General features: G+C 36.8%; 9 protein-coding genes, 1 long non-coding RNA gene and 1 pseudogene across 15 annotated transcripts; 3 read left to right on the top strand and 8 right to left on the bottom strand.

Annotated features, from left to right (window-relative positions):
• Window positions 1-1,748: 1,748 nt before the first annotated feature.
• On the bottom strand, window positions 1,749-4,559 carry LOC113321571. The gene is made up of 5 exons (XR_003346765.1): window positions 4,458-4,559; window positions 3,914-4,132; window positions 3,598-3,693; window positions 3,176-3,275; window positions 1,749-1,972 (listed from the first exon to the last, which is right to left on the bottom strand). It is a non-coding gene; the product is annotated as an uncharacterized LOC113321571 (long non-coding RNA).
• Window positions 4,560-17,397: 12,838 nt separating this feature from the next.
• On the bottom strand, window positions 17,398-18,447 carry LOC113321234. The gene is made up of 3 exons (XM_026569121.1): window positions 18,065-18,447; window positions 17,923-17,976; window positions 17,398-17,815 (listed from the first exon to the last, which is right to left on the bottom strand). The coding sequence occupies exons 1-3, from the start codon at window positions 18,377-18,379 to the stop codon at window positions 17,579-17,581; spliced, it is 606 nt and encodes a 201-aa protein (XP_026424906.1). The 5' UTR covers window positions 18,380-18,447; the 3' UTR covers window positions 17,398-17,578.
• A 187-nt stretch (window positions 18,448-18,634) lies between these two features.
• Window positions 18,635-19,574, top strand: LOC113322937 (annotated as a pseudogene).
• A 48-nt stretch (window positions 19,575-19,622) lies between these two features.
• On the bottom strand, window positions 19,623-22,007 carry LOC113322938 (solute carrier family 35 member F2-like). The gene is made up of 10 exons (XM_026571134.1): window positions 21,715-22,007; window positions 21,600-21,657; window positions 21,291-21,485; window positions 21,097-21,173; window positions 20,834-20,916; window positions 20,676-20,727; window positions 20,437-20,505; window positions 20,170-20,256; window positions 20,009-20,073; window positions 19,623-19,892 (listed from the first exon to the last, which is right to left on the bottom strand). The coding sequence occupies exons 1-10, from the start codon at window positions 21,925-21,927 to the stop codon at window positions 19,781-19,783; spliced, it is 1,011 nt and encodes a 336-aa protein (XP_026426919.1). The 5' UTR covers window positions 21,928-22,007; the 3' UTR covers window positions 19,623-19,780.
• Window positions 22,008-35,847: 13,840 nt separating this feature from the next.
• On the top strand, window positions 35,848-37,438 carry LOC113321925 (zinc finger A20 and AN1 domain-containing stress-associated protein 5-like). 2 transcript variants are annotated; one of them, XM_026569893.1, is made up of 2 exons: window positions 35,848-36,116; window positions 36,369-37,438. In XM_026569893.1, the coding sequence occupies exon 2, from the start codon at window positions 36,431-36,433 to the stop codon at window positions 36,977-36,979; it is 549 nt and encodes a 182-aa protein (XP_026425678.1). In that variant the 5' UTR covers window positions 35,848-36,116; window positions 36,369-36,430; the 3' UTR covers window positions 36,980-37,438. The 2 variants fall into 2 exon arrangements, with proteins under 2 accessions (XP_026425678.1, XP_026425677.1); XM_026569892.1 differs by having other exon boundaries at window positions 35,883-36,116; window positions 36,353-37,438.
• A 113-nt stretch (window positions 37,439-37,551) lies between these two features.
• On the bottom strand, window positions 37,552-40,758 carry LOC113321924. Of its 5 annotated transcripts, none has more exons than XR_003346916.1 (3): window positions 39,344-40,758; window positions 38,651-38,762; window positions 37,552-38,572 (listed from the first exon to the last, which is right to left on the bottom strand). XR_003346916.1 is itself a non-coding variant. In XM_026569891.1 (2 exons), the coding sequence occupies exon 1, from the start codon at window positions 40,066-40,068 to the stop codon at window positions 39,409-39,411; it is 660 nt and encodes a 219-aa protein (XP_026425676.1). In that variant the 5' UTR covers window positions 40,069-40,758; the 3' UTR covers window positions 38,786-39,138; window positions 39,380-39,408. The 5 variants fall into 5 exon arrangements, 1 of the variants encoding a protein (XP_026425676.1); XR_003346918.1 differs by having other exon boundaries at window positions 39,380-40,758; XR_003346917.1 differs by having other exon boundaries at window positions 37,552-38,762; window positions 39,380-40,758.
• A 1,138-nt stretch (window positions 40,759-41,896) lies between these two features.
• LOC113322347 lies at window positions 41,897-44,683 on the bottom strand. The gene is made up of 3 exons (XM_026570421.1): window positions 43,495-44,683; window positions 42,200-42,307; window positions 41,897-42,039 (listed from the first exon to the last, which is right to left on the bottom strand). Exons 1-3 carry the CDS (start codon window positions 44,681-44,683, stop codon window positions 41,897-41,899), a joined length of 1,440 nt encoding a protein of 479 aa, XP_026426206.1.
• A 13,679-nt stretch (window positions 44,684-58,362) lies between these two features.
• LOC113323483 lies at window positions 58,363-60,408 on the bottom strand. The gene is made up of 2 exons (XM_026571801.1): window positions 59,071-60,408; window positions 58,363-58,887 (listed from the first exon to the last, which is right to left on the bottom strand). Exon 1 carries the CDS (start codon window positions 60,376-60,378, stop codon window positions 59,101-59,103), a length of 1,278 nt encoding a protein of 425 aa, XP_026427586.1. The 5' UTR covers window positions 60,379-60,408; the 3' UTR covers window positions 58,363-58,887; window positions 59,071-59,100.
• A 2,034-nt stretch (window positions 60,409-62,442) lies between these two features.
• LOC113322346 lies at window positions 62,443-63,450 on the bottom strand. Its single transcript, XM_026570420.1, has one exon. It carries the CDS (start codon window positions 63,448-63,450, stop codon window positions 62,443-62,445), a length of 1,008 nt encoding a protein of 335 aa, XP_026426205.1.
• A 348-nt stretch (window positions 63,451-63,798) lies between these two features.
• On the top strand, window positions 63,799-67,581 carry LOC113323484 (26S proteasome regulatory subunit 7 homolog A-like). Its single transcript, XM_026571802.1, has 9 exons — window positions 63,799-63,888; window positions 63,991-64,072; window positions 65,750-65,841; window positions 65,961-66,036; window positions 66,181-66,244; window positions 66,349-66,493; window positions 66,619-67,019; window positions 67,098-67,273; window positions 67,424-67,581. Exons 1-9 carry the CDS (start codon window positions 63,799-63,801, stop codon window positions 67,579-67,581), a joined length of 1,284 nt encoding a protein of 427 aa, XP_026427587.1.
• Window positions 67,582-68,816: 1,235 nt separating this feature from the next.
• LOC113322345 lies at window positions 68,817-69,419 on the bottom strand. Its single transcript, XM_026570419.1, has one exon. It carries the CDS (start codon window positions 69,417-69,419, stop codon window positions 68,817-68,819), a length of 603 nt encoding a protein of 200 aa, XP_026426204.1.
• Window positions 69,420-70,524: the final 1,105 nt, after the last annotated feature.

The raw sequence follows: 70,524 nt of genomic DNA, 5'->3' as shown, positions 1-70,524 counted from the left end.
AAAACTTACACAGTAGTTCATCTACACCATCCATATAAAGAATAAACAGTAATGTATGCACATAACATCACAATGATTATATGATACCCTAGTAACTAGTACAGTAGAGATGATTATAACATCCAATATTTGCTGAAATATACCATAACCCTGGTCAAACCATAACCCTACACAAACTGTACAATACTTCATCATGGGATAAATTGCTTGAATAAACTATAACAATGAAAAAAACATAACTTTATCCATGGTATAAACACAAAACAGAATCTAAACTTCACTGAAATTAAACCCAAAACAGAAAACCAAATAAAGAAGAGGACCATACCTAAGTAGCAATAACAGCTGCAATAACTCCTTATGAAATCTCAGATCGAATCTTCCACCTGCAGAAATTGCATAAAAAAAACATGAGCGAACTTAAATACTCACATCTTTTGTGTTTAAAGATACATAAGCAAGGATATCAAGAGAACAGGCAAATCATTTTTAGCTTGAAGGATATAATGAGTGAAGAGTTCTGAGATAGCTCAGATACCTAGAACCTAATGGGCTATTGGACACCCTTACATGATAATTTCAGATAAGATACTAATTAAACTACTTAGACCCATAAAATGAATTCATGTTTTTAAAAATAGGTGCACATGTGAGTGTGGGGGAGAATTTGACCTACTTCAAAGGAGCATAGGATCCTGAATTCTGAAAAGTTTATTATATCTTCAGAAAACAATGTAATGGTGGTACACAGTCAAACAAAACAAACATATATTATTTCGAAAAGAAAGGAAAAAATCAATCCCTATAATCACAACTAGGATATGTGTTTTAGAAAAGGTTAAAGAGGGGTCTGAGTCTCTGAGTACTATTATTATATATAGGTACCAACAAAACATCAATTGTTAGGTAGTGGCTAAAAATAAAATGATTTAATTTTGGATTCAGAGTCGAGTATCTTAATTAAACAAATTCATTCATAATGAAAATTACTTGTTAATTATATAAAAGTATTAAACAAATACAAAAATGATTTGAGAACTTTCTCTCTTTCCAGGCCGGCATTTCCCTTTCACAACCTAGTCCAAATTCCCAAGCCTTTACGACAGGCAGGAAAAAATGTCGACTATGACATTCTTTTGATAAGAATCAAGCTTCTTACTAGTACTACACAGTTGATTCCAGAAATGATAGTTCAATCAGTGCTTATCTCCACCCCCAACATACAGTAAGAGTACTGTAATGGTGCTCTAGTGTTTAACTACACCAAATTCTGGATTAGAAACAGAACTAAGTCGTTACCAAAATAGGTTGTAACGGCTGTTGCCTGTTTCAAAAAGTGGTGTTAAATTTTTTGTAACGGCAAAGGGGTCGTTACGAATTTTGGGTTTGGCGTTTGTAACGGCGTTTGTAACAGGTTTCGCCTGTAGTAACGGCCTTTGTAACAGTTAGGCGCCGTTACTACTTGGCGAACCGTAACAGCCAGTGGGCGTTACGAAATATTTGTAATTACACAGTCGTAACAGTAAGATCCGTTCTATTTTTTTGTAACAGAAAAAAATTACTGCTAGTCAACATTGACCAGGTCAAAATTAGATAATAATGACCAATTTTGACCAGGTCAATATGACCGGCAGTTCTTTTCTGCCGGAAAAGAGCCAGAATTCCAATGGAACCAGCATACACCTTTCAATCCATTCATCATCCATATTCAACAATATTCCATTTAATTTATATCAAATGTTCACCCATATCATATCAAAAAAGAATACAAATTTTTGAAGTATCAAAAAAATTCTAAGGGAATAGATAAAGATAAAAACTTCACAAGTTGAGCTCATTCTCACTTATCCTATGTCCTAAATATCATGAACATATTTTGTAACTAAGCATACCATGAGAGTGGATAGGTTATCTTTGTTCGCCCTCAGTTGCTTTCTTTAAGACCAGACAAGAGCATTTCTTCTTTAGGTGCCTGCAAGTGCCAAAACAAACATGTAAGCTGCGGGTAAGCAAAGACATGCATGAAGCAATGCTGAGAGTGGATAGTTTTGGATGCACTATCCCTATCTGAATATCCTGACTTATGAAACCAATTTTAACAAACAAAAAGATGAAGAGAATGAAGACTTTAAATAAGATACTATAAAGTTTAACAAAGATAAGAACATGGCTCTGCATACATACTCTAAAGGAAGGAATTGAGGTCAGCAAGAACTACAAGCAATCTCCTATGAACACTAACATGTCTTCATTATCTCATTTGACCTGATTTTCATGTATTGCAAGCAATCATCTCATATTCGGACAGTACCAAACAATCAAACAAGGCAATATAACATATTTATTGTAACCATCCTAAACCATTGAACCTCAAACATCACAGCCGACAGACATACATCTAAGCAGAAGCATGAGCACATTAGCAGCCAAGAAATATAAAGATATTACACATGAAGAGAACAAAAGAGCTTTATGTAGTTTATACTCTACTCATATTGTACCTTTACAAAGCTTATTCGTTGCGTAAGTATAAATTTTGGAGCTTTATGTACATTACCATTGAGTATTGACATGGCAAGAGATTAATATGGTGAGAGACTTGGGCTATGAAACAACTAAATCCCCTCTGCCTAGACTAGACAGTCTAACTTTCCTTGGAAACTGATATACACCATCGAAGTTAATTAAAGACTCATTCTCATTCCTATAATATCCCTTCATATTCTTGTATCTTCCTTTATTGGAACTTAAGCAAATTTGTTAGAAGCTGCAACATAGAAAGATTTGAAAAAGACTAATTAAGGGAGAGTCTAGCATTTTTTTTTAAAGATGGTCATGACATGACCAAAACTAGCCAGTCTACTATATTCAAGTGCTTGAAATCTATGAACCCCTTCCTAGTGCAGTTCCTAGATTTTTCTAGAATCAATGAGAACTCATCGTTCAGTTACATTGCAGGCATGAAGTAGTAAACGAAAACAAAGCAGACAACATAAGTGAACTGTTCAGAGCCATTTCTAAGAGTAGTGATCATTGCAATCCCATGGGGGGAATTGTTTTCTGTAGGGTTGAACTCCAGCGATTAATATCTCTAGAAACGAAACTCATGTCAATATGATGCTCATGTGTAAAATAATTTCATGGAGAATATTCAAAGGGAGGCAAGAAGTTGTACCCAATGTCAGAAGCCTCGACACAAAGTGCATAGAGCCCAATTCTACTGATTCTGAGAAAGCAAGTAATATCATATGGCCATCAAAATCCCATGTCGCGCGCTGAAAATTCAAGAAACTTTGATGAGCAAATTAGTGAGACAAACAGCTTCGCAGAATCAGAGACTACATATGTGGTATGATATAAATCACTAACTTTCAGATGTACAAAGGACAAAAGATGGTAATAGAGAAAGAAGCAAAACCATATCAACGTAAACATGGTGCCGTTCCTTGAACATTTAGTTAGGGCTAAAGATATTGCATACCTATCAGGTTAGAGCATCATCTTGGACCATCATCTGCTCATTCCCTGAATCCTAACAGTATATATAGTATGCTTACATATATTATAGAAACAAGTATTCCGATATTAAAAGCTTACCATCCCAACCAAAAGGAGCAGTATTTTCCCATATTTTGAATTTTGACTCCACTGCCTCTTGTGTATCAAGCATGTATGCCTTTGTCATATCCAATCCTGCAAAATTTCATCTTCAGGCGGGGAATATGTGGCAACTACACTGAACCACTGAATGTTCTTTTGAGGGTCATACTTCATAAGACCAATCTGAAGTTCCACCATCTCAGTGAATTTAGCTTATTAGTTGGCAAATTCAGTACATATGTAAGCAAAAAAAAAAAAAAAAAAAAAAAAAAAAAAAAAAAAAACCTAAAAGAGAAGGGTTAAATGGACACACCTGAACAGAGCTTTCTTCAGCAGCAAAAAGTTTACAAATAACAGGACATTGAAACTTGATGTGCACAATTCAGTTTATCCTATAAAGTTGTAAAATCATTCTTCCTTCTTACTACTTGAGAAAGTTAGTTTCACCAGAGATAGTGAATTACTCTAACACCACATTCACAAGCAATTGTTCTGCTTTCCTCACTACATTCAGAACAAGGGGTTTCCCCTCCTATAACGATAAAAACAAGAACAACCCAATAAGAGCAGTTTTCATCAGAAAAACAAAATGACAAGGTAATCAAAATTGAACACAGAATTAAAACCCTAGACAAATCTCAGTTCTATAAGCACCAACACCCAAATTCAGCTTGTTAGGACTACGAATATATACTGAAAAATAAAAAAATAAAACACAATTATGTTTAATAGATCTTTAAAATACAAATATGAGAATCGAAATCAATAAAAGAGATAAGATTAAGAATACCTAGAAAAATTAAGAGCTAAATCATACTAAATCAACTTACCATTAGAGAAACCCTAAATCAACTTACCATTTCTGCTGAGTTGAATCAACATTTGATTTAACAGCACCACCATGAATCACCGGGGATCTCAACAGATCCATCATCTTCTCATGATTTCTTCACCTCAAGAATAAACCCTAACCCTAACCCTCTCTCCATGATTCATCACCTCACATAGAGAAACTAAAACTCCTACTTGTTCGCCTTCGTACATCAACAATTACACCATCACCCTTATTATCTATACAGATTTATCTCTGTTTTCCTATAATCAATAATCATGAAGGGAAACTTAAAATCTGAACCTGAATTTAGCAACTGAAATTTTTCATCTCAGTGCAAGAGAAGTTCATACTTGCTAAACCATTTAAGCGAATGACAGGACAAAACTGTGACTTATGAAATTTCTAAAAATGATTGTCAGACAATTTAGCTTTATTGTGACTTACGAAAGCATTTTTGTGTACTTTACCATAGAACCAACAGAAGCATCTGACAGGAAAAAACTGAAGAGACCAAATCGCTGAATATTACCATGAATATAGTTTAAATTTTAGGGGTCTAAACCCACTGCAATTATCCAAAACCCTAGCTATCAAATCCTAAGTACATAAAAACCCTAACTATCAAATCTACCGAACCCTAATTTGCAAAATACATAAAATCCTAAGTATCAATCTACCAAAATCCACAAAAAAGTATATCATTAATCGATTTACACAAAAATACACAAAAATCTTCACTTTCAAACCCTAACTATCAACCAAACCCTGACAGAAGTAACATACATCATCAATCGTTTTAAACAGAGAAATAACAAAAATAGCATACATCATAAATCGATTGGAAAAAAAACACAAAACACTAACTATCAATCTACCAAACCGTAACATAAATAACATCAATCTACCAAACCCTAACATAAATAGCATCATCATTGAAATAGCATCATCAATCGATCAAACCCTAGTAATTACCATCCATACCTAACTTGCTTCAATGGCGGAAGAGTGTTTCAATGGCGGGAAAGTTTTTCTGCAGAGCGGGAGTTTTTTTTTTCGAGAGAGTGAGGTGAGAGGTGAGAACGAGTGGTTATGAACTAAGAAAGGCATTTTCCTTAAGGATAAAGGATGTCCACGTGCTAACTCCCATGCTCCAAAAAAAGTGTTTTCAGGTGTTTTCTTCCACACGCGTAAGTCGCATGCATAAAAAAAGACAGTTGCGATTGGCAACTGAATTATGGCAGTTACGAAATTAGCAACAGAAGCAGGAGGTTGCGAATATTTAGCAACAACAATTCGCAACCAAAATTTCGCAACAACTACATTTCCGTTGCGAATTTGAGTTGCTATTTCCTGAATTTGGTGTAGTGATATGAGAGTAAACATATGCCTAACCTCGGTTAACTAAATATTGAGTCAGCATGAGTTTACACGTTTGGGTACGGTTACATAAACCTAAATGAGGGTACATTTCATTTGTGCGTAACAAGCTAAGTTCGATCTAACAGTTAAAAGATATTAGCTTGGTTGAATCAAGTTTTTCATCTAACGATGATTATTGAATACTTTGTTACCAAGTTAACTTGGATTGCCAACCCTGATTTGAAAAATATATAAAGGAGAACTCTAAAAACTGGGAAACCTAATCCCCACACCTCTTGTGTGATACTAGTTGTATAGCTAGAGTCGATTCTCCTTTAACCTTATGTTTATTCTCGAGACCATGTAGGTTAACGACTTGAAGACTTCATTGGGATTGTGAAGCCAGACCGATACTACTTCTCTTGTAGTTGTGTGACCTGATCTTGTTGTATCTATCGTACGAGCACAATTGTATTATTGGCTTGAGATTTATTTCTCCGATAGGAAAGATAGAAAAGTAATCACAAACATCTTCGTCTTATCGTTTGTGATTCCAAAATATCTTGTTTCGCTATTCGGTTAAGATTATTGTGAGGTGATTTATAATACTAGGTTGTTCTTCGGGAATATAAGTCCGGTTTATCAATTGGTTCCTGTTCACCTTGATTTATCAAAAGACGGAACAAAAACTCTTGGGTATTTCTGTGGGAGACAGATTTATTCAATCATATAGACTTTTCTGTGTAAGACAGATTTGTTTATCAAGTCTTCGTCTTTGGGTCGTAGAAACTCTTGGTTGTGGGTGAGATTAGCTAAGGGAATCAAGCTCGTAGTATCCTGTTGGGATCAGAGACGTAAGTAGCGGAACTGTACCTTGAATCAGTGTGAGATTGATTAGGGTTCAACTACAGTCCAGTCCGAAGTTAATTGGTAGAAGGATAGTGTCTGTAGCGGGTTAATACAATGTGATGTTGTTTGTGGGTGAAAATCGTTTCTGCGGATTTTGGTAATTTTGGGTGTGTGGATGAGAAACGAATCTAAACCCTAAACAATGCACTGCACGGGAGTAATTTTGATTCGAGAGATCAATTTGTACAATCCTGGCCTAAACCAAGAAATGGTCGTTCTACGCTTGCTTCGGTCACAACGTGGAGGAGAAGGGTTGGTCTTAGAGAGGGAAGCGAAGAGAGTGTTGAGACCAGAATAGTTGATTCTGAAGGTGTGGTCGTATATGACTTGTATATGAAAGTAGAACTGGCTAGCAGAATGGAAAGCTACCAGGTGATTTCTAGATATTGTATTGTTGCCGACCAAAACTTGTTTTTTGGTGAAAATAGGTGAAGCCTATTTATACAAGCCATATTGAAACGTACCCTGGTCTCGTAGGAAGTGGAAACGATTGAGTGGTGGAAGAATAGAGTAACGTGTAACTGTCAGACGTTATGCTTCCATGATGAAGGAAGTGAATTCGTGTAACCGTCAGACATTATGCTTCCGTGATGAAGGAAATGAATTGTTTACACCGTTACTTTTACCACCACTAATTTTCCTACTTCATGACACTTTCTTGTAACGGGCGCATTGCACGCCGCACGCTGTAAACCGCCAGACCAATACCCTGATGAACATCCCCCAGTTTGTGACATGTTTGATGTCTCGAGTGTTTTCGTGGAAAACATGTAGCACTTTGCTACGTGTGGTAAGTCAAAGTCAAGGGACTTACCGCAGGAAAATAGCATGTAAGGTTATTAGGCTCGTTTTGGTTAGTCACCTAAAACTTGCCACAAGCATACTTATTGACTACAGGAGGAAGTACCCTGATGCGAAATTACAATTGTTGTACACGAGTTTGCACTCAGGCATACTAAAATTCATATATAAGTGACAAATCTCTACTCAGATAGTTTTTGGACATCATAACCGGAGTCAACCAATCGCATGGATAGATTAAGAAGATGGATGTAGAGAAAAACGTAGATGGTTTTGATGTTGACTAAGCTGAACGGTGTTTCTCATTTCTGTCAGAAGGCCACTGCCAAAATGAACCTATCCTAATGGACAGAGATACTGGTATGGACTAATATCAACACACTGGCATGTACAAGGGAACCAATGGTCGATAATCCTAACTCAAGGTCAACTCAGCTGGCATATACAAGGGTATCAGTGGTCGACTTTATTGAATTTTTTCCGGTTGGTCTGGTGATCTGGTCTCAATTTTTTTTTTCTTTTTTCTCTCTTTTTTTTCATGATATATATATTTTTTTTCATAATATATCTCAATCACTCTATTTCGCCCTAGCAGTGGTAACAACTTGATTTGTGAGCCCCACCTAATCACTTAGAGAAACATATTTTAAAAAGAAAACAAAATAAAAACAGAAGTGAAAAGGATTCAACGAGATATGGCGAAACTACCATGTTTTTTTCTTACACCTGAGCTCTGTGCTTTTATGAATAGACTCTTATAGATGTTTCCATCTACTCAGATTGGTTCCTCAACTCCTACAACCAAGATTCTTCCATCAACTTAGATTGGTTAGTGTCATCCTTAATAAGCATAAATTTCTAGGCTATATGGAGTTTTATCGCAACTAAAAAGTTTCTCCCGTACCCCAAACTTAAATCTAACATTGTCCTCAATGTTCTAAAGATAAAATTAAAAGCATGAACAAGGAGAAATTGTTACCATTTGAAGCAAAATAGATAAGGAAAGATATTACCGTGTTGCATGAGATTGGGTTACCTCCCAAGAAGTGCTAAGTTTAACGTCTTCAGCCATACTAAGAAAGAATTAATCATCTTGAATCATATAGCAATAACCGAAAAAATTGTGGATCATCTGCATCAAAAAGTGTTATCGCAGACAAAAGGAAACATGCCCAGAAAATAAACAAGTAAAGCACACCCTTGTCTAGTTTCCTGTTTAAGACAACTACACCTAGTTGTGGTTCAGGTTCAGGTTCTATAAAGGGGTCTAAATAAAATATTTTCATGGGTTGGACCTCCTCATAAGTAAGATCCGAAATATCAGGTTGTAAAGTCTGCAAAAACTCAAATAATAATTTAGAAGCACATAATAATAACCTGAATAATTGAGGATCCTCATAGTCAATCATATTTCACTCAAACAGTTGACCGCAATGAAAGTGGTGGTCATTCTTAAGCAAATGTGTCGTTTCTATTTTCCTAAAACAATTAGGTCTAGTCTCATAACTTGATAACAGACACATTCGAAATTCATAGGTTCCCGCATGTGGAAGAAAAATATTTGGTGGGAAACAAAGGCAATCTGGGTATCATAGCCTGGGTCAATCACATCAACCATAGGATGGGTTTCTAAAAACTGAACTTCTTTATGGACATCACTAGGTTCAGGAAAACGTGTATGAAGATAATCTTTTAAAATGCTGAGGCACATATGTCAAGTCCCGAGTGAGGGACCTTTTTAAGAGTTAAAGCACATGGAGAATGATAATCACCCCCCAACTTAGAGTTTTCAGTGTCTTTAGAAAGACTAGTCACAACTTCCATAATTTCAAGGTCATCAGATTCCTGAAAATGGTCAATTGATTCTTCTAAGTTAGGTTCATCCTCACTCATCTCTACGAGTTCATTTTCTTTTTCTAAATTTGTTGTTTCTAAATCGCTAGACTCAAGATATACCCGTTCCTCTAAACCATAATTGGCTTCCTAATAAAAAGAAAATACTACATCATCTAAGGAAGTGTTATCTTTAGTGAAATCCTAGTCCTTTTGAATAGGTGAATAATCATTAAAATTATTTGGATATGGACTAGAAATAACGCTATCATTATAAAGCTTAATTGGAGTAGAAAATTCCTGATCACTATGCCTACTTATTTCAAATTCTTCATCAACACTATCCTCATCATAGTCATCATAATAATATGAAAATGGTCGAACCTCATCTAAACAAGTAGTGTTACCAATTCTAACATCGCCATCTTGATTATGAAAATAATTATCCTCGTTTTCAAGGGTATTATTGGAAACACTGTGTTAGAAATTAAGATTATTTTGAGCAAGTTTTTTGTTCGTCTCATCCATCATCTTGAGGCACTCCTCTATAGAAAGTTCACTTATTCTTTCGTCAATAGCTAAGTTGTTCATCTCAGCTATCTTACGTGTCGACTCCTCTAATTTCCTGAGGGACTCTTCTAAAGGAGGAACAGGAACAGAAGGATCATAAAAAGGACTACTTTTCAAAAGTTTCATTGCCTCCTACAAAGACGAAGAACTAGTGCTATAATCTTCTTGCTCATATGATTGATGCGCGTGTGAATAGTAATTGGGATCACCATGATATGAACCATAACCTTAAAAAGGTTGATGTTCCCAACCATTATTTACGTGATGGTCGTGATATGAATAATGTCCATTTTGAAACTTAGACGAATATTCATCGTATTGGCTGTTATAATACCAGTTCGACATTCTATTGTGCATATGCTAATGCAAGGCTGACTAAAATGGGTAAGCTCAGGTTACCACAGCAAAATATACCCAAAAGTACGAGGCTGAGGTTTGTGGTGTTTCGGATGATAACGCCCAGAGGGTTCACCGTACTAAACCACGTGTTTTCCTAAAAATCGGCGTCTGACGATGCAATATGGTGGTGTGCACGTGTTTGTATCACAAAATATAACCCACTGACAGGGGATTCGTGGGTGGATAGAGTCTTACCTCCCGTACCAGACGGGCGATGAACCATTGAAGTCGACTCAGGCCACCGACTCCTATGAGTGTACGAACCTGAGGGGGCGAGACAGTATCGTGACTGTCTTCCTTCCCTGCAAACAGTTTTATTTAAAAAAAGTTAACCCTTCTTTAGGGTTTTAAAAATAGTGTCCAAGTACAAAAATAAAGTCCAAAAAGTGTCGAAAGATAAAAAAAGAAAAATTACAAAAATACAACAAACACTAATACAATTTTCCAAAAATAAAAGAAATAAAATCTAAATATATACAAAATCTTCTTCACTCCTTTCAGACTCCTCTTTTCTTTCCTTCTTTGGCGATGCTTTCCTTTTATAGCGCTTTTTCTTTCTTTGTAGCTTCGCTCCAAATCTGAAAAAGAATAGAAAAATACCAAAGGCGTAAAAGAGAATAAAAAAATAAAAAAAATCTAAAACCTAAAACTTAATACAAATCTGCGTCGGCGGCGCCAAAAATTGATGCGTTGTAGATAGTGATAAAAAGATTCGTTCAACTCGGGCTTGTAAAGGTTTGATTTAAGCCTTAAAAATAGAAAACACTAACAATAAAGAAAAATGTATACACGGTTGTCACAAAATATCGAGAGAACTGGGAATCGGGTTTCCACCATTAATCACATTCAATTGGTTTGTATATTGATTCATAACAATTCTTGCTCTTCTATGGACTCTATTTCTTTGCCAAAGGTAGATTTTGTAAAAGATTAATTGTAAATCATAAGCATGACGCATCAAAAGCTCTAAGTCTAAGCATACATCATCAGACAAAATCACAACTAATTAATAAAAATCATAAAATAATTAAATCAATGCAAAAAGTCATGAAGAATCATTATAGTTACCAAGCAATTGTGAAACATGGCTTCCTCCGTCATCCCAGTGTTGGGGTTTAGCTCCTCATATTCACGTTCTCAAAATAGGTGTTTATAGCTCAAAAGTGTGAAAAACAAGAGAAAACTAATAAAGCATACAGTTTGCAACGCTAGAAAGGCGTTACAAACAGACTGTTACAATGGGTTTTGAACTGTTGCATAGAAAAGATGACAAGATTGTGATATATGAGATCTGTTGAACAACGATACTTCTGTTGTGTTGTTTAAATAAGACTGCCTCTGCGACTGTCCTCCTCTGTCCAATGTTCTTCAGCTTCTCTTCTTCACCAGCAGCAGGTGAATATTCCTGCAACTTCACCTGCGCTTCTCTGATCCGATTCTATCGACCCCAAACTCTAGACAACCCCTCTATAACTCGTACCCAGGCTATTTATACACCACATGCCTTTCAAAGATTAGAGAATATTTGATTATTCTTCTCCCAAAAGTCTCGGACTTTTCTTTCCCTACCAAGCCACGTGATTTTCTCCCCAAGCTTCTCAACGCGTCTGTGGGTTGTGAAAATTCTTCCTAGGATACAAACAAATCCCACGAAGATATTCTAGCTTTACCTCCATTCGCAACTTCCACAAATAAACCCGTGATAATCTCCAATCCACTGTTCTAACTAATCCGAGAATCTATCGCTACTTTGTCGAATCTAACCAAGTTACCTTCCCCGTTCCATCGAAACAGGCCTATAGTAATCCATTCCCGTGAAACCCTAGTTAAATCTCTCCCTAGTTATCGCCTGAAAGTCTCAACAAACCTGATAAAGGTATTCCCCTATTTTACGAGAACCAATTATCCAACCCAATTGAGTCGAGAAAATTGCCCATAACATCCCTGTTAAATCCAAACAGGTCCATTGAACCAAATTCTGGCGATTGAATCTCGTCTGAAACCTCCAAAAATCCAAACCCTAACTTCTGTCCGTGAAATCCAAATCTCCTGCCAAATTTGAGAATTCAAATCGTGAAGAAGAAGGGTGTCCCCCTAATCCACTGCTGGGGTGCGAATAGCAAGTGGTGGTGAGTAGTAAAGAGGATAGCCCTTATTGATTGGGTGCCCCTTAGTAATTAAGGTACCCCTTATCCAAAAATGGGGGTCCGTATAGTAATTTTCTCCCACGAGCGCAAAAACCACTATTCGTGCCAATTTCGCCGCAAAATCTTATTTCTCCAAAAACAACTACAAAGACACAAAATGCCAAAATAAGTAAAGAAATGGGTACTAACAATATATGAAATTGAGATCAAAATAGACACATAAATGCGTCTATCATTAGGGCATTCCAAGATCCTTCATTTCCTTCCCTTCCTCCTGAACTATTTTCTCTATGAGGTAAAGATTGTAATCAAGAACCTGCTCTTCCATTGGATTTTCAATTCCCTATAGTCTTTTGATCCCAAATGGTAAATTATCACATATATCCTTTCCATACCTCTCCCATAGAACTTCTGGTCGTGTAAGACTGCACTTGGTTAGTATTACACCAAACAATTATCACAGCCGCCCAGTTTTGATGACGACGGATTCTTTCAAGCATTTATCATATTCGCCATCATCTTCCAATAAATTTAGTGTGATACAAGACTTGAAAGTCCAATGAACCTCTTGAACACCACTCTTCATCATAGTTTTCAGGTGCTTGAACGACCTTGCCCCCGCTACTACTGTAAGCAACAACCTCAGATAATACAGTTCGCCACAGTTTTGGGCGGCAAAATACATTCTCCCAACAGCAAAGCCTTTCTTTCGAGGAGACCATTTCTTATCTGAAAAAATGACATGATGCCCAGAAACATGATTCAGAAACAAGTTTAATTGCAGTAACATAATTCAAATGGATATTTACAAACATGTAACTAAACACACGTAACGACGACCATTTTAGTAACCACTACCACAATCATACTATTACCACAATCATCTCAATAACTTATTATTTGATTGATAGCTATGTAAATTGAAGAAGAAAATGGATATGTAGACTAAGGACCGTATCTTACCTGACCATACAAACTTTTGTGGGAAGTCATGGTAGGTATATGCTCTTTCTTATGGATTTAACCTATAGTATTTCGCTACATGAGACGCCTTTGATAGCTGAAGAAGGGACTGTTTTAAGTTGTATTAAGTTGTTTCCAAAAGGAACTTCGTGCGGAAAGGATGGTCTGCAAGCACAACATTTGTTGGATGCTTTTTGTGGCGAAGGTTCCACTGTTGCTGCTGACTTAGTAACGGCAATAACAAGGGTGGTTAATTTGTGGTTGAGTGGTAGATGTCCACTCAACCTTGCGGAGTTCATTGCATCAGCACCCTTGACACCTCTCCTTAAGCCAGACAAAAGCATTCGTCCTATTGTTGTTGGGACGATTTGGCGTCGTCTTGTGTCCAAGGTAGCAATGAAGGGGGTTGGCAAAGATATGACGGGTTACTTACATGACTTCCAGTTTGGGGTGGGTGTCTCAGGAGGCGCTGAGGAAATTCTACATGCAGTGAACAGGTTTGTCAGTAAACATCATACAGATGCTAGCCTCACTATGTTAACTGTGGACTTCACCAATGCTTTTAATTTAGTCGACCGTACATCCATGCTTCTTGAGGTACGTAAGTTATGTCCATATTTATCGCCGTGGGTTGAATACTTGTATGGATAACCTGCAAGATTGTATGTGTGAGACTATTATATCTACTCGTCTACAGGAGTACAGCAAGGGGACCCTTTGGGGCCATTGTCGTTTGCTTTAGTGCTTCATCAGCTTATAGCAAAGATAAATAAACAGTGCATGCTATCCTTACAGGCTTGGTACCTTGATGATAGTACTGTTATTGGTGACACTGCAGAAGCGGCCAAGGCACTCATTAATGTTCATACAGAAGGGCCGGGACTTGGGCTTATATTGAATATTAAGAAAACATAAATTTTTTGTCCCTCTTGTGATGGATGGAAGTTAAGGGATGGGATGTTCCCTGCTGGAATCTCAAGGCCAAGTAATGGGGTCAAAATATTGGGTGGTGCGGTCAGCCTTGATGATGGGTTTGTGAAGGGACTTTCCATTAGGAGAGATGAGAAGGCAGTAGAGTTAATGCAAGTTTTATCCAAGCTCCGTGATCCTCAGAGTGATTGTTACTTCTTCGTGCGTGTATGGGCATCTCTAAGCTACTCTTTGGGCTTCGTATTTGCTGCCCAGAATACACTACATAAGAAGTGAATATTTTTGACACAGGATTGAGAGAAGTGGTGGAGGGTATTGTGGTTTGTGGAGGGCCTTTTTTGGGGATTTACAATGGAGGTTATCCACCCTAACTATTAGATAGGGGGGCCTGGGCTTATCAACGTGGTTAGTACATTTTCTGCCTTATCTTGAATTACTTTGACGGGATCATCGGGATCGTAAATAATTCTCTGCTTACCCGGAAGATGTACGGCTAGCCATTGTACTTTGGGCTTCTCTTTGTGTAAACGATTTTCAAGTAATCGCCAAGCGGCCTCAGGTGCTCCGATATACCTTGCATTCAGATATTAAAGAATCTCGTTGGGGCCACCACTAGCAACCATAATCATCAAGTTATGTCTCTTGTAGATATACTTGTGTATATACTTCAAGGGTCGGAAGTTGGATCAGACCTCGACATTGATATAGCAGTCAAACATCCCGGTATCATGTGGATTGTAAGGGACCACATCCATATTAGTGTATGACTGGTTGTGATACTGGAAAACCCGAACGTCATTGTGTCGGCGATAGACTTGATACCCGTTCTCACTAATTGAAGTTGATTCTGCATACTGTTTCGGATAGTCTTTGGTGCACATGCCGTCATCCATGCAACTTTCACTTGGTTTCCTAGCACCACACAATCCATGAATCATGCATCTATGTATAGTCAAAAAAATTTCTGGATCCTTTTATTTCATATCTGGGAATTCAACACATTCCATGTTATCCACTTGCTCCAGGGTATGTATTTTGTCTGCCTTGTCCAAAAAAATAAATATGTGTATATGCAGTATTGTGTAAACATATCCAGCCACCCTTCCAAAGACATTCTTATCTATTATTTCTTTTAGCGCCTTACATTTGTGCTAAAACACCCTTGCCACAAAATCATACCTACTGTGCCATTGTTGGTTTTCAAATGGAGCATTTGTAATTTCTTCCTATCGTGGATTTGCCTTCATGGTGGGAAATATATATGGATGATGATTGTACCTATGCAAGAAACATAAAGTGTGTTAGCAATTTTTAACATTCTCTGACATGTGAGGTATGTCATGTAAAAGAGATATTCATATTCCTGGAATAAAGCAGATCCAATCCACAAAAACATGGCATGCGGCCAGCACATCCATCTAGTTATACTGGATGATTAGATTTTGACATACATTATTGGTGGGGTATGTCAGACTTGTAGTTGCTAATTATTGGACAATGTTTCTGAGGTCGTCATGCATTTCCGAATCATGACTTTAGGCATTTAATCTATCAGCTGATTTTTCTTTTAACAAAAGGTAAATTCAGAGAATTACGAAACAAGAAGAATGAATGAGATAATACTATCATGGGGAGGAATACATATCAGGGTAAGTCTCACTGCAGCAAAAAAGGGGTGGTTGTTTTGGCAAGAGGTGAGATGATAACTAGACCTTCATTATTGGCAAGTTTAGAATAACCTCATCAACAGTACTTTGGATTCTGGTTTTTGTTGTTTTTTTTTCTTCTGATTTTTCCCAATTTACTAGGGTTGTTCTTCTGTGGGTGCCCTTTTTAGGGTTCATTCAGTCAGTTTTTGTTGTTTCTTTTGTGTGTACACTGTTTGGCTGCGCCGGTCACGAAGGACGGAATCCTTTTGATAACTAAATTTAGCAAGGGACTAACTTAGCAAATCAAGTCGTTGTAGTATAATGGTTCAGTTTTCCTGCTTGTCAAGCAGGTGATCCGCGTTCGATCCCCGGCAACGGCGTTGTTGTTTTTTTTAATTTTCGTTGTTTTTTTGTCCCCTCATTACAAGCAGACTTAAACTCCAAGGCTGAATTGGGGGCCATGACACATTTTATACCCACGCCCAAAAATATATGGGACTTCCATAAATGAGGGTGAAATACCTATTTTATCCTTCTCTAATAAAAAAAACAGTTTGAGTTGTCAATATTAGAGATGTATAAAAAAACGACTCTAATTTAATATGAAAGGGTCGTCCGTATATAGTAATGCTTAACTGACGACCCTTAGAGTGATAGCTACAGAGAGTAAAAGGTTTTCTAGTCGTTCGGTTCTAAATATATAGAGTTAACGACTCTATATGACCTAAATGATGGAGTCGTCATCTTTTAGGAACCTCATTGATAATTTTTCATAACTGAACAATGGAGTCGTTTATTTTGGTGCCAATTCATTGACGACTCTACATGGTCGTTAGTTAATTATACCCACGACCTAACGACCCTCACACTGAGTTGTTGCATAGTGACCATGAATCGACCACTTGGAGCACCATTCATGCGATTTGAAGAGTATAGGAAGTTTACCTGATTGTTTAGAGCTTAGGGTTCCTCATTTTGAGTGTTGGTTCCTTCGTTTTGAGCAATGGGATCTTCATTTGCACCATTGTTCATAGCTTCCTCTATCAACATCTCCTCATCAAACATCCAATCCATATGATTAGTTGAGACAATCTTGCCATCAACCCAATCATTGTTGTTGTTTGAAGCTTCACCAACATCATTTCCTCCACTAGAATCACTCATTTCAAATAACCCTAAGTTTTCCCCCAAAACTCAACTTCTTCTTCTCCACAACACAAAAACACAAATTTTCTTTTATCAAATTTTTATCCTTAAATTTGATTTTAATCTACCCAAATTAATTAACAACTAATCAACATTCAATTAACACTAATAATCCAGGGATAGTTTAGCCATTTCTAAAAAAGTGGGATAAGGAATAACTCTCAGTTACTATTTCATGATCTTTTTTGTCCTGTAGCTAGAGGTCCCCGATTACTGATTCAGGGCCCCCAATTCAGCCCTGTTAAACTCTCATTTTTGAAACATAAAACTGTATATTATTATTACACCTTGGGAAAGCAAGTATGAACCCTGAAATTAAACACAAAGGCTGCTAATTCTCTAGCGATACCTTATCTTTTTTACTTATGTGTATATAACTAAACTCTAGCGATTTCGACACACTTCTTTAGGGCTTCAAGTAAGCTTCTCATAATTCTTGGCTCCCCTGGCGGCGTCTGATCTTTGGCGCCTCCATTTCTTATTGCTTGAAAAACTGGTCCACTACCATCAGTTGATGGAGTTACCAAGCAATCTATGTAAACATAAACTTCAGTTTCGCCATCATTATTAATTGTAATGAACGCCAGTCTTGCTCCCCCTGTTATCTTATCCACCTGTATTTCGAAACAAACTCCCCCAAAGTCATTTCACAGCCTAAAATTAACAGTTACTTGCTAAATATAGATGATGCTAGCACATTATAAACCATTCATTGTCATACCTTTAGCGGATATGCAAGTGGTAGATTAGATCCTTGGCACAAGCTGTTAGCCCACTGTTGCAGATCAAAATTTCAAAAAGACAAATTTAGAACCGCGTAACTTTTGCATTAATCTGAATTTGAGATGAATTCATTGCTTTACCTGGAATAACAAGCTTTCGAATCTGGGGATATCGATATTGGCTGGCAACTTCATGGTACCAAGGGACACACCATCCTCACTGTCAGCTTGAACAATATTCTGGTCATTCTTGGATGTTGCCTTCAATACAACTATTGGAATTCTGTTACCTGCAGATCTTTCATTCAATTTACTGCTAGAATGAGTACTAAAATGGCTGTTAGTGAATAGAATTTGTTGGGTGCTGAATTGATGAAGAGATGAAGAAGATGAATGCGGAAAGTTCAACTTAGCAGACGCAGGAGCGAAGAATTTTCTGACAACAGCAGCAACCATGGCTTAATATTCTCCAACTACCACCAGAAAATCAAAATGTGAAAGAAAAAGGCAGCTTGAAGATATGTATGTTATCAGCTTTAGAGATAACTCTCTTTGGGCATGTATAGCCACAAGTTACGTGCAGCCCAAAAATGAGGGGTGCCCCAAACAGAGAATTGTGGGGTGCCCCAAAGAATGGGGGTTGTCGGCTGTTGCCTAGATGGCCTAGGCCCAAAATCTACAATTTTGTCATTTCTTTCATTTTCCTCTGATCACCTTCTAGGGTTTTTAATTTAGCAGCCATGGCTGCTGCATCAGTATCTTTCAATGGAGCAATCACCCTCTCTTCTTCATCTTATCATTCTCTGATCAATAACAGTAATAAACTCAAATCTCCAAACTACAACAACTTCTTGATGATGATCAACCCATCATCACCTAATGCTTCATCTCCAAGTATTCCTCCGCTAATGATGAAGGGTTCAAGAAGAGACACTACGAATTCAGTTTCATCTTCCAAACCATGGGTTAATCAAAACACAGGAAAACTCGATCCAGTTTATCGTAACCGATTAGTTAACATGATGGTTAATCGGATTCTGAAGAACGGGAAAAAAATCACTGGCTTATCAAATCATTTATCGAGCACTGAAAAAGATTCAACAGAAGACTGATACGAATCCGTTGATTGTTTTGCGTGATGCGATACAAGGAGTAACTCACAGTGAAATCGAGACGTGTGGGAGGATCGACTCATCAGGTTCCTATTGAGGTTGGATATGCACAAGGGAAGGCACTTGCTATCCGCTGGTTGTTGAGGGCTTCCAGAAAACGTCCGGGGAAAAGTATGGATGTTAAGTTAAGCCGGGAATTGATGGATGCTGCTAATGGGAGTGGGGATGCGGTACGCAAAAAGGAAGAGACTCATAAAATGGCCGAGGCAAATAGAGCTTTTGCGCATTTTCGGTGATCCATGACTCATGAATATCAGCCTGTCTGGAAACAAACAAGTACGGGAATGACAGATGAGTATACTTATTCTGGCTTAATTTTTGTTTCACAGTAGATATGCAATTGAATCATAGTTTGGCCGGTGTGACTGCTTGTTCCTTTGTAGACAGATCAATGTGTAGCTTAATGCTTATATTCGAATGACTTTGATGTTTTTGCAATGCATTATCAGTTCATAACCACAAATTTATGGTTTGTGCCAAACTCGAAACAGTGAAACAAGAACAGCATATGCATATCTTAAAGTTTGATGAATTGGTCATATATTCAACCGGCTAGAATGCTTTACTTGTGCATTTATTCTCAAATAAGAATTGTGTTCAAAGGAATAGAATATCTACACAAATCACAACATTTAGGATTGGAATGCCTTTACTTGCTGCTAGAACATTGCGCGATAATCACATATTAAGTTGTCAAAGTCTCATTTCTACCACCCTCATTTTCCTCGTCGAGTATTTGGTATTGTACATCGTCATCCTGAGTTTCAGAGTTTATTGCACTGATAGCATTCCTGTCCCTGGTAGAGTAAATAAAAAGGTGTATCAGAATAATGAGTTAAAGAATTGAAGTTGCAAATGATATACTGAGATGTTAAGTGGAAGAGCCATGTTTGCAGTTGGAATATGAACTTACGTTGTTGAATAAATGATGAGTCCGACAACCACGACAACAAAGGAGAGATAGTATAACCAGGGGATCTGCAATGAGGTGATCAGGTTCGCTAGTTACTTTGTGTGTAAGTTTAAAAGAAACTAAAACTAGAAGCAAAGTAAGTAGAGTTCAGGGATAGTTACACTCTGCTGATAAACGAAGACCCGAATGATGAGTACCCATACGTCAGATGTTAGAATTGACAGGTTGAATAGCACAGATCCTCCCAACTGCATGAACAGAACAAACATCGCTTGAAGAAAATGGTGAACCATGAAATTGCGTTCCAATTTGGTCCGTCACTCCTTAAAGAAGTGGTTTTCAAGCAGGAATAGAACTCTGTTTGTGCTGTGAACTTGTTGGATTCCCACTTACAGAACAGTTTCACAAATTTTTAATCTGAAACTGACCTTCAAAACATACGGAACAATTGAGTAGAACATAAAGGTTGATAGTGCAAAGCCACCAAAAAGTGATATCTGAAAACCAGGGAAGCACAATTATCAGTTAAACTTCACTGCGAATAAGATACCTTATCTAGATCAACGTAAGCAACCCCTGACGGAAATACATGAGATAAGTAGTTAACTAGTACAGATTGAGTATATCCATTGCACAAATCAGAGACATACAACAAGTAATTACTTACAACTTCGGGAGACCATTTGACTGCTTCCAAATTACTCCTCTCAAGTAGTAGTCTAAGATAGGTCAAAGAATGAAACAAATTTTGATTTTGCCAAGCCGTGGCACAAAGTCATTAACTACTGACAGAAACGGAAATTAAACTAACTTCAAAAAGAATACACCTGGCATATGCTCACAAGCATTCCGAAAATACCGAGCATTGCAAGAAGCTCAGTAAGATCTTTTTTCTTAACACAGAATTCCTGCATATACCGAGGACACACAAGTCATGCATGTAAATGAAAGCAGCAACCTCTTTATCATGACCACCAAAAACTATGAAGGTAAAGAAAACCACTATAGCTATTGACTTACGATTAGGTCCAGTGGACTCTCACAAGTGACAAGCTATGAACGAAAATGAGCACGAGATGATTTTTGACCTCTCCAACATTACTTAATGCACAACCAAGCGTTCCAGCAATGACAAGCGCGTCACCAAGAAGAGGAGCCGACCCACCTGGAAGTCGTTTCAATTAGTACCCCGACAACTGAACAAACAATGCTGTCTAATGCAATATCAAGCCACTCCCTTGCTCAATTTAATCAACTGAACTGAATTAAGAAAAGCAATTACCTGATGAGCCACCGCCCGATGAATCCGACAGGAGGACCAAACAAAGACCAACCACACATGTAGCTGCACCAAAGAACTGACATAGGCTATATCTAGTCCCTATGAATATCCATGTTAAGATCATAACCCACGGTGTTGTCCAGCAATCCAATAACGTCACACTAGTAATAGACGAATATTGATATGCCTTAATCACTACAAATCAAATCACATTCCAAATTTAGTACCAATGATTACACCAATACACACCCAAATTTCAATTTTGCAAATCATTTCTACCAGTAAAACATAGATTCTTCAGCTACTTACCCAAAAAATTGGCTTGAACATCAATAAAACCCAACAAAAGATACCAATACCATGGAACCTGCAAATTGACAAATTGCTGCTGAATTGATAAATTGAATCAAACCTCTGTTCTTACCATCAATTTCTGTCGACGGGACAAGAAGATAGGAGTGTAGACGAGTGCGAGCAGAGTGTAAGTACAGAGAGATTGAGTAAGTGGTGTATTTATACTTCGATTTGATAAGAGTGAAGAAGTGAAACTAGTAACAGCTAGATTAGTTGATACAATTTGACCTAGGATTAATACAAATATCACTCCCAACACATTCTTGCTTTTCCATTCAATCATGGCTGACGAACCCTAAATTTTGAAACCCAGAAATGAAAACTTCCTGATGACGATGATTGAAGAGGAGGAGGAGAGGAGGTAACTCAACGATCAATGCTGTTAGAGGAATTTTGGCCGTTGGATTATTGTTAAGGTAGTTACGAGGTTTAAGGAATAGATTGGATGTGGGACGTTTGATTGCCGAGTTTCTCATCCAACTACTAATCTGACGGTTAAAGGGACTGGTTGTTGGTGGTGGTGTTTATAGTCACGTGCTACTTGTCGGAGAAGTGGTAACGAGGTAAGTTTGCGGTTGTTCAAAAGCTGGAAAATAGATTCTATCGCTTGACACATTGATGACCGCCCATAAATTCCCCCTACGAATATTCAACTTCACGTTTGTATCTTTTTATATTTTTCAGAACTTTTTCGAATTTTTCAACAACAAAAGAAATCTTCCAATATTATATTTACAAAATACTACTCCCTCCGTCCCTATTATAAAGGTGAAGTTGTAAAACTTTATAGTCTCATTAGATAGGCAGACTTTCAATTCCAAGATGGATTTTTTCATATATTGTCCTTATTTATTATAGGTGGTTATCACCACAATTAAGTTAATGTTTCTAGTGTTGGAAATTGTACAAAGGATAAAACAGGAAAGAGGATGAAAATGTAGGAAATCAAAAAAAATTCTTATTCTAAGAGAAACTCACTTCTCCGTCTATATAATGGGGACGGAGGGAGTATGAATATAGCTAAGTTCACAAAAAGCAAATAAGAAAGCGGAACCAAAATTTAATACAACGAAAGATGAATGTATTTGTAGGAATTATATTTTTTTTTTACTAATGGTCTTATCATTGGTGGTTGCACGGCACTCCAAGCCCAACCATTTTGGAAAACAAATTTTTGAAGTTTCAAAAAGAAACAATGAACCTCAACAACGAGGATGAGCACAGATTGAGTCACCGCTTCAATGTAATCAATAAGGAAATTGATTTGCATGTTACTTCGATAATGAAAGCGGCTCGAAACATGAGGGGTGGTGAAACCATAATGGACATTGAACAGAGGCGTCGGGGTGGCGCCGCATCAATGGAGAATATTTCCAATATGGAAATTGTTTTGAGATCTTAAGAGTGTTGCCCAAATATAATTCAATATTTGTGTCTTAATTTCTTAATTGTCAACTTGAGCTCATATGTAAGTTTTAGTGTTTTTCTTACTTTATTAGTTAAAATTAAAATGTAAGACTGAATTAAGAATATAAGCTTTACTTTAAACAATACCAGTTAAATTTTCAAATTCATAAAACAAGTGTGCACTTTTTTGATATAAAACTTTGAACAAATCATTAATAGTCATTTTACACGACATAAAGCTAGACAATAACAATTTAAAATATAGACTTTGAAAATAAAAATCTGGGACAATGTTCTTCATCTTGTTTATCTTCTTCATTTCACAAAACTTCCAATCAACACGCTCATAAATGGAGGGTCCTTTGTTTTTGTTAATAGTACTCTTCTTTGCGTTCAAATTTTCCTTGCCTTGAACTCCTCTTTACCTTTTCTTAGTTGCAGGCTTAAGTTGGTTGATATCCAAAACTTGAGGACTTATTTGCTTTTTACCTATTTCTTTATAACTATCACATATTTTCTTAGCAACAGCTTCAAGTTATGTTCCTGACAAATCAAGTTGAGTTTGAAATTCGGTCGTTTTGAGAAATTTTGAAGAAAAAAAAAAGATAGGCAAAGAGAAAAAATCTCACAGTTTTCTTTCTTTTTTTGAACAACCATTACATTAAAACCGACTAAGTGGGAGAGAAAAATTCCCACTTAGCATGAGAAACAGATAATAAAGAGTTTTCGGGCATCATATGTTCCCAATTGTCTCCTATCACAGGAGAGTTGAGAAATACTTTTGCACTGTCAGATAAGTCTTTCCTGATTGGCATATTATAAAGATTACATTTTAATAAACTAAAAAGATTAAATAAGTTTTTAATAGAATTTAAGATAATATTATCAAGGCTTCCCTCTCGTTTCTGCACCTGCCTTTGGATTTGCCTTTGAACTCTAATATCTTCAATTGTAAGATTGACTTCCTTCATGTGTTTTTTCCCTAGCTATCATGAGGGATGCTATCACGCCCACTGAATGGGCTTTGTATGCGCTTCTTGTCCTACAACGCATTCCAGCAATATCCGATATATCATCATTTTCATTTGTTACAATCAAAAGTGTTGCCGCCAATTGTTCTTCATTGCTGATGATGGTGTTGATGTGTATATTGCATTCCTTTTTTGGTGTCTGTAAGTGCAGATCATTGTATATATGCACGTTTATGGCGCCCCATGGATTTATTTTTGGAGGTACCTAGGGCATGGACTACGCAGCATGCAACATACATATTCAAAGATTTTTGTCGTTTGCTTTAGTCCCTTTTTGGCGCGCGACAAACTATTCAGAAAAAGTTAACCACGTGGCTATGCACATTTTCTTTTTTGTACAACAATTTTTCAAACCATTAAGAGCACTACTCTTCTTCTCTTCACATGACTCGGAGTAAGCAGAAGTTGGGGAGGTAACGTCAATGTCCGAGCCTAATATAGTACGTTGTTTCCGTTTTTATTTTAGTAGAAAAATTGGTAATTTTCAACAAGTATTTGACTTTAGTAGGAATTTCGCCGAATCAAGTACCATCCTTCTTTTCGAGGTTAATAATATAAGACGCTTCCATTTTTGTCTATGTTACTTTCAAGTCGCTTAGATTGAAAACATAACATACAAAGTTATATATGACAAACTCTATTATTAGAGACTTGATCATATCGACCTTTATGATCAAAGTGTAAAGGAAGAATATACAAGTTGTATCACAACTTTGTGTATATTGAATTACGAAGTATAACGTCAATCTTTTGAACTTCGTGATTGCGACATAGACAATATCTTTGTAACTTGTTACTAGATTGTGTAATGAGCTTAGGATTGATTCCATGCCTATAAAACTATGTTTAACGACATGAGTTTAAGGAAGTAGACTTTGCGAAACTTGTTTCATAATTGAAAGGAATTAATCGGATTGGTGGTCCGATTCCTATTGGGGATTTATAGGAGGATCGATCCCTACTGGGGATCACTTCCTTGACCGGTCCCAATAGAATATCTTGTATTTACGGTTTTGCATATTCTTTAGGGTTGTGTGAATATTGAGATGTCAACATAATGAGCAATTTGAACACACGCTAAATTCTTATTCTTTCATTGTTCAAAAATATTCCTTGGTACTCAAGGTGAGATCCCAAGCAAAAATATTTGAGAATCTTATTTTTAGGGTTTTCGAATTTATATGTTATATTCTCCCAATAAATAAAACATACCTCTGGAAGATATATTAGTAAAGTATACATGTATACTAGCTAATATTGAGTTGTCATCCAAGAGGGATTTAAGTATATCAGTTGGATGAATGGACCAACTCCAGTATCCCGACTAATATAGTTACTCTCTGGAATGTAGCTATCACTTAGTTTTTCTTTTTTTTTCCTGTTTTCTTACCAAAAAAAAAAGTTGGATGTTATCAAACACATTAAACCTAAAAATTATTTCTAGAACATGATCAAGAACACATAATCATCTAAACCAAATTTTTCTAACATGTTCGATCAAGAACCCGAAAAACATTTCAATAACAAAAAATCATTTATTTACTCCAAGAACACAACCCATAACATTTCATTCAAAGAATGAAATCGAGAATAATTATATATGCGAACTTCTTCTTTTATTATTGAATTCGAAGCATTTGATAATATAGAAGGCTGAACTTTATTTTTCCACAACCAAACCTAGATCTTTTATGATATTTAATTTATAGATTTGGAGAGCTTAATAGACTACCTGCACAAGCAGTTTGTAATCGACAAACTTTACTAACTAGTAACGAAAAACTGTCACTGAATGATTAATTATTGGAATATCCGTTCATTTTAGACATTAAATTACAAAAGTAAAGATAAAAGAATTACATACTAAGATTCAGTCATAACTCATGAATCAAATTAATAAAGCACCAATATTTGAAACGAATATCTTTTTTTCTAATATATTCTTCTACAATTGTTTTATTTCTAATTAGCAACTACAACTAAAATAAATATAAGCGTAGTTTTAACTTATTTTTTTTCCCTTTGCCTACCAACCAGGGCTTGTAGGTAACATGCCCTTCCTCATAAACAAGGTTTACAGGACTTTTTTTTTATTTATTCTTTCCATTTCACTTAAAATCAAAATTAATGGAGAAAAGTATAAATGTAATATTAACTTAACGGTAAAATGATAGTTCATTGTTCCATTATAAGATCCCATTGCCAAAATACCATGGTGGGGAACTATGGCTATTGCTCAAACTAATTATCTTATATTTGTACATCAATAAAAAATCAATTCTTGAGCAAATTGATTCGCAAGTCTAGTTCAATTGTATTGTATTAGGCCACGCACTAAGATAGTGCATTTGGCTTAGCTTTAGCCACGTTATAGCGAGAGCCAACCACTATGAGCCATCACTTAGCTATAATGCGATGATATCTCTTGACTGGCTTAAAAGGGGAACATGTATATTCCTCGTTATAGCTATGCGATGCATGACAGAAACTTTTCTTTTTTTTTTTAATTTTTAATACTTTTGCTAAAGATTAGGAATTTTCCTATTTATTCATTCAAAACGGAATGTCGAATCTAAAAGACTTCAACTATTTGTGTGGATACTAAGTTCCCGTCATTCTAAGCTAAGAAATACATCTTTGTTGGGGTATTGTTATCTTGTGCACCAATGCATGAATGCATAAGAGATGATATTCATCTATATTAGAGAATGCAAAACCTCACTGTTTATAAATGCAAAATTAGAGAATCCATTCAAATTTTCATTCTTCAATACAAATTAACATTGTGTCTCACATTTTTTAATTATAATTTGCATTTCCTATACAACGATTAGCTATTACCCCGTGCTTATTGGCTCGGTATAATGAACTTATTGCCAAGCAAAATGGCCGACCATAATACATACTTGGCCTTAGGATTACAATACAAGATAAAGATTTAAAAAGTGGGAACAAATGTTGGATATTGCATTCACTCGACATCCAAGTCCCACGTTTAAAATCCCATATCCTAACAATTTGTATGTGCAACTTTTTGGCGAAGGACTTTTTTTTGATGCCGTTTGTGCATATTAAATATATAGCTACAGCCTACTAGCCCATCCATACCTACTTCCATATGGATTTCACAACGGCCTCTGCCTAACTCAACTTTCACAATCCTTTATTTGTTTATTTATTTCGGTGATATCTACAAATTAAATGGTTAACTAGTCATCTCTGCTTCAGACAGTCAAACAGTTCTACTTTTCTGAGGAGAAAAAATCCATGGCTGTTAATATGAGTATTAGTTTGCTGAGGAGGATATCATCTCTAACATTGATTGTGGTTGCCATTATCTAACAGTAAGAGATGTTCGCGGTTAGTTTTTTATGTGTTGAACTGTTGTCAGCTTCATCCATTCACTAGTGAATTGATTGTATCAACTAAACACAGACTATTCTAGATAACTGCTTTTAAAAGGTAAATGGCGAGGAAAAGGTAGGATATTGAATTTGTTGGGCAACCAAATTCCACGTTTCGAATCTCATATCCAACTAATTTTTTAGGCAGAACTTTTTGTCATTGTATGAAAAGAACTTCTTTAATGACGCCTGCATTTGTTGCTTTGCATAAGTACAAGGTACAGCTACAGCCTCCTAGCTTCCATTTTTCATTTTTTTTAATCGATATAAGATTTGACACTGAAAAAATATAAACTCAAGTCACAGATATCATAGCCTAACTTTATCGTTGCATTACGTGACATCTGTGCATGCTAACCCATCTCTACAGGTCTGTCAACAAAAACATAAACAACAAGTTTTTTCTTGTTGATTTCTATAGGCTCTTAGAAGATCCTCCATTTCTGATGTTCAAATTAAATGCTTGGATTCCTTGGCAGCAGTGGAAGTATGAACTGGTTTTAGGGATAAATCTTAGTGTTTTGATGTTAAGAAATGGGTATGTGTATTAGTGATGCTAATGTTCTAATTCTTTCTTAGTATGTCTAGAATGCTAGAGTTTGTTAAATTCCTTTTTGAATTGCCCTTTTAAAGTTACCCAGCTAGGGATTTTAATTTTTCTGCTTAATGGTTTCATGTTATTGATATATTTTATTTTGATTTGCTGAATTGTTTCCGGGTTTCCCTGCTTTAGGTTGTTAATAGAATTTTGTTCTTCTCATCTTTTGTTAAGGCTATTTGATTATATGAGTTGTTGTACTCTTTTGTTTGGTGAATAATGGGGTTTCCAATTGGATTTCCTTGACTTAAAGAAAATTTGAAAACTTTCATATGTGAATTCATTGGTTTTGGGATTTTATTGGGGAATTAAAAGATGTTTTAAACTGAAGTCTCTTAAATTGAGTTTTTATAGATTCTTAGTTTTTGAAGGTAAATGAAAACCTTCTAATTGTCCGTGTTCTAATTTTTAATTTGTCAGATGTTCCTGGAGGTCTTTTGGCAAGTTCCTTCGGTTTCTTGTGATTGTGTAGTAGTTGCATCAGTTGTGAATGATGTTGTATACTACTGTCTTTTGTTAATGTGAATGTTGTTTTAGCTCTTCTGCTTCTTTGTGTCTCTGTTCGAAGAAGGAATATGCTAGTTGGGTAGTTGATTCATATGTGATGGTAGCCTTGTTTTGACAATTCTTGCATGCTTTATGTTCTTTTTTAGATCTTTGTTCCTTAATGATTTTTTCTGCTTAATAGTATTGAGCCTTTTACATGTTCTTTCTTTTTTTTCTTTTGTCTCTTTATCTGAATTTATGAAGGATGCTTCAATCTAGATAGTTCTCTTTGTATGCCTGTGCCTACCTGAGTTGATTTATAAAGAAATAAAAAGAATGAAACAAACTGTCTGCTTGATTGAATAATTTGTTTTTTCTGCACACATTGATTCAGCCGTGATTGGTTTTATTGTTGGTCTCGTCAGCATTGTAATGTGTAAATCAAGGCGAATATGTATTTAAGATTGGTTAAATAGCAACATAATAAATCATAGTTAACTAAGAAGTTGAATAAAACCATAAACTTTATTTGTTATGTATGATGTGACTCTAGTGTTAGTTTAGGACCTGTTGTCGTCTTGAATAAAATGTTAAAACCTCTTTTAATCTTCTGGTTTGCATTTTGAGTTGTCTTCCTTCCGAATACATGTGTCCAAATGAAGATTTCCTCCTCAGTTTCCAACCCTAAGCTCCTCTGATCAATCCAAGACCTTCAGGTAAGTCCTCTTAAGCTGTTAGTTTTTTTATCCTCCTTTCCAAGTTGTTATCTTTGCTTTACCACTTTTCTAACCTTCCTGCTATTTTAGTACGTAGTTTTTGCTGGCTATCTGTTCGCAATAGTAGCAAGTGTGTAATAGGTGTTTCGAATCTGTTCTACTTTCAAGACTGCAGTCTCTAGGAGTTGCTTGTTACATCCTTTTCACGAATATTCAGTAGTTTTGTAGGACTGAACTAAAGGTTTCTCCACCTTCTATTTCTTATAATTTTCTTTGTAACCGTTGCATTATAAAGCACACCTTCTCAGTTAAGTTGTAATGCAATTTTGTAAGTGCTGTTTTATAAAGCACGCCTTTAGGCTATAGAACTTTACATCACTCATATAGGTTTAATTGGTTTTAAAAAAATATTTCTTGTAAGTGTTGTAATATGAAGCACACCTTCAAGTTTCATAATTTTGAACTCTTGTATTTTCTCTGTTGGGAGTAGTCAGGTGTTTACAAACAAAATCAACTACATCAACAAACAACCTTATATCAACCTACTCATCTTTTAGCTCATCCCATTCACTCAGCCAAGTCATATTTACACAATTTGAACCTTCACCAATCTTCAAACCCAAAGCAACTAAACCAAAGATGAACTTCTTAGCTTGGAATTGTCAGGGAATCAACAATCCAACTACAATACAACATCTAAAGGATATAACATCATTACACAAGCCCGATATTTTATTCCTCTCTGAAACTTTAGCCAATGAACGACATATGTCAGGACTTGCTCAATCTCTTCAATTCCAAAACCTAACCTCAGTTCCCAAAGTTGGTCGAAGAGAAGGACTATGTCTCATGGGGAACAACCTAAACGTTCGAGTTTTACTTCAATCCCAAAGCTACATCCACGTCCTTATTACTCCTCCAACCCCAGTATAACCATGGCTCTGCACAGGCATATATGGTCCTCCACACATAGATGCAAGAATTGATCTTTGGCAAGACTTTCCATCAATCTTCCCTAATATCAACAACTCAACCTCCTGGCTGCTGATAGGTGACTTTAATGACATAATGGACCAATCGAAAAAAAAAAGGTGGAAGACAAATCACATATGGTCAGACTCAGCCGTTCCTAACAATGATGGATCAAATGGGATTCATTGATTTAGGATTTCGAGGGGATCCATACACTTGGAAAAACAATCAGCAAGGTCAAGACAACATCATGGAAAGATTAGACAGGGCAATTGCAACCCAACATTGGCGTATGGAAAAACCCCATGCAGGAGTCACTCACCTACCACGTTTTGCACCTGATCACGCCCCCATCCTACTGCACACCAAAGCAATAGACTGGCAGGGCCAAAAAAATTACAAGTTTGAGCATCTCTGGCTGACACATCAACAACTCAAGCAAGTTGTTGAATTGACATGGACTCAACAAAGTGATTCAGATTCTGGCCTAGACCTTCAGCTAAGGTTAATCACAACAGGACAAACTCTGATGGAGCGGAACGAGGGTACATCTGGACATCTTCCAAAATTAATTTGCCAATGAACAACACAAATTAATCACGCACAACATCAGTGTGCTATTCAAACGGGCGAAGAACTAGACTATTGGATATATCAAGAAAAAGAGCTGCGAAATCAACGCCTAACCCTACTCCAATGTCATGCAACATACTGGCAGAAAAGGTCCAGAATCCAATGTCTCCAATCAGGGGACAATAATACGACTTTCTTCCATACCAAAGCAACCATCCACCGAAGCCGCAACAACGTAAAAAAACTACAAGATCAGCAAAACAACTGGGTCAACGATAAAGATCAGGTTATTCAGATCGTATTGGACCATTTCACTTCCCAATACACGACCCCAAATACAACAATAGATAAAGATCTGCTCAATGTGACATGCTCTCAGCAGATGTAACAGTGAAAGAAATTAAGCAAGCTATGTTCTCCATTAATTCTGAAAGTACTCCTGTATCGGACGGATACACCAGTAAGTTTTTAAAAAAAATTTAGGATACCACTCACCCGCAACTTATATCTATGGTCAGAAGTTTTTTCAATTCCTTAAACATTCACCCTCTCATGAATCACACAAACATAACATTAATTCCAAAAGTAGACAATCCAACCAAACCATCCCAATTAAGACCTATCAGCCTATGCAATGTCAGCTACAAAATCATATCCAAAATCCTAATCAACCGATTACGCCCCCTTCTCCCATTCTTAATAAGCCCATATCAAAGTGCCTTTGTGCCTCAAAGATCAATTCATGATAACATAGCAATTCCCAGAGAGCTTTTCCACCACATCAAAACCTCATCAATCACTAAAGATCCCAAAATAGCTCTAAAGCTGGATATCCAGAAAGCTTATGATAGCCTTGATTGGGGTTTCATCAAAAAAGCTTTTATAAAACTGGGCTTTCCATCAATTTTTGTGGAATATATCATGCTATGTATCAAGTCAGTCACTTACTCAGTTAGCATCAATGGTACGCCACATGGATTCATCACACCTACCAGGGGCATCAGACAAGTAATCCCATATCTTCCTACATTTTCATTATATGTGCGGAAATTCTCTCTACAAATCTTTGCAATCTCGAAGCTAAAAATATGGTTCGGCGTCTCCGAATATCAAAAAAGGCATCACCCATTTTACATCTAATGTATGCTGATGATCTCCTCATCACTTACAAAGCTAGCCAGGTGGGTAATAATCACCTAAAGAGGATACTTCAATCATACAGCTCCTCAGGTGGTCAAATGATCAACACATTGAAATCAAAATCATTCACCATCCGAGGCTACAACAACATAACTTAGACTCTCTACTCCAATTTTTTGACATGCCAACCACATCAATCCCACCTATATATTTTGGAGTTCAATTCAAACATCGGAGAAACTTTCGACACATCTTCGAACCACTTCTTCAACGAATGGCTCGTAAAGCTCAAGGATGGATTAAAAAATGCCTTAACCAGACTGGAAGGCTAGTTCTCATTAAGACCTCTCTAACACTGAAATCCAATCACCTTATGCAAACCCATATTTCCCCTACTCATGTGCACAAACAAATTGATCGGATCACTAGGAATTTTTTCTGGGGACATGATTCATCGGTTAAAAAACTTCACCCAATAGGATGGAACAAGCTAAACAAGCCAATAACGGAAGGAGGACTCAGAATCAGAAAGAGCATCCATCACAACAAAGCTTTATTCATGAAAAGGATATGGAACATTAACGACCATCCGCATTCCATTTAAACCGGCCTTTTCAACGAGAAATACCTCTAGTATCAACCAATATTCCAAGGTGAGATCACAGTTCCTTCTACAGCTAGCCCGCAATGGAAACAAATGGTCTCTCTCATACATTTTGTAACAACATTTATTTTACCGAATAGGAAATGGTTTAGACACACCTATCCAAGCTAATTGGATACCACACTTTCAAAACCTTGATCCTAACCAATGCTACCCTATACAATCTGTAGCGGATCTAATTGACCCTTTTTTCTCATAACTGGAGACATGATCAGCTAAACAATCTCTCACCAAATGCCATCCAACACATCCTAAATATCCACCTTTCTCCTGACATCACCCCGGACAAAATATTGTGGCCCCAGTCTAAATCAGGAAACTACACCCGGGTATAGTTGTCTAATCCAACAAGATAACCTCTCACATCCAACCCCCCTCCCAACAACCAAATTTTTACGGACATTACCATGTCCACCAAAAATTCAGCTTTTCTTGTGGAAAGCTATCAATGAAAGTTTACCAACTTTATCTAAGTTACATCACATCAACCTCTCCACTTCAAACCTTTACCCATGCTGCAACTCCGAGCCAGAAACAGCTGAACACATGCCTATTCACTGCCCGGTTGCGATGTCAACTTGGACCAGCCTTTCTATCCACATATCTACAATCCAACCCCAAGGTAACAACCAACCAATTACCTTAAACCCCCAAACAACAATTTCACAAATTCTGCAAACATGGGGAAATACCTCCTATATCACATCATGTTGTTTACTATTATGGTCACTCTGGTCGACCATAAATGAACTCGTGTTCGATCAAAAACAATCCACTCATACAGACATCCTGGCAAGATCTTTCGCACATCAACAAGAATTTGAATGGACAAAAAAGATTTCTCCGCCAGTTCTCCTTGGGGAACCACCTCCTAGAACTACAACAAACATAGTGAGGAAAACTACAACCATTGAAGTGGGTTAATGCAATCCGGCACCGGATTGGATTAAAGTAAACATTGATGGGGCAGCTAAAGGCCACCAGGATATAGCAGGAGCAGGGTTCATTTGCAGGGACTAGAACGCGCAAACAGTAATGGCTTTAGCTCAACCTTTAGGATTAACCACGACGCTTACCGCAGAGACATGGGCAACAGTTTTAGCAACAAGAACTCCGAATGCAAGAAGATGGACTAAGGTATTATTTGAGACGGATTCTGAGAACCTCATACACTTCATTAAATCTCCAAAGGAATCCCGCTGGTATATTTCAGAAATGATTGCAGAAATTAAGCACCGAATGCGTCAAATTCCATGTTGTACTATTCAGCACAACTATAGAGAAGGAAACCAAGCAGCACACGGTCTAGCAAATTATGCGGCAGGCGGTAGCCAAGCTGACAACTACTCAACCTCAATATGGGACCACGCAAACCCGTCTTTTTTTAACCAAATTTTACTAAGCGACTCTAGGGGAGTCCCCTTCCCCGTGTAATAACAATTTAGTTGTTTTCTTTATATACCTATGCATGCTTCAAAAAGAAAAAAAAGAGAAAGAAAAAAAAAACAAATATGACAATGCAGTGATATAACATCCTTGGTGTTAATTTTTCTGAGCAGACTCAACCAGCTAGACCGGCTTGCTCCACCGTTAATCGATAAATCAGTGTTATTATAGTATAGTGGTAAAGTTACTCGAAAATGATACTAGTGGTCTGAGCTTAAAATTCGATAGCACTAAATTCTTTACTGATTCGGATAAAATAATAAAAAAGATCAATCCTCACTTATGAAAATCGATCCACCTACTGCTCCGTTTAATCGATCTACACAACTCCACTATCCTAAGTTTTTTCTATTTCCTAGCCCCTTTTTTCTTGCCTAGTTTTGTTTTGATTTGATTAGTGAATTTAATGGTTTGTTTCCTCCATTTTACCTGTACTTTGCTGTTCGTAATGCTAATATCAGTGTGCACACTTTCCGTATTATAATGATGGATAGGACCTAAAATAAAACTTAAAGATAAGATAAGATGATGTCCATCATCTACTCAACCACAATTCACATCATTATCACCCTTAAATTATGCTGAAAATCATCTTAAGAAACAAATAATAATAATAATTTTACAACAACCCAAAATTCTTAATACTACCATTTTTTTCGTATTCAAAATCGGCTGCATGAATAATGAATGATATTTATTCCGAATGTCTGCCTGACAACAAACCATATGGAGAGGAGAAATATGGCCGATGGCTCTCAAGTCTTAAGTACCCCCCAGTTTTGACACGGTCTTTCATTTGGCGGTCAACTCATGGCATGAGTCAGTCAGAAGCAGTCAACATCCTGATTTAAATTTTTTAATAATTCAAAATTGATAGAATATTAAGTTATCACGGGCTATTTATGTTCAGCCCATCCTATTTTTGTCTTTTTAAAAGCCCAATTGTAGTTTGGGTTGGTATCATGGAGAAGATTCATTTTAATACAGTAGGAGGCAAGATATGATGATCATGTCATCATCAATCATGTGAAATGATTGATAATCCAACTCATGTGATATGGTCCCACTAAAACCGAAAGCTGAATGTGGGACCATGTGACTCCTTATAAGCCTATAAAGAGGGTTGTCTGCCGTCTGGTCTGGTGTAGGTTGTGACTTTCTCCAACGTCATTGACTCATTTTTAGTATGCCATGTTACTTAGTTATCCGACTCTTAGTTCAGGGTTCGATGCAGCTAATGGGGTACCTGATCTGGCCACCTCCGGTTGAAATGTAATAGCCGACCCAAATGCTATACCAGCTGTGATCTGTGGGATCGAAAAGATCACATAGCACATTCAATTTATTAGACGCTCTATCAAAATTGCACACGGCTCTGCGCCTAGTACACTACAACTCATAATTGGTTGTTGGCTTTTTAAATTGAAAATACTTACTTTTACTCGTGCTTTCATTCACTTCCTTCCTTCTTATCAGCACTTGATTTTGCCGACAACAGTCGGCCGGTGAGACAGAACGGTGGTGCCACGTGGCACGGTAATCATCCACATGTATCTACCAAAGAAACCAACACCAGAACAAAAGCTAAGAATATTTTTGTAGAAAGAGAAAGAGAAAGACGACGATGATGGCTAGGGGATAAGTATCTAGAATCTTGGCAAAATTATTTAAAAAAAGAAAAAGAATTATTTATTTATTTTAAATAAAAGAGAAAAGTTGGTTGTTTAGGTGAAGGAGGTGAGAAATTCAGTGGTTTAGCGTGGAGGAAAAGATTAGGATGAACAAAAAAACGGCCTTTTTCTTTAATTAATTAATTCATTAAATTACTCCCATAAAGTTACAATATTTAATTCCAGTCTGTCTTTGTTTTCTCTCGTAATAAATAAATATAAAAATCTCCTTTCTCTCTTCTATAATTCTTTCATTTCATTTCATTTCTCTCATTTTATCGTTCTCCCAGAAGCTCAGGAAGGAAGATTTCTTTTCCCGATCAACTGATTCAATCTTCAAATTCTTGAATCAATCAATCAATCAGGTTTGTAATCTATATCCTCCTCCTCCTTCTGATTATCATGTTGTATTTTGATGAAAATTCTTGATTATCTTTATGAAATTGAGTTTTTCTTTTATTTTTTTAAAGATTTTTTTCTATTTTTTATCAGTAGATTAGGATTTAGACCGATTTTTTACCTCAGGTTGCTGTCGATATTTGATTATTTGATTGAATTTTGGACTAATTGATTTTTTATTTTATTTTAATTTTGGTTTCAGAAATTTGGATTTTCAGAACTTTTTAGATTCATCAGCTGATCGGATTACAGAGAAAAATACACACAAGAATCTTAAGATATGGCAGAAGAACAGAGATGTCAAGCACAACCAGAAGGACATATACTATGTGCAAACAATTGTGGCTTCTTCGGGAGTCCGGCGACGTTAAATCTTTGTTCTAAATGTTACCGAGATCACCGTCTCACCGAAGAACAAGCTTCGTCGGCGAAATTCGCCGTTGAGAAATCACTAGCAGGTCCAGCTACCATCCCATCTCCTTCATCCTCTCCCGCAACAGCTACAACAAAATTGTACTCTGAGCCGGCTTTAGTGCTACCTTCATCATCATCGTCGCCGTCTTCATCTGAATTTAGAAATCCTTCACCTGTTGTTGCCAATCCGGTTGTAGCTTCACCGGCGGTTGCAGCGAAACCAAACAGATGCTTAACATGTAACAAAAGAGTTGGATTGACGGGATTCAAATGCAAATGTGGAATTACATTTTGTTCGACACACAGGTATCCAGAACAACATGGGTGCACATTTGATTACAAAGCTGTTGGAAGAGATGCAATCATCAAAGCGAATCCGATCGTTAAAGCCGAGAAGCTCGAGAACAAGATTTGAACAAGACAACAAAAAGCTGGAAATTGGGTATATTTGAATTTGAATTGTTCTCTGTATTTTATTAATCAGAATGATTTGATTTTATGATTTGGTGGATGACCGGAATGAAAACGATCCGTTGTCCGGTCGGGTAAAAATTTGAGAGCAATGAGAGGTAGTATTTATTATCAGAGCCTGAGACTAATGTGCAGTGCAGTGCAGTGCAGATGTTGTTAAAATCATGTCTTCTGCCTTTAGATTAGATTATGGAATCATGGTATTGTCAATGGCTATGTATATGTATCTCTCTAGCTCCTCCTCTGTACTGGTTTATGTAAAACCACTTTCCTTTCTCTTCCTTTTTTAATTATCTCATGTTGCTTGTGTAAATTTCATTTCCTTTGGGTTATAGTTTCTTGGCTTCTGTTCATTGAATGCCATATATTTTGGCAAATTGATAGGCTTCAGGGTTCAATGCAAGTTGAGCATTGTTTTGTGTGTTTTGGCAATTTCAAATTTGGCTAGTTGACACAAGTAGTGCGTCATTTTGCTTCACACTGAGATGCAAACGCCCAACATGGAAAGTTTCGAGCTCAGGTTTAAATTTGGTGCCGACGAATTTAGGTCACTGATAAAGAATTTGGGGCATCGTCAGGGTTTTCCTACCTTAACTTGAAAGTCTCGTCTTGACCTTTCAATTTCTCTGCATTCATACTCGGCCATAATGGTAGGTGATGCTGGGTCAAAGAAAACGCGTTATGAAGTTTGTAGGGAAAGAAAAAAGGTTTCAAACTTTTGAAGCGTTGGAACTCCACCCATAGAGTTATTAAGAAAGGTCTCCCTCGAAAACTGCTATCTTTTGCAATTTCCAATGCGTTATTGCCGTTTAAGCTGAAATTGAATACGACCACCACCACAGAAAAACAAAAAAGAATTAGCTGTTCTTGAAAGCAATTCCAAGGGATATACATAGATGCAAGATAAAGATTGAGAAGGAATGCTTTGGATGAAGGAAAGAGTGATATTTTGGGTCATTGAAGGCTTGAAAGATATTGACATCCGCTAAAGCTTTTTGCTGCCTTCTTTCTCATTATTGTTCATTGTTCCATATAGAAAAACTACCCTATGGTGTTTTAAAAATGACTTGTACATAATTAGGCAAGAGTACTGTATCTGGCTAATGCATTGTCCACTTACAAGGTGTAAACATGGGGTTCAATCTGCCTAAAAGCAGCAGTCAGTTCTTGAGACCACATCAGGTAGTGTGGATGCGCTAGTGCTTCATCTTTGAGACATGTTTCTATTTTCCAGTCTCGAGTTTCAGCAAAACTCAAACTTCCAACCTTTAGTGGCAGGAAAAACCCCAACTTACCCATACTCGCAAAACACAACACAATCCAGAATAAACCTCTAGATTCCACAAAATTCCAATATTCTTCACAAAAACTCAAAAGCAACCCACAGTGGGGTTTTCTGTAGGTTCTTATATCTGCCTTGGCAGCTCTTGCAACACCATGAAGACGCCCAGTTCTCCTAACCGCAATGATAATCATATAGATGCCAATAGCTAGTTGCAGTATGAAAGCTTATTGAGAAAAAGAGCCGGACTGTAGACTGTTAATGAGAGATATATCAGAACAGAGCATACTACGGATATTTGCGAAGCTATCCTTCATCTAATTTCTATCTTACCATGTTGCCATGCAATACACAGAACCAATATACACATCCTTTTTCTCAATCGAGGCATACCCTGCTCGGAGTATACACCGTTTGGAAGTTTCGCAATTGGACTTCATGAATCCTACACACCAATTGTAGATAAACATGGCAATAATGAAAATTCAAACAACTGGATCATGACATATATTCTTCATGCTGTTCATACGAATGACATGACACAATTTTTACTAGATATAACGAAACATGTATAAACCAAAAGGCACTATGTAAGCTGTAAATATGTGAATTCAGATATTCTACGCACAGGTAGTACTACACAAAATCCATCAGTTCTTAAGCAGCTTTAGTAATTTAACTGACCTTGGAATATTCATAAGTTTGGGAGCTTCTTGCTCATGCTTAATTACAAACTTCTCCTAAAAAAGACTAGTCTACCATTGTTGAAAATGTGCTTACAGGAAGTGCTTTCCTTAATCAGACCTCTGGAGACTAAAATCCTGATAACAGAACACCTAGGGATAAATCATATTTTCTCTTTAAAACTATCCAAACATCTTATACAGTAGTTGAGAAAACGATGATACTGATAATAAAGCTGACTCCATGACATTTTTCTTTATGTTGTCCATAGACAAAAGGTGACACAATTTTCATTTGGTAAATAATAAAACAAGAATAAAAAGGAGGGGAAAGATTATGTACACTGTATTATGCATGTAAATCAGATGATCTACATACCGGCACGTGTATCCATCTCATAAAATCCTTCAGTTCCGAACTAGGTCTTGATAACTCAGCTGACCAAGGAATACCTTCATTAATTCAGGAACCTCTAGCTCATAATCATGCACAAACTTGTCCAAAAAAGACTTGTTCGCCATTACGGAAAGTGATCTTAGAGAAAGAATATCCTTAATCAGACCTCTGAAGAGTAAGATCCTGATAACAGAACACCTAGGAAGACTCCTCTCCTTCAAGCTACAATCCAAAACTTTCGGGCTATCAGCAATACTTGATGAATCGCAACCCATATCATTCACAAGGAAATTCATAACCGCCATAATCTTCTTCTCATAGGTCATCATACAACGAGGACTTTTCCTAAATGCAGACTGAATTTGATCCTCAGACCACCCCCATCTCTTGTAAACATCCAGCTTTTTTATCCAATTGGCTTCACTCATTGACGCAAATCCATGTATAGCTATAAGAAATGTAATTTTCCAAGGATCAAAACCCATTTCTTTAACCTTCTCTACAATCTCTTTAAATCTATCCGCATCTCCAGTAAATGTAATTGGTTGGGGGGTAAGAAGCTTAGATGTATTAGCTTGAGGGACACCTGCACTCCTCAAAAGCTCTAGGTTGAGTATCACTTTTTTAAGTTGGCAATGACTCATAATCCAAGGATTTCGCATAATAATCATTTTAATGACGTTTTGGTCAGATTGAACTATGCTCTTGAGGATATCAAAGGTAGGGATAATTTCTTTATTAAGACTACGCCTCAGGATCTTTGGGTCATTTCATTTAAGATGAAGTTGGCAAGGTGAAGTCCATAAAGCCCTTTGGATTTGAAAAAAAATCAAATTTGGGCTTGAGGGTTTTGTGAGGATTAGATGAGAGGATGGCTGGGTGTCTAGGGATTAGTTTAGAAATGTGGGGTTCGGTGAATCCTTCTGCTTTCAGTAAAGCTAAGACTGAATCTGGTTTGATTTGGGTTTTGAATTTGAGTTTTTTAGAAGCAGAAATTGCTTCATTTTTCAGATAGTCCACATGAATTAACCAGATAAGAAACTACAAATGAAGAATCATAATCAGAAGAGGAAGTAACATAACCATCAGTAGCAGTAGTAGTAACGAAGGAAGAGTAGATGGAAGTAACCCTAGAATTTGAAATTACAGAAACATTTTGATTTTGTATTCCGAAGAGAAAATACTTAGCTGCCAATGAAGAAGAAGAAGAATCTCCATTGATGACCGCCCTCTTGAGAGTTGCACCAAATTTACACCACACTGATCGAAACATCTGAGCTTAACCAGGATTATTTTTCCAGCAAATTCTTTTATACGGGGGCCGACTTCTTCGCCTAAGATTTACAAGGAAACTTACCGGGGATTCGTGGACCACATTTTTGATCCTAAAATACTAAACTAGGGGGCTTTGATGTAGAATTTTAAAGGTGGAAATTATGAGTACAGAGGATTGGGTGGAATTCTATGTTTGGTTGCCCAAATTCTTGGAATTACGTTTTGGACTTGAATCACTTTTCGAGCTCCCTCCACATGAGTCCGACCCCTCTCCTTAAATGTTCCGTGAAATTTATCAAGGGATTTATGGATCCACCTGTTTTTAACTCCAAATTCATATATTTACAATTTTAAGATTCTTAGTGCAATGCCAAACAATAATGGACTTTAACACAAGAGAATTCCATGTATCCTATGAATTTCTGAATTACCAAACATACGAGGGATTTAACTACGTGAATCCATAGGATTATAAATTCCTTGAAATTATGAATTCCGCAAACAAGCCAATTATATGTATACAATTTTAAAATTCTGAGAATAATGCCAACTAGTACATGGATTTTAAAATTAGAAAACTTCAAAAATCGTAGATGTTTTAATTGAGTTCCCAAACATATGATAGATTTACATGAATCACGGAGTTTATGATCCTATGAGATCATAAATTCCTCCCAAGTGTGAATTATGTAACCAAATCCCCCATTACACACTTTTATGCTCATATCATCTCATATTTTAGGCAAGAGTATTGTACATGGCAAATGGATTCCACTTAAAATTTGTAATCGATGGAATATAGGATTCATTTTGCATAACAAAAGCAGTTGGCAAAAACAGCAGACTGCTCTTGAGACCACATCTAGTGGCGTAGAGGGCAGATAATACTTGGGAGCTAGACAGATAGTAGAGCTTCATCTCTGAGACATGCTCAAGTTTCAGCCGAACTCAAACTTCCAATCCTTGGTCGCAGCAAAAGCCCCAAGAAAGCTCCCCAAAAGAAACATAATCTGGGATTCCTCTCTTTAAGTGCACATTAACCTCCATGTCTCACCCTCCAGATTCGGCAAAACTCGGATTTTCTTAACAAAAACTCAAAATTAGTCCACAGTTGGTTTTCTTTTAGGTTTATATCCGAGAGACCGAGACTTACATATGTCTATATAAGTATCCTCCTGACAGTAACTCCCAATATCAAACTAGGAATCAGGATACTCAAACAAACTAAAACAGTAAAGCAGATACTATGATCATTAGATTTGTGCAGTCAGTCTTGGCAGATCTTGTAACAGCCTGTCCATGAAGACTCCCAGTTAACCTAACAGCAATGACAACTATATGCTGCAGCCTGCAGGAAGTGGAACTGACTGCCAATAGCTAGTCGCAGTATGGAAGCTTACTGAGCAAGGGGCCATTCAGAGGTTGGGGACAGTACAGCCGGATGGTAAACAGTTAACGATATATATATGTATCATAAGTTATATTGGAGCATACTACAAATTTTTGTGAAGCTTTCATCTATCTTACCATGTTGCCACACATTACACAGAACCAGTAAGCATCCTTTCTCTCTATTGAGACATACCCCGGATGCCCGGAGTATACACCCTTTTGTTTTCAATTCATTCATGAATCCTACACACCAGGTATAGATAAACATGTCAATAAATGAAGATGCAAACAACTACACCATGACATATATTCTTCATGCTGTTTCAGGGCCGTCTCTACCATTTTAGGGGCTCGGGGCGAAGTTTTAAAAATGGGCTTTTTCCCCCTTAAGTATATGAACATAAATGATGAATAAAATGAATAATCAACGCTTAATTAATTGAACAAACCAGTTATGCACGTATATAAAGTCCAATAAGAACCTAAAAATAATCAAAATTTTATTTATAAAAATGCACAATGCTAGCTAACCCCATTTCGGCGACATTTTTTTCCATCATTTTTATCTTGATTTTTGCTTAGAATTGTGTCACCTAGATACCACATAAGTTTCACAACATGTTTTAGAAAGAAATAATTCACTGATTTATTATGATTTTGTAATTACGCAAATACCATGGGGATAACTTTTGAGAGTTAACAAAACAACAAAAATACTTTCAATACGTACAAGCCAAAAGTTGACGGAAATCTATATTACTAAGCTATTAATTGATCTCACTACTAATTGGGAAGTTTGCCATTTTCAGAGTTCCGATTGTTCATCGTCCTTGATTTTTATCTGGGAAAAAAGGTTGATTGGGTTGTTATACAGTATTTGTATCGTTAATATCACGGCTGACCACGATCTAACGAAGAAGGTCAACCCGGTCAAGATATATTACTACACAATGGACAAAGATATAGTAGTAGTAAATTCTTATCTAATCTAAAGAGATGCATGTAAATCATGTCTAACTAACCAAAGACACGTAACATCCCATATGGCAAGTTAGTGTAGGTTGTACCAAACCCCATCGTAAGGAAATGGAATACTTCTCACTTTCTCCTCCTAATTTGGTCTGTCATCATATTGTTTCAAACAGGTGGAGTGAGTAAAGTTGAACATATGTAACAAGTTTTCATTTTTTCGGGCCCCTCAAAATTTTGGGCCTAGGGCGGTCGACCATTTCGTCCTAGGCCTAAGACGGCCCTGTGCTGTTTATACATACGGCCTGACGCAATTTTTACATCGGCAATAACAAAATTTTATAAACTGTAAGGTACTAGTACGATGCAAATATGTGAATTCAGATAATCTACGTACCCTTACTGTGCATTCATCTCATAAAGTCCTTACGATTCTGAAGCAGCTGTTGGTAATAACTCACCTTGGAATATCTTCATGAGTTCAGGAACTTCTTGCTCGTACTTTTTCACAAACTTCTCCAGGAAAGACTCATCTACCATTCTTGAAAGTGTGCTTATTGGAATATTTTCCTTGATCATACCTCTGGATACTAAGATCCTGATAACAGAACACCTTGGGATAATTTTTCCCTTCAAGCTATAACTAAAAAATATTGGTTTTTCAGCAACAATTGATGAATCATATTCCATTTCATTCACAAGGAAATTCATAACCGCCATAATCTTCTTTTCAGAGGCCATCATACAACTAGGACTCTTCATGAATGTTGTTTGAATTTGATCTTCAGACCAACCCCATCTCTTGTAAACATCTTTTTTCTTTCTCCAATTGGCTTCTGTCATTGATGCCAATCCTTGTATAGCTGTAAGAAATGTAGTTTGTAATTGATGGAACCCCATTTCTTTAACCTGTTCTACAATATCTTTAAATCTATCAGCGCTTTCTGTATATGTTCTTGGTTGACAGCTTAAACCCATACGAATGTTGGTTTCAGGGACACCTTGATTTCTCAAAAGCTCTAGGTTGAGCATCACTCTTTTAACTTGGTTTGAACCGAGAATCCGATAATTTCGTTTAATCATTTTAATGACTTTTTGGTCAGACTGAACAATGCTCTTGAGGATATCGAAAGAAGGGATTATCACTTTACTGAAATACTGCTTCAGGATCGATGGGTTCATTGAGATGATGTTGGCAAGGTCAACTCCATGAATCCCTCTGGATATGAAAAAATCAAACCTGGGCTTGAGGGTTTTATGAGGATCAGATGAGAGGATGGCTGGGTATCTAGGGATTAGTTTAGAAATTTGGAGCTCCGTGAATCCGTTTGCTTTCAGTGAAGTTAAGACTGAATCTGGATTGGGTGTGGTTTTGAAATTGAGTTTTCCAGAAACAGTAATAGCTTGATTTTCAGACAATCCACAAGAATTAATCAAATAAGAAACCACAAACGAAGAATCGAAATCAGAAGAAGTAAGATTACTATTATTACTAGTAGTGGTAGAGAAGGAAAAGAAGATTGAAGCAACCCTAGATTTTGAAATTACAACAACATTTTTATTTTGAAATGTAAATAGAAAATACTTAGCTGCTAATGTTGAAGAAGAAGAAGATTCTCCATTGATGATAATGGAAGTTTCCCTTCTCATAGTCGCCACTTATTTACTCAACAATGATCGGAACATTGCCTCAGAAGAAGAGGGAAGATTGGACTTTGAAGCAGCAGGGGAAGAGATGGAGAAAATTTTTGATGGGGGCGAAATCCGAAGGGGGTGTGGGGACCAATCACAAGCCGGCAGTTTTTCTTCTCAATTTGGACGGTTTCTAACTAACTTTAATTGTGATTGTACACTCCCAAATTACCCCTCCATTAATTCCAGAATAAATATCATCAAATATCTAAAGTAATAACTAACCGGTCAAACCAACCGATGATATATGGAAACAGATAAAGCACGATCTCACTGATATCTCGCTCCCTCATATTGAAAAGATCTTTTCATCAAGTAAAAATTATGAACCACTTTCATCAAGTTGGAAAGTGGTTCATAATTTTTACTTGATGAAAAGATCTTTTCAATATGAGGGAGCGAGATATCAGTGAGATCGTGTTTTATCTGTTTCCATATATCATCGGTTGGTTTGACCGGTTAGTTATTACTTTAGATATTTGATGATATTTATTCTGGAATTAATGGAGGGGTAATTTGGGAGTGTACAATCACAATTAAAGTTAGTTAGAAACCGTCCAAATTGAGAAGAAAAACTGCCGGCTTGTGACTGGTCCCCCACACCCCCTTCGGATTTCGCCCCCATCAAAAATTTTTTCGAAGAGATGAAGTAAAGAAACCTATCGTAGCATTTCTATTGTAAAAATAAAATAAAAGTAGGGCTCAAAGTGATATTTCCACCCCATGGGTCCATGAATAGGGTTTTTTTTTTTTTTTGAAGCATTCCATGAATAGGTTGTGAGATGAACCAAAACGCTATTTGAACATATGATACTCAACTATATGTACTTGGTTACAACAGATTGAATTTCGATGGGAATTTTGATAAAGTGACCCAGTTTTGAATTAGGGTAAAAAAAGTGTCCCCGTTTTTTTGCACATCTCTAAATTGCCCGTTTTTTTTCTTCAGATAAAGCTTTCCATCCCGTTAAATGCAATGTGGCAGTTATCTCACCTGTTAAAAAGTCATATTTACCCCTAAACTATGTCGTGAACTATGAACCCTAACCATGAACCGTAACCCTGAACCTTAAACCCCTAACCCTGAACTATATCGTGAACCATGAACCCTGAACCATGAACAATGAAGCCTGAACTATGAACCCTAAACCCCTAACCCCGAACCCTGAACTATATCGTGAACCATGAACCCTGAACCATGAACTTTGAACCCTGAACCTTAAACCCCTAACCCTGAACCCCGAACCCTAAATCCATGAACCGAGCTCGACGAACCTGAAAAAATGAAGTAGAATATAAACGTGACAAGTAAAGGGTAAATAAGTAAAAAATTGGATGGAAAACTAAATTAGATGGAAACGTTAACAGTGGGGGCAGTTTTGAAAAGTTGAAGAAAACGGGGGCAATTTATTATACCGAAATTGAGAGTGGGGCAGTTTATCAATATTCCCAATTTCAATTCTGTAGCGCCCCTAAGCTAGCAGCTGACTAATCCAAGAGATTAACTAAATAAAGAGGCACTACGAATCTAATTCAAATACTTAAACATTCAATTAAGAAATCAGCCACAAAACTTATCCCAAAACCAACCCCGCTCAGAATATATATACATGAACTTCTCTCAAATGATACATATACAATAGTTAATTGGTTTACAGATACAATAGACAACAAACATAGTAGAAGTTAACTAATTAACAGAGTCAACACTTGTGGCTTTCGATGCGCAACTATGATCTGTCTCTGAAAACTGAAAGTGGGAATAATTAACATTTAACTTCTAAATAATCATAAAAAAGATTAAGAAAAACAATAATGTTTTCCCAGACATTGAATAGTGACCAAGTCACTGAGATACACAAACACGAATATGGACAAGCTCTTTCTTCAAATCCATACCTAATCGTAAATATGGATGTCGACAATTCCGAACTCGCAAATTGTCGACCGATATAAGCATAAAAGCTGAACTCATGTAGATATAAATGTGAAAGAGCATATCCTCACAGAAGTAAACAAACATGTATATGGACAAACTCCTTCTTCAAACAATGTATACTATGGTTGTGCAATTCCGAACTCGCAAATCCACACCTAATCGTAAATATGGATGTCGACAATTCCGAAATCGCAAACTGTCGACCGATATAAGCATAAAAGTTGAATTCATGTAAATATAAATGTGAAGGAGCGTACCCTATATACCACAAGTGGAAATTCTCATTTCCCAGAACAATTCATAGTGACATACCTTACAAGTCCTTTCCATTTCATGGAAATATTCAAAGAATCAACAGAATTATCATAATGCAATTAAAATAAAGCATGGAATGCATAGACAGACAATGCGTGGTTTGTTAAATATAAACTTTTGTAAAAGAAACAACAATGGTTACAAAAGAGTCAAATGTATTCCCACCACTTTTGATGACAAGCCACGCCTACCTCGAGATCCACGATCCACTGGTTCATCCTTTGAATCGATCGTTGTTAATAACTAATTGTTAATCACACAAGAATTCTAAGATTCTAGCCAAAATGGCTCACACAAGTATTATCCAAGTCAAACTAATGGTTCTAATCCCATTTATGACTTTACACCTTTTCATTCTTTGTCTTTAGCATACCTAAGGTTTACTAATTCAATTGGGTTGATTCTATAATCCATTATCTAAGTATTATGAACATCTATAACTTTGTAGAAGGAAACAAAGTCTAAATCAGACCATAAGGGTCCAATTCATCATAATAGGAAAAATAGCCTTAAGCCCAAGCCCATGTCTACCAAACTGGCCCAATAATCTAAAGCCCAGTCCAACAGTGTCAACTAACAGCCAATGACAGTCAAAGGTTCAATTAACGGTAAACGTCCAGTCAAGGTCAACTGAGTCAACTCGGGTCAAGACAGGTAACTCAGTGGGTCAATACGATTCAACTCAGTCAGATGGACTAAGTCAGCTAGAGTCAGATCCTGACTAGGCTGAATGACACAAGGTCACAACTCTTGTACATGCCATAGCCATTGCTCAGACCAAAAAAAGTTAATGCACAATCATTGTGCAACACCGAAACTCTTAACTCTACAACTCTAACTCAAGTTCTAATTTAAAACTGATAATACATCAATTGAATCATTCAAAAAAACTTCAAATTGGATTACAAAGGTAATACAGCCTACCTGCAGTTGTAACTTTAAGCTTTTACTGAACTCACAACTATAATCCTACACTACGCATACCAACATCCATTTCAGCATTCACAGCACAATATCTGCCATCTCAACACACAGACAACCATCATATCAACCCATCGACAGTGACTCAATTCCATATACAACTCATCTCGCTTCATCTGCACCAATAACACCACCAGATTCCATAACATCACCACTACCAGTGCAAGTAACCCATTAATCCCAACATCATTCTCTCTACCTCCACCTATTACATCTCTACCTGCAGATATCATGGTTCACTACCAATTCACCTCATAACACCTGCAACTTCATATACACATGACATCACCATCTATGGTTACCAAAACCCACTAGTCTATAATAAATCATTCATTCCATAGATATCTTACGTATAGATATCTTACGTACCCATCTAACTCAACTGTGAGTCTACTAACAATCACACAACTTCAACCAATCAGAACCCAGTATTACCTTACTTCTCCCTCTCCATGTAATTTCACACAGCCTGAACTTCCATAAGAAACCCATTCTGATCCATATTCTCCTCAGGTATTAGCTTTATTAACAATATATACTCAACAATTCTATAATTATCATTATCACTTCAATTCTATTCAAAATCACATAAACTCAATCTAAGAAATTAAATAACAAAAATTACCTCTGAATTGATTCAGCCATTTGTTTCGAGAACATCATCTACTCTTTTTGTATAACCCAGATAACACGCATCTTCAATCAACAACTTCTACGTCTTGTATCAACACCCATAATAGCCCTAGCACCTCCTTCCTCACAAGAATTGAGCCCTAGCCTTCGTACCAAAATCTTCATCTCTAACTTTTATTCTCAGAAGAACCCTAAATAATTCCCAAATCTCAACTTCCCTGATTCGAACACAAACAACAACCTAATTATTTACATCAACAAAACCCACCTCTTATCATCCTCCTAAAACAACAATTTCTTCCTCTAATTATTCTCTGAGTTCTTGTGACGAAACCCTAATTCTCCAATTCCAAGTTATTCTTCAACTTCAAACTCTAATTCATGTAAAACCCATATCTACATCCATCTCATCCACCATTAATCGAATCTTTAAACAATATTTTGAGAAACCTTAACCCTTGATTCATCTTCAGATCTACTTCATATCACCAAATTAACAATCACCCCATCCTTCAACATCTATTAGAAACTCATATCAAACATCAGATTACTCAAATCCATATAATTTCCCAAATCGGCTCAAAAACCATAATTCAGTTCATCTCTTCTTCATATTCACACCACATCAATTTATTCTCCTCCAAATCTTAATCAATCCAAATTAGCACCACCACCATCTCTTATAAAACTCAAATCCTCTAAACTGAAATCGATAAAAGGAAGAACGAAGAAGAAGAGATATAGAGAAGAAGCAGAAGAGGAAAGAGGAAAGAAAGAAGAAAAATGAATTCTTCGATCGGTTTTGGTGAAGATAAGGCCGACGGGAAACACTAAACACACTTTTTTTTACTCGGTGGGAAACACTAAACACACACTATCCGCGATAAGGGAATCCTGGGTCGGTCTAATGACAAAAATAATAATTTGCGCTTTATGTTAATTTGATGATTCTTCTTCGTCCAGTATCCGATGAACACGTACGAATAGTCCGTTCTGCATAACTTTCCGAGACCTATCGAGTGGTACTAGTTACCTATCTAGATCGTTGTTAGATTAATTCCTAATAATTAACGTTCGAGTTACACTAATCGAGTCATTAGCGGTTAATTTGTCTCTTGACTAGTCGAATAGCGTTGACGAAGTTGAGGGTCCTTACAGATTCATATTCAACTGATTTGATTGCCAGACTGAAAATTTTGACTGCATTTAGGCCGGGTTCCTATGGGGGTGGCTAAACCCCCATTTTCCATGCCAACTGGCCCGGAAAACCGCCACTATGGTAAATGTTTTAACCGATCGAGTCTCAACTGAACATCGGTTTTCCTAAAACCGGTCGGTCTTGTAGTTGTCGCTTATCAAGAAATGAAGTAACAGCTAGTTCCCCCACGTCTTCTATAAATTCACCCCATTCAATTCAATTTAATTACATCTCATTTTATCATTAATCTATCATCCTACTCTTTTGTACTTTTAATCCTCTGTTTAATTTTTATTTCCAAATCAATGATTCCTCTGATGAAGAAGTGGGTATTCATATGAATCGATTTGAAGAACAAAAACGAATGTTCGTTCTTGCGCTTCAAAAAATTGATGATGAGTTAGATGAAGATAAAGAACTAAGAGTAGTTCCTACGGAGTGAACCAACTCAGAGTTTGTTCATTTTGAACAAATATGGAAAATGGATGTTCAAATCAACATATTTGTTGATTTGAACATCGAGTCAAAACAACAAACGCGCTCCCAAGGTAATGACGGGCGTCATTACTAGTAACGCTGGCGTCCAAAAGGAAAACTCCAGCGTTTGAACACTGACGCGCGTTTTTACCTATGGCGCCCGCGTCCATGTTAAAGACGACAGCGTCTGACCCAATGTCGCCAACGGCTCAATCTGAATGGCTGGGAAATCTTGTGATCCAACGGCTATATTTTTTTAATCTATAAATACTCCTAATTTCAAATCCAAATTCATACATTCTTCACTCTCAAAGCATATACAAAAATGCCTCCTAGAGTTCGTGCTGTTAGATTCACTCAACAAGAAGATTTAGATGTTTGTAGAGCCTTTGTTTTTCCCACACAAGATGATGTCATGAATAATGTAGCTGAATCGACGATTACTTTATGGGAGAAAGTTTACAGAATATTCACCGATGAAACGGGGAACATCCATGGGAGTGATTTTGGTGGATTGCATCATCGTTTTAGATTAATTAGTATGAATGTATTGGTGTTCATGGATTTACTGTTGGAGAATCACAAAAATAAGCTCAACGGTGAAGCCGAACATGAAATGGAACCCAGAACTTTAGCGATGTGCCCAGTAACTACGGGGGTCGTCCTTTCGACTTCCATGCTTGTTCCAACATTCTTAGGGTGCTCAACAGATACAATCCCCTACTCTAGATCAATTCCACCACCCACCGAGAATTAGGACGCCTATGTAGTAGTTGTTTTAATCTAATGTATTTCTTTTATTTTCATGTATGATGTTGTTGTTAAATGTAGTACGTTTTTATTTATGATATTAATATTGATGGTGCAATTTTTAATCCAGGAAAAATTTAAATTACTGACGTGCAAATGTGAAGATAATCGTAATAACATAATACCATAATGAATCGATTGTTCCTACAACTTCAATCACCCCACTCCACCAAAAAACACCTGGGACATCCCCAGAAATGCCTTCCATATGTGTCTTCTTCAGAAGAAGTCCGCAATGCATAAAAGTCCTGCAACCAGGCTTTGAGCATGAACTGATTCTTTGTGGACAGTGTTTGTATTCATGATCTCCATATCCACAATGCTTGCAGTGTAATAACTCCTTCTTCAATTTGGCTTTAAGTTTGGAGTTTTTGCAGAGTGTTGAAATATTTTTTTCTTCTTCTTTTTTAATCTTCATAGCATCATTTAGCATATGTGGTTCCTCTAGACAATTGGGATCTTGACATTGAAAATACCTGAGCTTTTCCGGTTGTGATTCAATCACCATTCTAATGCGTAAACAACCTTCATGCAGACACTTTGAATACATCCAAGGACATTGCATAAGACTTTGGTTATCCATGAAACATAATGGACAAACCTCTTCTGCTTCGATACATAATATTTTCTTCGCTTTTCCTTTAGAAAACATGGTGGATGATGAACAAGAAATCGGTTGGTGTGGTTTAGAATAAAACCTAGTGATGTATTTATAATAAAAATGGGCGTTGGTAATTCAAACGGGAGCTCAAAGGAAAGTCGCGGGCGATTTTCCTACAAACGCCAACTAAATTTCCAACTTTCTTTCTCGACATATAAATTTCCTTGCTCTCATCTCCAAAATCACATCTTCTTCTTCTTCTTCTTCTTTCCTAAATCTCTCCACCTTTGCAAAAATGTCTGTTAGAAATCGTGGTCCCAGGTTTACTGAGGAAGAGGATATAACTCTATGCAAAGCATATTTCTTTCATATGGTAATCACTGGTTTCCTTTATCAAAACAATAGTGTACGTAATTTTTGGGATAACGTTTTTTCAATGTTCGTCTCACTGACGGGAAACCAAGGAAACTGAGATGCTCGTCGATTGCGTGCTCGTTTTCAATTTAATAGTAATGTACTACAGCCATTTGTTGCTCTTGTAATGGAAATTTATCGAGAAAAGTTCGTCGGTGTAACTGAAGATGAAGTGATCCAAACAACTATTGAAAATTGGGAGGATGCTCACGGTAAGCCTTTTCTTTACGAAGGGTGTTTTAGAATTCTAAAAGATGGTCCATCTCAAGCACATAGTTACTGCACTCGAATGCCGCTCCCAGTCTTTACAATGGAAGAAGATATTACTCTTGTTCGATGTTTGTTACATCGTATGATGAGACCAATGAACCATGATCATTTCTGGGAAAGAGTATTGGGACATTTTGTAGCATCGCGGAACGAAACCATAAGAAACAGTAAGATCCTAGAACTAAGAATTTCATTCATCACTAAGGAAGTCAAATATTATACAGAAGTTTTATGGATGGTTCACCGCATCAATTCTGGACTTTCCGATGAATAACTGGTAAGTATCTTATTCCTTTGTCATTTGTCCTCATGTACTCAATTGCATCGTAAATATCTGAACTTGTTGTTTGTTTTACAGAAAACCATCACTCAGACCAAGTTTACTGAAGAAAGCGGAAGATAGTTTAAGCATTTTGAATGTTACGAACTCTATAGAGAGAATATCGCTGGATTTAATGTAGTTTGATTTATTTATTTTTGGTTTATTAAAATGTAATTTGATGTTATTGTTTTGGTGTATTAAAATGTAGTTCGATGTTATTTGAAAGTTTAAATTATAATAAATTTCGCTTAATATTAAGTGGAAATCTATTTTCATTTTGATGTCAATTCTTTTACAAGATATAAACGTAGGAGATAATAAAACGTACTAAAAACTACTTCAATAAAAATCGAGTACACATTTGGCCTCCTGTTTATCTTCATTTGACGTATCTTCCATTCAACACACTCTTCCACGGTTTCGCCTTTGTTTTTGAATTTTTTGTTGTTAACTTTCAAAACTGGAACACTTCCTTGCCTTTTAGCGGAACATTTTCTAGGAGCAACTTCTAAAACTTGCACTTCCCTTAAAATTTTCAATCTTTTTAAAATTCTTACATATCTTAGAAACATCGGCTTCAAGTTTTGCATCGCAAAAAAGTGTGATCACTTTTTCAGCCATTTTAGAAGATAAAATTCAAGAAAAGTGAATTTGATGTGAGTGAATTGGTTGAAAATAGTGGTAATTTAAAGAGTTAAAAAGTGAATTTCGAATTTTAAAAAACTACCCGTTCGCGTTATTATGAAAAACGCCAGCGTTTTTTTCTGTGACGCCGCGTTGGTTCCTCTAACGCCAGCTTTCATCTTTCGAACGCCAGTGCTCGACCTACAGACGCCAGCATTTTTACCTGTGTCGCAGGCCTATTGATCTAACGCCCACTACTTTACCATAGTGGGAAACCTAGTTTGGCCATCCACCTGGCTGAACAAAAGAATGGGTTTGTTCATTCCCATAGGAATTGCTCTAACCAACAATTTACTGCAGCTATATTCATCGGGGCAAATACCTAGAGATCCAGAGACAAGAGAAGTGTTCACAAGAAGATATACGTACCGGGATCGGGATGAGTGACACTAGAAGCTGATGCACGGTTGTTTTCTTCCCGATTGTGTGTTCTCCGATGAAAATTTCCAAGGACGGTTCCGCATGCCACGACATTTGGTGCTAAAGATTGTTGGTGAGATTTGTCAGGTAGAACCTCAGTTTAATTATCAGTATGATGCACTGAATATTAGAGGTCATATCCTTGAAAAAAATGTGACTTCAGCCTTAAGGATTCTAGGATATGGTAGACCTCCAGATTCTAATGATGAGTACCTTCGCACTAGGAAAACAACCACATACAAGTATCTTCCGTTGTTTTGCGTAATAATGATTAATCATTTTGTTCCAACCTATTTACGAAAACCAACTGAAGCGGATGTTAGAGAACTATTAAAGCAAAATCAGGAAAGGGGATTTCGCGGAATGCTGGGTAGTCTTGAATGCATGCATCGGGTATGGACCGGATGCCCTACTTATTGACCCGTTCAGTATAAGGGTCACCACACAAAACCAACGGTTATCCTTGAGGATGCTACTTCTTATGATTTTTGGATATGGCACGCTTTTTTTGGCCTCCCGGGATCGATCCCAGAACGATATCAATGTCTTACGAAAATCGCCTTTGTTTGAAGATTTAAAGTATGGAATTTCACCTCAGATAAATTTCACTATCAACGGGAATCGCTACACTCATGGTTATTATTTTGCAGATGGAATTTATCCAAAATGGTCAACTTTAGTTCAATGTTATCGTCAGCCACCTTCTTGTGAAATGGGTCGTTCATATTCATATTTCAGTAGTAGACAATTGGATCTGAGAAAGGATGTGGAACGATCTGTTGGAATTCTCAAGCGGAACTTCTCCATCGTTTGTGGGGCTTATCGTCGTCTAAGTCCTCGTGAAATGCATAAGACTATGATGACTTGCATCATTATGCATAACATGGTAATTCAGGAAACCCTTCGTAACCATGAAGATGAAGACTTAAGGCCTGAGGTTCACCCAGAAAGAGGAAGACCCGCAAGGGACTATGCGCAAATGACAAGTCACATTGAGAGCAGAACTCTGTATAACAGGTTAATGCAAGATCTCAGAGCGAATATGTGGGCTGAGTTTGGAAGAGATGAATGACGAATTTAGTTGTTTTTGTTATTTCATAACATATTTTTCAAGTTGTTTAAGTTTCATTTGTTGTTAATTGTTTAAGTCTCATCTGTTGTTTCATAGTTTTGTTTTATAGCTGTTTAAGTTTAATTTTTTTAACGGTTATTAAAAGTAGCGGTCTAGACTCAATCGCCAACAATCCTTATAAATATACCTTCACTTCATCCATTTCAAAAACATCCACTCCACTACAAAATCACACCTTCACTTCTCTACAAAAAATTCTCTACTTTCTGGGTAATTTATGGATGATCCTAGATTTAATGAAGAAGAAGATTTATTTCTTTGTAAAAACTATGTAATATACTACCCGGAGATAGGTGAAGAATGACTGATGAACGGTTTACCTAGTATGAGTTGTTTGAGTAAAATTCATGATGCATTCTGCACAGAGACAGCCAGACAGGTAATCCTCATAACGGGAATCGTGCTGCTTTGTTTTGTCGATTCATGACTATAAAAAATATCTTATGGATTTTATAGCTATGAAAAGGATTGTCACTCGATATCGTCTTAGAGGTGACACCGAAGCTGAATTGGGAATACGAACTCAAGACGAGTGGCGACGATGGAAGCGAAAATATTTTGAATACGAAGCGCATTACCAAATTCTCAAGGAGTTTCTAGTAACTCGTATGGGAGTTTAAGTTTAGTTTTAGTTTTAAGTATAAGTTTTCATGGATGTTGTCAAGTTTAAGTTTTAATGTAACGAAAAATCTAGAACAAATTTGTAATGAAAAAAAACTAGAACAATTTAACCAAGTACTACATGTCTTCATTAAAATTTAAGTTGATACATTAATTAAGTGGCACTACTTCATCGCGGTCTTCATCATCCTCATCTTCACCCTGAACTCCAAATTGTTTTTCCAAATTTCTCTTGTTGCGTTTTTCTTCCAACTCTTATGCTAACATGTCCATCTCCATCTCCCAATACCATCAATTGTCTTGTATTCATTGTTGAGGTGTTTGCATTTAGAATCTTATTCGTGTCATAGTTTGAAACAAATTTCTCTTGAATTTGTCAATGCTTTTTCATCTTCCTAGTCAAGAACTTCCGATCTACAACTCTTTTTTTTTCGACGGTCTTCTGACGCTCTATCAAAGTATTCAAAACACCTTCACTTGCTTCTCCTTCTTAGGCAGCTTTTCTCGCTGCTCTTGCATGGTTTCTTCCTATCAATTTTCTCTTAATCGAAACATTGACATCCAAGTTGGAGTTGTTATTTTTTTGTGATTTCTGGTGAAGAAAATGGATTCTCCAGAAGGGGATGAGATGTTTGAGATGGTTGTGAACCTGGCGTGGAGGGAGAAGAAGTGTATGGTGAACTTGTAGGTATATTCTGCATGTTTGCTAACACTTTTGGATCAAATTTAGAAAACACTTTCAAAATATGATAACAACTTTCACAAGCAAATTTTTTCCCATGTTTGTGGTGCCAATCAGTTCAACAATATCGTTCGACATCAACATTAACATCAACATCAACAAGGGCTCAGATTAAGATATGGTCGGGCCACATACATTTTGTATGTGGTCCCTCTTAATATTTTGACACATACTCATATTAAAAACTTGCCCCCTCTATATTCCCGTAATTGCTTTCCCTTTTTGAGGAAAAATAGGTAGTTAAAGACAAAAAAATAGGTAATAAAACTGTTTTGGAGAAAAAAAGTCTAGGTGTCATTACATAAAGATGGGCCACATACTTGAAGTATGTGGCCCGACCACATCGTAGACGCACCGATCAACAAGACCGCTCGCTCGAGCATGAGCAGCTTGCATTAAAACAACAACATACAAGGCAACTTGGTGTTAATTATAACGAAGCAACCGGATAATCCATTTGCATCGTTGATGTTCATTGTTTATTCACGAAATTTAGCAAATATGTTTTCCCACGACTTGGTAGATTGTTATTGGGCACCATCAACACTATCTTGTGCAAAGAACACATAATTTCTGCAAATGCTTTCATCTTCGGCTACGGTAAATTTTGCACCCCTAATCTTCCTATTTCTATTAGATTGAGACATTAAAGAAATTATACAATAAGAATGAATGAAAGAGTTGGATGGTGAAATTTGTTTTAGATTAACAAATGTGAAGAGTAAAAAAGAGAAGCTGTGAGTTAGAGGGAAGATTTATGGCCGTTGGATCAGATTATACTTAGCGGTGTAGACTAAACCGCTATCGGTCTAACAGAAGCCGCTGTCGGTTTTCAGAACACCGAGCGGTCGAGACTCGACTTTTCGGTGGAAACTTAACCTAGCCTGGCTAAGTGGCAAATTTGCCATTTAGCCAGACCAGTTTACCAATTTGCCACTTAGAAAGTAATGGCCACCATTCAAGGAACCATGACTTGCAGTTGCTAGGGCCGGAGGCATGTGCCTGGGGTCACAATGCTAATTGGTCCTTCAAGGACGAAAATCTCTACAGGGCTGGATAGTTCGATGATGTGCAAAGGTGTGAAGTCGAGTGTACAGGATCCTGTTGTTCATGCAAAGGTGTGAAGTCGAGTGTACAGGATCCTGTTGTTCACCAATCCGATGAGATAATAGAGTGGTTGATCGGAAAATCATGAATTTGAACTTCCTGGCGAGTGCTGGAATGAGGAACTCTCTTCAAATTCCCATGTCCTTGAAGAACTGATTCTGGAATACCGCAAATTTCGTATAAGAAATTTCTGGATTTAAATCTCAAACTCTTGAAAAGATCAACTGGGTATCGCCTGGAAAATGACTTACAAGACTGTGTTTCAAAATTGATGCACCTCAGAGCTTGTCACTTTCTACTACTCGGGTTATGTAGCAAAAGAATTTGTGTACTGTGGAAAATAAAAACCAGAAAAGTCTCCACAAAGTACTAGATGACTGCTACGAAATAGATCATGCATATGAATACATAATGTACACTTACAGCATCAAAAAAGATCACGACCAAGAAGGCCGTGAGTGCACCAGGATGCACCGCTTAGAAAGCAAAGTGATAACAATGAATCGAAGTAAATTTCCCACTTGCTATAAAGATTAGATATGGGAGGAGTAATCATCATGCTGTCAATTCAAAGCCCGGAATTCATGTTCTTCCACCACTTTTCAATCTATAAAGAAAACAACACTTGGAAAACACAAAACTGAGACATTTACATCCCAGCATAAGCTTTTACGAGTATAGAGAATAAACGGAAATGCAAAAGCACCATAACAAACAAAATGAGATGGACCTTTTTCTTCTTCATCTAGAGCCTAACCTAGAGGGAGAAAATTTAAAAGAGAGCGAGCAACTTGATATACAGGGAGGAAAGAGAAATAAGTACATAAAGTTGGGAAACGCATCATGCATGACTAACCTAAATCCCCCAAAAGAGATGCATCACGCAAAAACAAACAAACAAACAAACAAACAGGAAAGCTCTATGTAGTCTTTAACAAAGGAAAGATTGGGATGATAGTTAAAGGAAGAGATTAACGAGAACCATAAAATAACTACATTTTCTTTAAAATCAAGCAATATATTCAGTGGCATATAGTATGGTACAATTGATCACAGAAACATTATTTTGGAGTAAAAAAATCCATGCATGCATCTGGAATATATTCATGTACGAATTCATACAATACCAAGAAGGTTGAACGTGCACCAGGACATGTTTTTATATCCGAGACTTACATTGGTCTATTAGCAGCAATGAGAACTATATAGATGCTGCACCCGACTGACTGCCAATAGCTAGTCGCGGTATGAAAGCTTATTGAGCAAAGGCCATTCAGTAGTCGGCAGACAATAGAGCAGAACTGTAGACTGTTACTGAAAGAAATATCATAATGGAGCATACCACAACTCTTAGTGAAGCTTTCATTTATCTCATTTTCTATTTTACCATGTTGCCACACATTACACAGAACCAATATATGCACCCTATCTCTCTGTCAAGGCATACACTGCCCGGAGTATACACCGTCAGGTTTCGCAATTGAAATTCATGAATCCTACACACCAGTTAACATTGCAATAATGAAGATTCAAACAACTACACCATGACATGTATTCATCACGCTGTTCATGCATACATAAGAGGTGACAACAGTTTTTACTTTGGAAACAACGAAACATGTATAAACCAAAAGGTACTATGTACGACTTAAATATGTGAATTCAGATTATCTACGCACCGTTATTGCGCATTCGTTTCATAAAATCCTTCAGTTCTGAAGCAGCTGTTGGTAATTCAGCTGACCTTGGAATATCTTCATTACTCCAGGAACTTCTTCCTCATACTTTTTCACAAATTTCTCCACAAAAGACTCATCTACCATGGTTGTAAGTGTACTCAGGGAAATGTGTTTTTTAATCAAACCCCTTGAGACTAAAATCTTGATAATAGAACACCTTGGAATAATCCTCCACTTCAAGCTACAATCAAGAATTAATGGACACTCAGCAACATTTGATGGATCATAACCCATTTCGTTCACAAGGAAATTCATAACCTCCATAATCTTTTTTTCAGAGACCGTCATACATTGAGGATGTTTCTTAAACGCTGTTTGAATGTGATCCTCAGACCAACCCCATCTCTTGTAAACATCTTTTTTTTCTCTCCAATTGGCTTCGGACATTGATGCAAGTCCTTGTATAGCTACGAGAAACCTAGTATTTAAGGGATGAAAACCCATTTCTTTAGTCTTTTCAACAATCTTTCTAAATTTAGCGACATCTCCACTAAACACTGTAGGTTGCCTGATTAGACAGATAGAAATATGAGGTTCAGGGACACCTTGATTTCTCAAAAGCTCTAGGTTGACCATCAATCTTTTAACATGGTTTGAACTGAGAATCCTACAATTACGTTTAATCATTTTAATGACGTTTTGGTCAGAATGAAGAATGCTCTTAAGGATATCGAAAGAAGGGATTATTTCATTATTAAAACCCCGTGCCAAGATCAAAGGTTCCTTAGATATGAAGTTGGTAAGATCAAATCCATAAAGTCCTTTGGATTTAAAAAAATCTAATTTTGGTTTTAGGGTTTTATGAGGATTAGATGAGAGGATGGATGGGTATCTAGGGATTAATTTAGAGATGTGGGATTCAGTAAATCCGTAAGTCTTAAGTAGGGATACCACTGAATTGGGTTTAGAAGTGGTTTTGAAATTGAGTTTCTTAGAAGCAGTAATAGCTTCAGATTCAGATAACCCACATGAATCAATCAGATAAGAAACCACAAATGAAGAATCAGAATCAGAACCAGAACCAGAACCGGCAGAAGTAACATTGATACTTCCATTACTAGTAGTAGTAGAGAAGGAATAAGAGACTGAAGTAACCCTAGATTTTGAAATTACAAAAACATTTCGATTTTGAAATGTAAAGGGAAAATACTTAGCTGCTAATGATGATGAAGAAGAAGATTCTCCATTGATGATGGCAGTCGCCCTTTTCAGATTTCTCCCTGATTTACACAGAAAATATCGAAACATTGCACCCCAAAACCACCAGAAGAAGAAGGAAGATTGGTTTGGATAGCAGGGGAAAAAATGGAATTAAAAAGCCTGGCGTTTTTAGGGGCCACCCGAAACGATTTAGGGGCCATCAATTTATACCCAGTCAAAGACTCTAGTTAAGGGGTACCCTATATGATATTGAAGTTACATAAATGCCCTTCTGGTAAAACTGTATAAAAACCAAATCAAAAACAATTCTACTCATTTCAACTCTTCTTCTTCCAGTTTCCTATTGTCTTCCGATTGTGGAAGAAAAAAAAAATTTCCACTCCAAAGTCAAATGGCCCCAATTAGGTAAGAATCTATCATTTTTGGGTTTTATTTCGCTTTAATTCGACGAATCGAGAAAAAAAAATTCTAGGGTTTTCGGTTATTTATCCAGATTCGGGCGATATTCATGCTCCTTTACTTCCGAATGTAGTCGTGTTCTTCATTTCTCAAGAACATCGACAGTATTCGGGAGAACGATTTGATGGTTATCTGCCGAATATTGGTGGCCATATCTTCCTGGATACAAACTGCTAATAATCGGTAGTTTAATGAATTTTTTGGCTACCGAGTATATTTAAGTAGACACACAGTATTCGGAAGAACACTCACTACCGAATGTATATATTGAAAAAATCTCAAAATTTCTGATATAGGAAAAATCCCATTTTGGGGCCAGTTTTATTCGGAAGACAATATAATGTTTTATACCTTCGATTATTTCAATTTCAAAATTTGAAAAGTATAAGTTTTTCCCAAATTCTGATTTTTGGGCCATCGTACATTCGGGACTTTACAAAACAATTATCCTCCGAATATAGCAAGTTCAAAACAAACCACGCCATGGCTCTAGGTGGTTCCAAGGGACAATATCGAATGTTAGACAGCCCATATTCGGACGTTTTGGTAACTAATTATACTTCCGATTATTTCAATTTCAAAATTTAAAAAGTGTAATTTTTTCCCAAATTCTGATTTTTGGGCCATCGTACATTCGGGACTTTACAAAATAATTATCCTCCGAATATTGCAAGTTCAAAACAAACCACGCCATGGCTCTAGGTGGTTCCAAGGGCCAATATAGAATGTTAGACAACCCATATTCGGAAGTTTGGGTAACTAATTATACTTCCGATTATTTCAATTTCAAAATTTGAAAAGTATAATTTTTTCCCAAATTCTGATTTTTGGGCCATCGTACATTCGGGACTTTACAAAAAAATTATCCTCCGAATATTGCAACTTCAAAACAAACCACGCCATGGCTCTAGGTGGTTCCAAGGGCCAATATAGAATGTTAGACAACCATATTCGGAAGTTTGGGTAACTAATTATACTTCCGATTATTTCAATTTCAAAATTTGAAAAGTATAAGTTTTTCCCAAATTCTGATTTTTGGGCCATCGTACATTCGGGACTTTACAAAAAAATTATCCTCCGAATAATATAGTCGTGTTTAGAAATACCAACTTAATCGGTAGATAAGAATTTAAGTTTGCCACCGAATGTCTTATTCGGAGGGAATACGTGTATCGTTAACAACCGATTGTAGTGCACCAATGATACGAAACCTCAACGACCATATTTTCAGAAACCTCTACGGCCATATTTTCAAAAATTAGATCCGTTGGAATTCTAATCTATATAAGGAGGGTAACCCCTCTCAGTTATTATTGAGTAAAAAATCTGAATAAAAAACCTTTTCAATGACAAGTCCATCATCAATCGACAACATACTTCGAAGATGCAAGCGAACAACTACATCGATTGCAGCAATGGAAGAAGAAATACAAAAAAGGAACAAACAAACCAAAAAAATTAAACCATCGTTAGTGGCAACGGAGGAGGAGGAAGAGGAAATCAAGGCTAAGAAGCGAGGTCAAGAACAATTCCATCATAGAGAAAGATTAAAACAAGTTGAGGAAGACAAAACATTTGACAAGACAAAAGTTGTATTTTCAGTTGTAAATTTAGAAGTACCAACATGAGTTATGTGCAAACCTGAGCCATTGCCAACTCTCATTTGATATGTCCCCTGATATACTTAATGAATTATAACCCATTTCGTTCACAAGGAAATTCATAACCGCCATGATCTTTTTTTTCAGAGACCGTCATACAATAAGGAAATTTCCTAAATGCTGTTTGAATGTGATCCTCAGACCAACCCCATCTCTTGTAAACATTCTCTTTTTTTCTCCAATTGACTTCACTCAATGATGTGAATGTTTGTATAGCTCTGAGAAATGTGCCTTGTAAATGATCAAAACCCATATCTTTAACCTTCTCTACAATCTCTTTAAAACCATCCACATCTCCAGTAAATGCTCTTGGTCGGTAGATTAAATACTTAGATATGTTAGATTCAGATACACCTTCATTTCTCAGAAGCTCTAGGTTGACCATCAACCTTTTAACATGGGTTTGACTGAGAATCCAATAATTTCGTCTTATCATTTTAATGACATTTTGGTCAGAATGAACAATGCTCTTAAGGATATCAAAGGAAGGTATAATTCCTTTATCAAAGCTCTGCATGAGGATCTTTGGGTCATCTGACATAAAGTTGGCAAGATCAATACCACAAAGCCCTTTGGATTTGAAAAAATCTAATTTAGGTTTAAGAGTTTTATCTGGTTTATGTGAGAGGATGGATGGGTAGTTAGATATCATTTTAGAAATGTGGGTTTCAGTAAATCCGTAAGTTCTAAGTACAGTTAAGACTGAATCGGGTTTAGTTGTGGTTTTGAAATTGAGTTTTTCAGAAGCAGTAATTGCTTCATTTTCAGACAATCCACATGAATTAATCAGATAGGAAACAACAAATGAGGAAGAAGAAGTAGTAGTAAGATTACCATCACTAGCTGCATCAGTAGAGAACGAAGAGAAAATGGAAGTAACCCTAGATTTTGAAATTACAAAAACATTTAGATCTTGTATTCTGAATAGAAAATACTTAGGTGTTGCTGGTGTTAATGATGAAGAGTAAGATACTCCATTGATGATGGCAGCCGTTCTCTTCGGATTAACTCCCAATTTACACCACAAAGATCGATACATTTTGCCTTTCGCCGGAAAACGAAAAAGAAGAAGAAGAAAGAGTCTGCGGGACTGAGATTTAGAGGGGAGGTGTAAAAACCTAAAATTGAGCGGGTCGGGTGTGGTTACGGGTACATTTAAGCGGGTCGTGCTAATAAGACAGGTGCGGGTGGGCTAATGCATCCCGCCTAACTTTTGGTAGTTTCTCAAATCCGAATCGATCTCCTCAACTTATCCCCAAGCCAGGTCCGACTGATAAAGGGATATAGAAAAATCGTTACATGTATATAAACAAACCAGACCGCAGATACCTAAAATAAAATCCACTTACTCCGAAAAACAACTGTGTTGCAGAAAAGGAAAATAACCATGGCTGACGACGATCATGATATGGTTGACGACAACAAGAAAAACCCTCCTCCATTAGACGAAGATGATATATCGATCATCAAAACTTATGTATGCATCATCATCATCTCTACTCCATTCTCTCTATATTTTTATTTCGAATAATCTGTCGTAATATTGTTTTTTTTTTTCGGGTTTTTAATGATTGTTTAGGGTTTGGGACCGTATTCTTCGATCATATCTGCAACTGAGAAAGAATTGAAGGAGTTGTCTAAGAATATTGACAAGTCACGTGGTATGGAATTTGTGGCATAAAAAACCCAAGGGGATTTTAATAAAGTGCCACACTTCCAATTTCCTTTTTAAGAAAGTGTCACCGTTTGTTTTTTTTTCAGATTTTATTAAATGCCACACTCTTGACCTTTTCCATCCCGTTTTTTTGAGATAACAGTTAACTGCTGTTAGTGCCTACATGGAAGTAAATCATCCCTAGTAAAAGACATTTAAGCCCCCAAATGAACTAACTAGGACTGATTCAAATCGATCTAATAGTGTGACTCATTGCCGAGTTTGGCTGCGAGTAAGTTTGTAAGTGCCCGGTACATAATCATTTGCACGTCTTGCAGCTCATACATCAGCATCAGTGCCTACTTCAAACTCAGCAACATCAAGACCCAATTCCTGCAATTCTTACATTCACACAAGCCATTCTGTCGATTGCCGAGTGAAGCTGGTGGTTCAAGCAATTCTAAAAACATCTACATGTGTTCTGCTGGTGGCATATATATCTTCAATCTCAATTCCCATCAGCAACAAATTATTATCTTTCATTGATTTTAAATCTAAAATTCAGAAACCCTTTGAACAACCACAAACCCTAAATTCGTCACCAATATCAGCAGTAAACAAACATCAACAAATTCCTTCTCTCTTTCGTATCCAGTATCAATTCGGCTGAAAACCCATCTTCCCTGTTCATCCGAATGCAATCTCAACCCTACCAAATCAGTAAGTTCTGGTTCATTTCTCATCTATCCATCGATATGACCCCATGGCAGCAACATGAGTTCATCTTCTTTGTTCTTGACAAATGAAACCCAAAATCGTCTCGACTCGCAACCACTGTTCGATTTCCAAGCGTCCCTTGTTCTTCACTGCAATACCAAATTCATACAAAACTGATTCATTCATTCAATCCTTTCTTCAATCTAACACGACTCCAATTATTCAGTTCAGACTCAAATCACCAACCCTTGTTGGCTTCAATTCCTAGCCACTGCCAAGTCAAATCCAACAACAACATTCTAATTAGAAACCTTAATTAACTGAAGTACAAAATTTAACATATGAAACTGAAAAAAATGAAAATCAAGTTAAACTCTATTCTTAAAACAACCTCAATTGTACGAATTAAACCTAATTTTGACGAACCATGACTTTCTTCCCCAATTTCAGAAAGTATTAAATCGTTTTTAACAAGAATCAATTGATTGCCAAAATAACTGAAAACAGATGATTAGTGGTGGTGGTGGTGGTAGTGATACACGGGAAGAAGAAGCAGTAATTGTAGATACACTGATTAGATCGAAGAATAAGAGAATTAAAAGAAAGTCGAACATCTTCTATGTTTGTTTGGTGTCGATTCAGTTGGAGGAGAAGAAAGAAGATAAACTATTAGAGAAGATTACGAGGACATTTAAGTAATTGCATCGTGAAATTTTGACCAGGTCAGTCGTAAATGATCAATCATGTGGGCCTTGACGGAATTCATAATGGCTGTGGCACTTTATAAATTTTGAAAAAAAACGGTGGCAGTTTCTTAAACCGGAAAACCAAAGTGTGGCATTTTGTTAAAATTCCCAAAACCCAATGAGTTTCTTGATTATGTCTAGTGCCGGCCTAGCTAGGGCTATTCTTAATAGAAGAGAATTAATATCCTGTTGTTGTTTTTGGGTTTTGCATTGGGAAACAGGTATTAAGGAGTCTGATACTGGTTTGGCTCCACCAAGCCAGTGGGATCTTAAAGCTGATGAAGCAATGTTACATGGAGAAAAACCACTTTTGGTATGCCTGATTTTTAACCGTTAACTAGGGTTTATATGCTTTTGTTTCTTGTGCCCGTTTCTTCGTCTCCTCAGTCTCTAAATAAACTCCTCATCACTACTTTGTCTTTAATCATATAGGTTGCAAGGTGCACAAAGATTATCAACCCGAATACTGAAGATGCGCAATACATGATTAATTTAAAGCAAGTTTCAAAGATATTGCTGTATTTCTTATATATATATATATATATATATATATATATATATATATATATATATATATATATGTGATGAATAGTTATGTATTCACTCTAGGGATCAACTTAAGTAACTTGGTACTCAAAAACTGTTGTTCTGCAGTATGTTGTTGGGCTGGATGAGAAATGCTCTCCAACTGATATTGAAGAAGGAATGCGCATTGGGTAAGTATTTCATCTTGTCTCTATGTGTACGAGGAAGCTATAACTGTGTATATATTCTTTTGGAGATTCAACTGTTGTTTTATTTCTCTTTCCTATTATTTCAGGGTTGACCGAGTTAAATATCAGATTAATATTCCATTACCACCAAGGATTGATCCAACTGTTACAATGATGACCGTAGAAGAAAAACCAGATGTTACTTACAATGATGTTGGTGGATGTAAAGACCAAATTGAAAGGATGCGAGAGGTGCCTTTTAACTTCTTTCAGTGTCTCTTTGAAACTATTATGTCTGTTCATAGAAAATCAATGTACTTGATGAGAAGTTCTTGGGCATTAGATTGTGCTCACTCTGTCTGTGGTTTCTTCTTTAGGTTGTTGAGCTACCAATGCTTCACCCGGAGAAATTTGTGAAGCTTGGGATTGATCCTCCAAAGGGTATCCTCTGCTATGGTCCACCTGGTACTGGAAAAACACTACTTGCTAGAGCTGTGGCAAACCGAACTGATGCATGCTTCATTCGTGTTATTGGAAGTGAGCTTGTTCAGAAATACATTGGTGAGGGAGCTCGTATGGTTCGGGAGATATTTCAGTGGGCCCGTACAAAGAAGGCTTGTATCTTGTTTTTTGACGAAGTAGACGCCATTGGGGGTGCGCGTTTTGATGATGGTGCTGGAGGAGATAACGAAGTTCAACGTTCAATGCTTGAACTCATAAACCAGCTTGATGGATTCGATCCACGAGGAAACATTAAAGTACTCATGGCGACTAATAGGTTTGTAAAGTCTTTCCCTGATGATTTTCTAGAGTTTACTAAATAAGCATCATGTCTTCTTAACTTATTGTTTTCCAGGCCTGACACTTTGGACCCTGCTCTATTACGTCCTGGACGATTGGATCGTAAAGTTGAATTTGGTTTACCTGATCTGGAAAGCAGGACCCAGATTTTTAAGATGCACACTAGAAGCATGAATGTTGAAAGAGGTATTAGGTTTGAGCTCCTGGGTCGGCTTACCCCAAATTCCACTGGTAAGAGTTATTTGAATTTCTTTTATTTTGTTTTACTGGTTTGTTTCTTTAAGATGGTTGTGTGTCAGTTTAGGGCAATACTTTTAAACGCAATGCTGTAGATGTCTGTTTGCGGATCACTTATTTTGTTGTTTGGTTTTGCACAACCAGGAGCGGACATAAGGAGTGTATGTACTGAGGCAGGAATGTATGCAATTAGGGCAAGGAGAAAGACCATTACTGAAAAAGATTTCCTAAATGCTGTTGAAAAGGTCATCAAGGGGTACAAGAAGTTTAGTGCCACTGCAAAGTATATGGCCTACAACTAAGGGCGACTTTGATTGTCCTCTCACATTCGCTTCTATCTAATCTGGACCTCTTGAAAGCTGTATTTTTACTGTTCATTTCTTTCTGGAGGTTTTGTAGAACATGGGTATCAGCACTAATCATCTTGTATCAAATTCCAAAGTAGTTCATAATTTTACATCATTCCATTCAAATCCTGTCACACACTTATCTTTTGAATCTAAGCTAGCAATTGAATCACGGCTCGCTCTACTCTAGTGTTTACAAGATGACAATACCAGAGAGCACAAAGCTACTGGTATTCTGTTTTGGTCTTTGTTCCTACTTCCTAGTGCTGTTTTTTCATTGTTCCTACATCAAAATAGACGCAGTATAACCTTATAGACGTTTTAAAAGCTTGCAGAAGCGTTTGCATATTCCTCTAGTAGCTATAAAGTAATTTCACAAACAAACATTACTGGTTTTGGAACACCTGACAGTGCAGGCGTTTCAGGTATGTTGTTGTTTGTGAATTTGAAACCTCTTATTACTAGATACTGTGACTAACAAGACAGCAACAAAACCTGAGTCCATGTCATCTCCTTGGAATCTGGCATCTGCCTGATCCCAAAACAGACTCCATTAGTCTTTAATCTCAAAAGAACAGACTCCATTAGTCTTTAATCTCAAGACTCGAGATATAAGTTATCTCCATATAATCTTAAAATACAATCTCGAAAGGTTTTCTCCCATGACGGAGAACTTATATGACAAGCAACCCACAACATTCTTTGGTATATCTTGATTCATGCCAATGCACCTTGATTGCAGTCCAAAAAGTTTCTCATTATTGACTAACTAATTATGTCTACAGAAGCCTATGTGCAGTCTAAACAGTATAAGTCTCTTAATGAAACAACAAACCACATATTATCGGTTTTTATAACCAGCTTAATTTGTTTCTTTGGATTAACATGATTGCAGTCTAAACAGTATAAGTCTCTTAATGAAACAACAAACCACATATCCTGCCGAAAAAATATATATCCTTCTTTCATAACCAAAAATCAGGCGTCCAATACATATAGATCTATATAAACTTGTAGCCATGATAAAGAGTACAAAAGATAAAGTTACTGCTCCATGAAATATATTTTTCACCTTATACACAAGAGGATGCAAAATTTTCATTTCTGAAATAACAAAACAACCATAGAGGAAAACATTAAAGATACACAAGGTACATACCGCCACTGACGTATTAATCTCAGCAATTCCCTCAGTTCTTTAGCAGCTCTTGGTAATTCAACTGATGTTCGAATACCTTCATTAGTCCAGGAACTTCTTGCTCATATTTTTTCACAAATTTCTCCAAGAAACACTCATCTACCATTGCACAAAGTGTAGTTAGAGATATGTTTTCTTTAATCAAACCCCTTGAGGCTAAAACCTTGATAACAGAACACCTTGGGATAATCCTATCCTGCAAGCTGCAACAAAAAACTACTGGGTTCTCAACAACAATCGATGAATCATAATCCATTTCATTCACAAGGAAATTCATAACCGGCATAATCTTCTTCTCAGAGGCCTTGAAACACTTAGGATCCTTCCTGAATGCTGATTGAATTTGATCCTCAGACCAACCCCCACATCTCTTGAAAACATCCATTTTGTTTCTCCAACCGTCTTCGCCCATTACTGTCAGCATATCAACAGCTTTAAGAAATGTGATTTCTAAATGATTAAAACCCATTTCCTTAACCTTTCCTAGGATCTCCACAAATCTATTGGCCGTAAATACTTTTGGATTTAGGATTAGATACTTGGAAATACTAGTTTCAGGGACACCTTCATTTCTCAAAAGCTCTACATTGACCATCACTCTATTAACTCCGTCCGCACTGATAATCCACGCATCTCATTTAATCATTTGAACGACGTTTTCATCAGACTGAACAATGCTCTTAAGTGCATCAAATGAAGGAATTATTTCGTTATTTAAGGCTCGCGTAAGAATTCCTGGGAAACTTGAGATGAAGTCCGCAAGTTCAATTTCAGAAAGCCCTTTGGACACGAAGAAATCAAATTTTGGTTTAAGGGTTTCATGAGGATTGGAATGGAGGACCGATGGATTCCTATTGATTAATTTAGAAATGTGGGATTCAGTAAATCCGTAGGATTAAGACTGAATCAGGATTAGATGTGGTTTTGAAATTGAGTTTTTTAGAAGCAGGAATCGCTTGATTTTGTGATAATCCACATGAATTAATCAGATAAGAAACCACAAATGAATTCGAAGAAGAAGATGAAGCAACATTACCATCACTAGCAGCAACAGCAGCAGTAGAGAAGGGAGGGTAGACCCTAGGATTCTTAATTAGAACATTTTGATTCAGTGATGTAAAAAGATTATACTTACCTGTTGATGCAAATGATGAAGAAGAAGAAGAAGAAGAAGATGATTCTCCATTGATGATGGCGGTTGTCCTTTTCAGAGTTATTCCCAATTTGTAATACAGAGATCGAAACATTTCGCCTTTCAACAGAAACAATGAAGAAGATCGAGAGTCTGCGAGATTGAGTTTCAGAGGGAAGTATGAAAACCTAAAACCTTGTAAAACCCTAGAATTTACAGCTTCTGAAAATCAATACGCAACCCTGACAGAACAATTAGCAGAATCATCGTCACAGCCCCCTCAGTCTCTTGGTTTAAAAGATCTCTCACTCAAAAAATTGCTAAATTTATGATGATAATTATCAGTATATCAAGAAAATACATAACCTGACAAAGAAAAATGTACAACAGAACTTGTACCCTATGTGTATATAGCTTCTGGTAAGGAGTTTGTTAATGTTGGTGAGAATGTTTCGTGCTGGAGGTTAAATGAACCTCTCCCTTTTCTCTGCTCATTTTCTCTATTACTCTCAATGGCAGTAGATATGATTCCAACTATAGCCATGGACTTGGAGTGAAGGATCTGTAC

This window comes from Papaver somniferum, chromosome 11 (genome assembly GCF_003573695.1).
Source record: "Papaver somniferum cultivar HN1 chromosome 11, ASM357369v1, whole genome shotgun sequence".
In the NCBI taxonomy this organism is placed as follows: domain Eukaryota; kingdom Viridiplantae; phylum Streptophyta; class Magnoliopsida; order Ranunculales; family Papaveraceae; genus Papaver; species Papaver somniferum.
This window is presented reverse-complemented; position numbering and strand designations above follow the sequence as displayed.

What these genes read in the sequence shown, in the direction of transcription:
- LOC113321234 (XM_026569121.1), bottom strand. Translation starts at nt 18,379, where the DNA reads ATGGTTGCTGCTGTTGTCAGAAAATTCTTCGCTCCTGCGTCTGCTAAG. An exon ending in TCGAAAGCTTGTTATTCCAG is followed by an intron (nt 17,977 to 18,064) that starts GTAAAGCAATGA and finishes GATCTGCAACAG; the next exon opens with TGGGCTAACAGCTTGTGCCA. An exon ending in CACTTGCATATCCGCTAAAG is followed by an intron (nt 17,816 to 17,922) that starts GTATGACAATGA and finishes TTCGAAATACAG; the next exon opens with GTGGATAAGATAACAGGGGG.
- LOC113322938 (XM_026571134.1), bottom strand. Translation starts at nt 21,927, where the DNA reads ATGATTGAATGGAAAAGCAAGAATGTGTTGGGAGTGATATTTGTATTA. An exon ending in CATTAAGTAATGTTGGAGAG is followed by an intron (nt 20,917 to 21,096) that starts GTCAAAAATCAT and finishes CGGTATATGCAG; the next exon opens with GAATTCTGTGTTAAGAAAAA. An exon ending in TTGTTCCGTATGTTTTGAAG is followed by an intron (nt 20,257 to 20,436) that starts GTCAGTTTCAGA and finishes CTGTTCATGCAG; the next exon opens with TTGGGAGGATCTGTGCTATT.
- LOC113321925 (XM_026569893.1), top strand. Translation starts at nt 36,431, where the DNA reads ATGGCAGAAGAACAGAGATGTCAAGCACAACCAGAAGGACATATACTA.
- LOC113321924 (XM_026569891.1), bottom strand. Translation starts at nt 40,068, where the DNA reads ATGATTATTATGCGAAATCCTTGGATTATGAGTCATTGCCAACTTAAA.
- LOC113322347 (XM_026570421.1), bottom strand. Translation starts at nt 44,683, where the DNA reads ATGAGAAGGGAAACTTCCATTATCATCAATGGAGAATCTTCTTCTTCT. An exon ending in ACTCATGAAGATATTCCAAG is followed by an intron (nt 42,308 to 43,494) that starts GTGAGTTATTAC and finishes CCTGGTGTGTAG; the next exon opens with GATTCATGAATGAATTGAAA. An exon ending in GTGTAATGTGTGGCAACATG is followed by an intron (nt 42,040 to 42,199) that starts GTAAGATAGATG and finishes AGCTATTGGCAG; the next exon opens with TCAGTTCCACTTCCTGCAGG.
- LOC113323483 (XM_026571801.1), bottom strand. Translation starts at nt 60,378, where the DNA reads ATGTTTCGATATTTTCTGTGTAAATCAGGGAGAAATCTGAAAAGGGCG.
- LOC113322346 (XM_026570420.1), bottom strand. Translation starts at nt 63,450, where the DNA reads ATGTATCGATCTTTGTGGTGTAAATTGGGAGTTAATCCGAAGAGAACG.
- LOC113323484 (XM_026571802.1), top strand. Translation starts at nt 63,799, where the DNA reads ATGGCTGACGACGATCATGATATGGTTGACGACAACAAGAAAAACCCT. An exon ending in ATGGAGAAAAACCACTTTTG is followed by an intron (nt 65,842 to 65,960) that starts GTATGCCTGATT and finishes TTAATCATATAG; the next exon opens with GTTGCAAGGTGCACAAAGAT. An exon ending in TAATTTAAAGCAAGTTTCAA is followed by an intron (nt 66,037 to 66,180) that starts AGATATTGCTGT and finishes CTGTTGTTCTGC; the next exon opens with AGTATGTTGTTGGGCTGGAT.
- LOC113322345 (XM_026570419.1), bottom strand. Translation starts at nt 69,419, where the DNA reads ATGGTCAATGTAGAGCTTTTGAGAAATGAAGGTGTCCCTGAAACTAGT.